The sequence below is a fragment of the Neurospora tetrasperma genome, assembly GCF_000213175.1.
Source record: "Neurospora tetrasperma FGSC 2508 unplaced genomic scaffold NEUTE1scaffold_2, whole genome shotgun sequence".
Classification (NCBI taxonomy): Eukaryota; Fungi; Ascomycota; class Sordariomycetes; order Sordariales; family Sordariaceae; genus Neurospora; species Neurospora tetrasperma.
This window is the reverse complement of record NW_009799100.1, coordinates 4,148,899-4,216,970: the sequence shown is the minus strand read 5'-3', so window position 1 is coordinate 4,216,970 and position 68,072 is coordinate 4,148,899. Positions and strand designations below refer to the sequence as shown.

Below are 68,072 nucleotides of genomic sequence, written 5' to 3'. Positions count from 1 at the left end.
ACCGGGGTGTTGTTCACTTGCACTTGGCCCTCTCCGTATCTTGCACAGTACACCAGAGAAAGCGCAGAGAGAACAAGTGAGGGCCCTGCGTAAGGACGCAGTCGGTAGGTACCTACGTAGCCAGAAGTCAGCCAAAGGCATGGGCACGCCATGTGTATGCCAGGCCGGATCGTCATGGCCAACTGGATGGCATGTGTATAAAGGAATTAAATCCCCCTCATCTACCTCAACTGTTCTTTCTTTGTCTCCATATCATACCATCTTGTGATCTTCAAGTCTAATCACATCCATCCCACGCCCATCACCTCTTTCCATCAGCACGACGTCACCGCGCTTAAAGCTTTGGACATATTAGACTCTGCTCTACCCTTCCAACTTGCCATCTCTCCGACTCTCTTCGCCCAAGCACAGGCATACCACAACCACCCTTATACACCAAAAACACCAAACACACAAATCATCCTCGATACCCAACACTAGTCAACATGGCTGCCAACAATTATACCAAGAAGGCGGTGCACTTTGGTGCTGGCAACATTGGTATGTGCCTCCCAAATCTCTTCCCACCCCTCAACATCCCCCCAGGCTTGGACGTCCCATATACTAACCTTGACTCCTCATCCGTTAGGTCGTGGTTTCGTTGCCTGCTTCCTTCACAACTCTGGATACGAAGTCATCTTTGCCGATGTCAACGCCGACCTAATAAACGCCCTTAACGCCAGCCCCTCCTACAAGGTTATCGAGGTGGGAAGCGAAGGAACGGAGGAATCGACCATTACCAACTACCGCGCCATCAACTCTCGCACCAATGAGGAGGAGCTTATCCAGGAAATCGCCACGGCTGAAGTGGTGACTTGCTCCGTCGGCCCCAACATCCTCAAGTTCATTGCCCCTGTAATTGCCAAGGGTATCGACCGCAGATCCGAGGACCTGCCCCCTGTGGCTGTCATTGCCTGCGAGAATGCCATTGGGGCGACGGATACTCTTGCCGAGTACATCAAGGACCCTAAGAACACTCCCTCGCACCGGTTGGAGAACTATGAGAAGCGCGCCCGTTTCGCCAACTCGGCCATCGATCGCATTGTTCCGGCCCAAGATGCCGACGCAGGCTTGGATGTCAAGCTTGAGAAGTTTTATGAGTGGGTGGTCGACCGCACTCCCTTCAAGGACATGTCGCCGCCGGACATCAAGGGCATCAACTGGGTCGACAACCTGCTGCCCTACATTGAGCGTAAGCTCTACACTGTCAACACCGGCCACGCGACGGCCGCTTACCATGGTTACATCCGCCGCAAGAGCACCGTCTATGATGCTCTCCAAGATAAGGACATCCAGGAAGAGGTCAAGAAGGCGCTCGAGAACACGTCCCACCTCATTACGCAGAAGCACGGCATCGACGAACAGGCCCAGCACGAGTACGTTGAAAAGATTGTCAGGCGCATCAGCAACCCTCACTTGGAGGATGCCGTCGAGCGTGTGGGCCGTGCCCCCCTACGGAAGCTGTCCCGCAAGGAGCGGTTCATCGGCCCCGCAGCCGAGCTTGCCGAACATGGTAAGGACTGCAGCGCTCTGCTCGATGCTGCTGAGATGGCGTTCCGCTTCCAGAACGTCGAGGGCGACGAGGAGTCGGCCGAACTTGCCAAGATCATGGCGAGCAACAAGCCCGAGGACGTTGTCAAGCAGGTCTGCGGCTTGAATGAGCAGGAGAAGCTGTTCCCCAAGGTGGTCGAGGTTGTACAGCGCGTACAGGCCGACTTGCAAGACGACTAGATGGAGCATTTCTGTCAACTTGTGTTTTCAAATTCATTCTTACTTCATGTCTTATGATAAATGAGCGAAGACTTTACGGATAGGGAATAGGGCAACGGTGTCGTGGACCCTCGGAATCCGGAGAATATGGCGTTCATTTGGTTGCTTTCTGGGATATCAACAGGGAGCATTATACAATTGGGATCAATGGCGTTTAGCCGGGATCATATTAACATCCTGGAGGTTTTGGTTTTCCTTTTTCTTCTTCTATATTATTATCTTCGCGCAATCACTAGAAGCGCTTTGCAGTGATAGATATAGTTCAAGTCAATAAGAAGTACTCACACTCAATTCTTGTCCATGTCCCAGTAACGTTGTCGTATGCAAAGTGCTTCAAACTTGATCACTTCTTCGAGCCGTTTTTTTGAGCCCATATTTTGTGACTGCTGATAATGTTCCTAACGATGAAAATGGATGATGGGAGTACCGAGTTGACTACTGACCGTGATCGGTCGCGCCTTAGTCCTGTTGCATCGCTGAGACCTTTTGGCTTTGGAAATACTCGTATCTTGTAAATTTGCTCGTGTGTGACACTCCTCCGAAATGGGAGAAATTGAGTTGTTCACAAAGTGACCGTTGCGTTGGTCCAAGCCTTTTGGTTTTTTGATGATCTCCAGTGGTCGAATTTGGACGTGGTTTGGCGATGGTGATGGCTTCAAACACTGAATGCACCGACGGTGAGGGGGGCTCCAAGAGATCTGCAAAGCTGTCGGTTGGTCGTTGCCTTAGGCAGCAGCTGGCGAGCGTAGGAGGGGGAAGTGACAGTGGCCGGCAGCTGTATCCACTTGACCGCCTGAGGGAGAGAGTGGCCCGAGCGGCGAGCAGACCACAGCCGCGAAATTGTGGGCGGCGGCCGGTCGAGATACGTGGCGGGCACCTCTACAACCGTCCGCTGTCATTTCCGGCCCGTCGCATCAAGTGTCAAGGCCTCCGAAGCCTCTATTCCGAATCCTCGTACCGCCAACCACGTCCCCCCCTTCGGCGGACCAGATATCCAATACACCAAATACATACAACCACAATTGCACCACTTCCGATAGCTTCACCCCTGACGAACCCGACGGCGGCTTTCTTGTACGGTCAGGGACCATCTCCAGCATCCAGCACGCACCCCACCTGAAGCTTGGAAGCTCGAGAACCGTTACGACCGCCCCGTCCTCTAATTCCAACTTGTAAACACCACACACCACACACCACACACCCACCCCAAACTCGCCCAACATGAGGCTGGATGTCAAGGCAAGTTCGCACAGGCTTCGTGTCTGCATCACCATGGCCGTGTCACCGAGACACAATAGAACAACACGATTCTGCAACCTGGCGCACACTTGCAACCTCCTTCAGCTTCGGCCTGGGATCTTCCAGTTGCCCCCTATTTCGTCTGCTGTTCCGGCACCTCGACGGCCAGCTCCATTGCGCCGACACGTCCATCATCACATCGCTGCCTCCAACTGGGCCATCTCTCATTAGAAAACACCTGCTAACATGCCTGTCAACATGCAGCGCCAGTTGTTTGCCCGCTCCGAGGTTCGTTACCTGTCCTCTTGACCCCCTGATTTCTCCGGTACCAAGCAGTCTTTCAACATTCAAGGTTCCCATTGCTCACCCATATTCCGCACATAGCGAGTCAAGGGCATCGACTTCCATCCTACCGAGCCATGGATTCTGAGTACGTCTGATTCGACCCGCGATACGATGGGAGAGGGCCTGAGTTCTGACACTACTTCGGTCGTTAGCGACCCTCTACAGCGGCCACGTCTATATCTGGTCATACGAGACACAACAAATCGTCAAGACCTTCGAGCTTACCGATGTCCCCGTCCGCGCTGGTCGCTTCATTGCGCGGAAGAACTGGATCATCTGTGGTTCCGATGACTTGTATGTTTGACATGGAACCTGGGGTGCGGGCACTGGACCGCTAGTGCTAGACAGGCAGGCTGACCTGGAATCGCAGCCAAATTCGAGTCTACAACTACAACACGAGCGAAAAGATCACATCCTTCGAGGCGCATCCCGACTACATCAGAGCCATTTGCGTCCATCCTACACAACCCTTCGTCCTTACCGCCAGTGATGACATGACGATCAAGCTTTGGGATTGGGAGAAGGGATGGAAGAACGTGCGGGTATTCGAGGGCAACTCACGTATGGCGCCACCGGCCCGATATATCGAAGCAGAGCGCGCATGCTAACGGAGTTTCAGACTACGTCATGTCCCTCGCCATCAACCCCAAAGATACCAACACCTTTGCTTCGGCATGTTTGGACAGGACAGTCAAGATCTGGAGCTTGGGTTCATCCACACCAAACTTCCAGCTTGAGGCGCACGAGACCAAGGGCGTCAACCACGTCGACTACTATCCCCACAGCGACAAACCCTATCTTCTCACAACTTCTGATGACGTGAGTTATATTAATATCTGCTGGCGCATAGGACTTCACAGCTGACTTACTGGCACAGCGCACGGTGAAAGTGTGGGACTATACCACCAAGAGTTTGATCGCCACTCTTGAAGGCCACACCAACAACGTATCCTTTGCCTGCTACCACCCAGAGCTCCCTATCATTATCTCTGGTTCGGAAGATGTACGTCGATATTGTACCTGTCCACTCGCTCGCAGGCTATTACTAACTGTAACCGCAGGGCACGATAAGGATATGGAACGCCAACACCTACAGGTTCGAGCAATCGCTGAACTACGGCCTGGAGCGAGCATGGTGTGTGTCATATCAGAAGGGCAAGCAGGGTATTGCTGTTGGTTTCGATGATGGTTCGGTGGTCATCAAGCTTGGTCGGGAAGAGCCCGCTGTGTCGATGGATGGCTCCGGCAAGATCGTGTGGGCCAGGCACAATGAGGTTGTATCTGCCGTGATCAAGGGTGCTGGTGAGTTACAAAGCGGAACATCGAGAGTGACTCCGAGCTAACAGGGATCAGATGCCGATATCAAGGACAACGAACCTATCACACTCACCACCAAGGAGCTTGGAACCGCCGAGGTGTATCCCCAAAGTCTCATCCACTCTCCCAATGGTCGGTTCGCTGCTATTTGCGGCGACGGCGAATACATCGTTTACACTGCGCTCGCCTGGAGAAACAAGGCATTCGGTCAAGCCCTCGACTTTGTGTGGGCTTCCAAGGAGTATTCCAGCACAAACGAGTTCGCCATTCGCGAGTCTCCCACCAGCGTCAAGATCTTCAAGAACTTCGAGAACAAGGTCGGCGGTCTCGACGTCCCCTTCGCTGCCGACGGTCTTACCGGCGGTGTCCTCCTCGGTGTCAAGGGCCAAGGTGGCATTTCCTTCTACGACTGGCGGACGGGTGGACTTGTCAGACGCATTGAGGTGGAGCCAAAGCAGGTGTACTGGAGCGAGAGCGGCGAGCTGGTTGCTCTTGCCTGCGAGGATAGCACCTACGTCCTCAGGTTCTCGAGAGAGAACTATAACGAAGCGGTCCAGGCTGGTCTTGTCGAGGATGATGGTGTTGAGGCTGCGTTTGATGTCGTTACCGACATCAGCGAGAGTATCCGTTCGGCGGAGTGGTTGGGAGATGTCCTGATCTACACCAACAGCACCAACCGTCTTAACTACTTGGTTGGCGACCAGACTTACACCATCGCCCACTTCGACAAGCCCATGTACATCTTGGGTTACCTCCAGCGTGATGGCCGCGTCTACATCACCGATAAGGACCTTAATGTTACCTCTTTCGCCCTCTCGCTCCCCGTTTTGGAGTATCAGACTCTTGTCCTTCGCGAGGATATGGAGACGGCTGCCGAGCTACTCCCAAGCATCCCTGAGGATCAGCTCAATAAGATTGCGCGCTTCCTTGAGGGACAGGGCCACAAGGAGCTCGCGCTTGAGGTGGCAACTGACCCCGAGCACAAGTTCGATCTGGCGCTATCGCTTGGCCAGCTCCACATCGCCCTCGACATTGCGCGAGAGACTGATGCGGACCACAAGTGGAAGACGCTTGGTGATGCCGGCCTCGCTGCTTGGGATGTGCCTCTTGCCACCGAGTGCTTCGTCAAGGCAAAGGATCTCGGTTCGCTGTTGCTTGTCTACAGCTCGACGTCAGACCGCGAAGGTCTTGCCAAGCTCGCTGAGCAAGCTACAGAGGCAGGCGCGCACAACGTCGCCTTCAGCGCCAAGTGGCTACTCGGTGACGTCGAGGGCTGCATTGAGATCCTCAAGAACACCAATCGTCTCTCGGAGGCTGTGCTCTTCAGCCAAACATACAAGCCTAGCCTTACGCCCGAACTGGTGGCGGCCTGGAAGGAGAGTCTGGAAAAACAAAAGAAGGGCCGGGTTGCCAAGGTGTTGGGCGTCCCCGGAGAGGACTCGGAGCTCTTCCCTGAGTGGGACGAGTATCTGAAACTCGAGCAAGAGGGACCTGCTGCTGGCAATCTGATTGATGTCGATGCCGAGCAGGTTCAAGAGGAGTCACCGGCGGCAGAGGAGGCGGCAGAGGAGGTGGCTGAAGAGCAGAAAGAGGAGGAGAAGGAGGTTGAGGCAGAGGAGGAGTAGAGCGACGTTTCTGCGCCATCCAAGGAAGCGGGTAACGGACACGATTTTGCTTTGTGAAGAGGATGGAAAGCGATTACAGACATTAAGATGCTATCAAGGCAGAGGAGACGCTCCTCTTGACTGCCAACGGCTTTTACTAGATATGACGGCATTGGTAGTGACCGAGACATGGTGGTTGTTGGCGGTTTCAAAAACGGGATACAGTTGGCGCGATTGCTGGTGCCGTTGTGGCCCGTCTATAGTAGGCAAGAGCTTTAGTATTTTGATAATGGAGGAACAGTGAACTAATGACCTAGCACATGCACTTCCTGATGTCTCAACCTTCCAAATGTTCGGGATTGGAGATGCTGCCGAGCTCGGACAGGTAGTCCGTCGGAGTATATTGATGGCCCGAAAGCTGAGACTAACAGGGGGTACAGCGGAGTCATGAACCCTGCCGGATTGGCGGACACGGCGGCCAAGGCGGGTCAGTCAGCGGGTCGTGGAGGGTCGTAGAGCGGCCGTCGCAGGCGTGTTGAGAGGTGTCGTTGAGGGGAGGTTGGCCCCCGGGGACCTGGGGACACTGGGGTGTTCGCTAGGATTGGATCTTTGGAGAACTTGAGGATCATAGGTGCCCCGGTTGGAGCCGGAGTCAGGGAAATTACCAAGCATCGACAGATCTGGGGATTCGGAACCGACGCAGATACTAGCAAGCCCTGAGACGAAACCGCACTAGGAAGATCTCTTTTTTTTTCTCTTTGCTTTTCTTCTCTTTCTCTTTTTCTTTTTTTCTTTTTTACGTCGTTGGCGTTAGAGGCTTTTCTCACCTATTCTCGATCTGACGTTTTTCTTGCTGTGCGGTCAGCGGTATTTCTTACTGGCGTTGAGCTACTGCACACTAAGTCCAGTTCGTCTGGTCTGCAGTCTTCCGTCATCTCTTCTGTTCTCTGACAAAACTCTTGCTTGGAATTATCTTTTTTGACTACCGACCTACAAACGATCTATAACCTCTTCCCGCTTCGTCCGGACGGGTTCTTTTTGCTTTGATCTTAATACGATACCCCCCAAAAAATAATTACTAGACAACATCACCTCCAACCGGCAATCTCCAAACGCCCGTTTCCCCAACTTACGCATCGGACGAATCGTGCATCATCAAAGTCGGTCTGGTCCAACTTTATAACGATCCCCAGGAAAAAAAAGACTGTTACGATACGACGCGACACAAAGAAGGAAGAAGATATTAGGATATAATCATAGACAAACAAAATGACCGCTGATTCAATCGCCGATGCCTCTGCCGCTAGCGGCACCGAAGTTGGCTACCCCAATGGCCATCTTGGACACCTCAAGCCGGAAGAGCAGGAAGCGCTTAAGAGCTTCAAGACCAACCTGGCAGAAAAGGGATATTACAAGCCGGGGCCGCCGGCTTCGCATGACGACCAGACACTGCTGTATGTTTTCAATCTCCTCCCCTGTTGGACAGATCAAGTGTATCCCGGGACCAATCCGTGTTGCGCCGCGACTGCGACTGCGTCTGCAACTGCAACTGCATGTTCTCCCGCTATGCGCCAATGCAAGGATCCGGATCTCAGGGGAATAAGTGGTGACGGTGGTGGACGACAAGAACAAAGTGCAGAATTCATTGGGTTGGATCGGAAAGCTAACAGTTGTATGCCGTACACAGACGATACTTGCGCGCCCGGAGATGGAACGTGGTTGATGCGTTTAAGCAATTCAAGGAGACGGAGGATTGGCGCAAGGCGAACGACCTCAACGTTTTGTACGACACCATCGACTTGGAGGCGTACGAGGCCAGCAGACGGTTGTACCCCCAATGGACGGGCAGAAGAGATAGGAGGTTAGTATTAAACCAAATCTTGACCCCAGTATTTCACACTTGGAGAAAAGGGTCATGTATATGCTGACTTGTTGATTCACGAAAACAGAGGCATCCCCCTTTACCTCTTCGAGATCCGCCACCTCGACTCCAAGACCGTCTCGGCCTACGAAAAAGCCGCCGAAACGAACCCCTCCAAGGCCGTCACTGACGGCCAGACCTCTCCCAAGCTCCTGCGCCTCTTCGCTTTGTACGAGAACCTGACCCGCTTCGCCCAACCCTTGTGCACCGAGCTCCCCGACCGCCCGCACGCCACCACCACACCCATCACTTTGTCCACCAACATTGTCGACGTCTCGGGCGTTTCGCTCCGCCAGTTCTGGAACCTCAAGTCGCACATGCAAGCGGCCTCGCAGCTGGCCACAGCACATTACCCGGAAACCTTGGACCGTATCTTCATCATCGGCGCGCCTTACTTTTTCAGTACGGTGTGGGGCTGGATCAAGCGCTGGTTCGACCCTATCACCGTGTCCAAGATTTTCATCCTTGGGCCCTCGGAGGTCAAGGCTACGCTGGAGGAGTTTATCGACCCGAAGAATATCCCCAAGCAGTACGGTGGTGAGCTCGACTTTACGTGGGGTGATCAACCGAAAACGGATCCCTACATCAAGGAGACGGTGAAGTGGGAGAACGGACTAAAGGACTTTCCCGAGGGGCCCAAGTACTGGAGGCCGACGGCTGATGGGACAAGAGTGGAGTGTGTCGCGGTGGGGAGTGAGGGGGGCAAGCAGAGGATGCTTAGTGTGGGGACTCTTGAGAGAGTTTGCAATGTGAAGAAGGTGGATGGGGACGCTTTGGCCGAGGGGGTCAAGGGCTTGAGCGTTGGCGATGCTGAGAAGAATGAGGTTGTTGAGACGGGGAAGGAGGCTACGGTTCCTGTGGTCTCGGCTTAAGGTTCGCGTTTTAATAAGAGTGGGAATTCTTTTTCTCAAGTGGTGAGCCTTTGAGCGGTTGGGGATTTTTGGTTATATACAGAGATACCTTGGAAATTTCTCTTCTCAGCTTTGGCTAGCTCTACCAAGTCCGGGGCTTTTGTGTACCTCTGGTTGGAAAACATACACAACTTGTACAAACAAGCATAATATACAGTATAAAGCGGGTTCATAGCTCGGCACATCTGCAAATTCTTAAGCACGGATAGATCTCGCGCAACGTGATCTGTGTTCTCCCTTCGTATATCCATATCTAGCACTCAGAAGTTAGTCCCGCTCACCCGAACACATAGATACATGTACCCCAGATTCTAAATGTAGACCACGGATCGAGCCTGGGCCCTGGATGATGGCATCCTCCACCACCCCCGCTGGTTAGTACAGGAACAGGAACATCACGGACAAGTATTGAATGCCGTTAGGTACGACAAAGCCATTTGATGTGTGAGATTGAGCTTTTGATGTGCCTTCTATAAGTCATCTAGAATCCCCATCTATACTCCCCTGATCTCGCGCAACTCCATATAATCCAACACTCTATTTTACGCAATCCCCCTGTTAGCCCTCCATTTTTGTATTCCCTTCTCCAGCTCCTCCCAATCCAGCCCGTCCCTGATCAACTGCATCGTAACCCCCACCCTCTCCACCTCCAAGTTAGGCCTCTCGTCATCAAAGAACAGCATCTCCTCGTACGGTATCGCCGTCCGTTTTTGAATGACCTCAAAGTGCCTCAACTTTGTCCCCTCATAGATCTCCAGTCCACCATCAAACAACTCGATCGTCTTGCGCCCCTTTTCATTCGTCAACCCCCCTCCTGACCCTGACCCTGACCCTGACCCTGATCCTTTTGTCTTTGTCTTTGTCTTCTTTCCACTGTCCTCCTCCCCCTCCTCATCTCCATTACCATCAGCAGCCCCCGCCGCCCCCTTTGTCGCAGGACTCCGTCTAAACCCCTCCACACTCGTCGGCAGTCCCCCCGGAATCCTCAACATCTTCAACATCTCCCTACACAAATCGCCCACGGGACTTTTGCTTGCGACAGCCAGCTTCACGCCCGCCACTTGCAACAAGTGCAAGATGATGGGGACGTGCTTGTAGAAAGAAAAGTTCTCGCCGTTGCGGTCGCTCAAAACGGAGCCGCTTAGAGCCCGGAGCGGAGGCCACGGGTGGCAGTCGCTGTAGAAGGGCCAGAGCGTGTAGTCGAGGTCGAGGACGACGAGCGAGGGGAGCGGGAGGCCGTCGGTGAGGAAGGGTGGGAGACCGTCATTTTGGGGGTAGGGAGTTAGGAGGTTGGTGGTGGAGTGCGACGAGGAGGAGGAGGAGGACGCGGGGGCGTAGACGTTTCTGGATTTGGAGAGTTTGCGTGGCATTTTTTGGGGGGGGATACGTAGGTATAGTCTCTGATGGTGGTTGACTTGGCTCGTGATAGGTACAGGATGGATTGGAGCAGTGACTGCGACGGTGATGCAGGTGCGGTTGTTGATGTCCTGCAGTGGGCGGATCACGGAACTCGCGCCGAACTGTCAGGTAGGTATGTGTTGGAGATCTCGGCGCAGAGGGGCGAGAGCGATAGGAGATCCGATGGGGCGTCCCGAGGCTAGGTAACGATAACGAGGTCTGTTCAATTTGGTTGTGTTGGTCACGAGTTGCTGACAATTGCTGACTGAAAACGAATGGAATTCGCGGGAGGTGAAGTTGAATGGATGTATCGCTGAAGTGTGCCAATGGCAACAAGCTATCAGGGCCCGAATGTGTCACTGATTGACGTCCAATCTTTCCCCCGAATTCTAATGACGGAGTTGACCCCACTTGGCCTCCCCGACAGGGCGGTGAAGGTACCTAGAGGTAGCTAGCTCAACTACACTGCAGTGGCCCCTGGCCCCCCGGGTTGCCGGGCCCCTCTCCCCGCAAGCTGACCGCGACCTGAGTAAGGCGGGGAATTGGTAGGGTTAGGGTAATACCCCGAGGACAGGTGAAGCTTGGTGTTCTACCTTTATGACGTTTTCTTCCATTTCTCCAATTCCTCTCAACCATGTCGAATTTCCTTCAGCGCAATGGTCTTTCATTCGTATCAGCCGAGTGGCTGTCTGCGGTTCGTCTGATGATAATGCTGCTGCTTTCGCCCCTTTCCCGCTTCCCCTGACTCCAATTGCCCAGTGCGTCCGACATGCTATGACTTATGTCCAGACATGCAATGACATGCCGTCGAACTGCCTCACCCGCCACAATCAGCCTGGAGTTGCAGAGCTGCTGTCAGAATTGCTTCCGGGGTTGAAGCCCTTTGATGGTTCGACAAGACCAATATTTAAGATTATCCGGCACCCGCCATTGGACGATCGCGCTCTTCGTCGTCAGCAGGGACATTCACCGCGTGAGAGATACGGCCTGTACTACAGTACACAACATTAAGCTAGCATCGTGGAGTACAGAATGTCTTGGTGGCATTGACCGATCTTCAACTGCCGTCCGTCACTGCTGGTACCGCATCTGGATTTACCCCACCGCGAAACCGATTCCGCGTGAACACCAACAGCGCACTATGAGCAGGTGAGGTTGTCTTCACAGAATCCATGGGGGACACAGCATCCATTGTGGGCTGATCGATGATCGTCGGGCACTCCTACCTCAGGTCTGTCCCGAGTCTTAGTGTCGGCTCCCAGATCAAAGCCCGTAGCTTCATTCTTCTTATACTCACCACGAGTCCCCTCTTTGGGGTTTCACCGTCATATCTTCATCCCTCCTTTCCTCCAAAGTCCAGACTCATTGTCAAGTCGTCAAGCTTCATCGTGACTTTCAACATCGCAGACGTTATTACCTAGACCGAATCTCTCCTATACTTATATTATCATAATCGCAGTGATATCATGGCTTCCGGACTCTCGGCCACGCCGCTCAAGAAGATCAACTTGGTGCGCATCGCCCATGTGTATTATAAGCACAAGAACATCAACGAAGCCAAGAAATTTGCCGAAGACTTCGGTTTCGCGCAGACTGCCGAGGTTGGCAAGAAGACATACTACCGCGGTTATGGCACCGAGCCCTTCGTTATTTGCCTCGAGGCATCGAATGAGGACGAGTTTGGTGGTGCAGCCTTCGTCGTTGAATCCATGGAGGACCTGATGCAGGCGGCCAAGACACTTCCTAGCGAATGCAAAGCCACTGAGATATACGACCTTTCAGATGCCCCTGGTGGTGGAAAATGTGTCACATTTTATGACCCTGTCGACGGGTTCCCCTTCCATCTTGTCTACGGCCAAACGCCGGTGGAGGCGCGAGATGTTGACTTCCCCATTGTGCGGTTCAACTTTGTAAGTCGGGTTCTCATACGACACCCATAGGGATTGGCTTGCTAACTCGTCATGACTGCCAGCCTAAGGAGAAGAATCGCGGAGCCAACGAGTTCCAACGCTTCAAGAAGCGACCAGCACCAGTGCATAAGCTGGGCCACTTTGGCGTGTGTGTAACCGACTTTGCCAAGTGCTACGACTTCTACACCAAATACTTCAACTTCTTCCCTAGTGAGGTATGCATGCCAGCCTTTGTTCGATCTCGAACCCAATATTGACACATACCTAGCTTGTCCATAACGATGAAGGTGTCAACAAGACTGTCTTTTTCAGACTCAATCGCGGAAACGACCTTGTGGACCACCACTGCTTCTTCTTCTTTGAAGGTCCCAAGATGCACGTCCACCACTCGTCCTTCGAGACGCACGACTTTGATACTCAGGTGCTCGGTCACGACTGGCTCCGCCATCAAGGTTACAAGAACTGTTGGGGTGTTGGACGACACGTGATGGGCAGCCAGATTTTTGATTACTGGTTCGACCCATCCGGTTTTATTCTCGAACACTATGTGGATGGTGATCTCCTCGATATGAGAGAGCCCACACATAACACAAAGGCAGCTCCAGATAACCTGCACGTTTGGGGTAAGTCATACGATGAAATGTGTTGAAGGATTGAAGAAACTGACTTTTATCTAGGCCCCGAGGTCCCAGCCACTTTCCTGCAGTGAGCCCTTGGATTCATATAAGCGAGCGATATCTGACTAAGGCCCCTCAACGGTGTTTATAAAGTACACGTGTCAAAGCCCTTAAGCCTCTTAAAGTACCAACTAATATATAATGAACGCCTTTGTCAAACAACACGCATTTGAGATACTTTGTATAGGTCTCCACTATGACGACTGATATGGTTGAAACTTGACGCAGAAGATCCATTCACCGGGTGCATGTCTCGGCCAGGTTCTCCACGGAACGGAGCGAGGCGCCAACACGTGCAGTTGCGGAGGAACAGGGAACCTTTTGGTCACACAAGTTACAATATCTAGGAACAGGTCATGATTGACATTGAGACCACATTGAATTCGAGTCGCCAGTTCAAGGAATATCCTCCAAGAAGTGCAGCTGCGAACTACAGATTAGTAACTGACAACGGAGAAGTGGTAATGTCGTCTCTGTAATAAGACCAGCACCGGTGATCAGCGACACAAAAACGAGAAAAGAAGAACTGAAAACCAATTTTCCTCACAACAATAATTTCCAGATGTGGCAACAAACACTTTTTTTTTCTTACTTTCTCTCCCGAACTTTCGAAATGGCGGTATGAAGGGCGACTCTGCAGGTATGGAGGGAGAAAAAGGTGACACACGCAGGCTCGCAAGTCGTACTCTTTGAGTCGGGCAAACGCGTCTGCAAGATATTGAGTATTTATTTTCCCTTCTAACTTACGAAGTACAACACCACATAGCTACACCAACCTCCTCTCCTTTAGAAAGTATCTCGCCACCGACATCCTCATCAATATCATCCTCATCCTCCACTCCTCCGGCATCCCCTGGGATGAAGTCTTGCCCACCTTAGTTGAATACATCGAAGCGGCTTCGCAGCGAATAGACGACGCGACGGAGAAGTTAGATGAGATGACTAGGTACAACTCGGAGCTTAAGAAAGCCGCGGTCTAGTCCATCGACAGGATCAAGATCAACGTTGCGGGAAACATCGGATATTCGTTAGTGTTGAGTTCGATTCGATTACTTGCTTGCTGACAGAGTTCTTTTGGCTATTAGAATAAATGATGAAGTGAATGGCAGGATGGGGGCATAGAGGCACAGCTCGCTTCTCAAGAACTTGATTAGGAATGGGACGCTTGTGATTCACTTGTGAGCATGCATGGCGGGTATTGCCTTTTGTGGTGCTGGGATGTCAATAAGCACTCCAAGGCCTTTTCTTCTTCTTTTTAGGAGGGCATCAAGATGCAGAAACTTGAAAAAAAATGGAGAGTTGAGAAAGTGCATCCCGTTTTTTGATGAGTACAGGAAAAAAGGGATGACGATGAAGTGATCTTGTCGGACATGAGCACCGGTCCTATCGCAAGATCGCCAAATAACCCAAGAACATCGCCAAGTGGTGATAAAAAGCCGTAAAAAGAACAAAAATGAGAAAGCAAATAGTAAAAGGGCGAAGCCAGTCCATATTCAGTAGGAAATTCGCGAAAAAAAAGAGGTTGTTGATGGTCATCGTGCGACGTGGGCCTGATTCGAACAGACGCTCCCGAAGGAACAAGATTTCTAGTCTTGCGCATTAGACCACTCTGCCACCACGCCTAATGTTGTTATAGACTTGCTGGAATCTTGTAACTATATGGGTAAACGAAAGCAAAAACCTGTTCACCTTTACCACATGCCTTTTCAGCACAACATGATATTGAATATGCATAATGTTTCCTACATTACTACCAAGAGGCGTGGTGATACAGAATAAGTATTTATCGAACGATCAAAGGCGAAGACTATATACTTCGTGGTGTCTCGGACATAACTACAAAGTTAGGATTCCGTGCGCGAGTTCAATAAGTTATGCACACCTCCTTTTGCTCGCATCACATGGACTTTCTGCAGAACACGGCACATTACAAGAAACACCTGAGGGAACGGCAGGATGAGTGCGCATAAGCTGCTATCTTCTTGATCTCAGGAGCCTTGCTCGTACTAGAGACTGACAAACATAACCTTGTATGCCCAGGTCCCCTTGTCGATGGCGAGCATTGGCCTTGCGGCAAAGTGAATGTAGTGTACTCTTTTCCGAGCCAGACGATGATCGAATGATAACAGGCCTTGAGCTGGAAGAGGAAGCCAGGGAGAGCTGAGGGCGTCCTTATGCTTACTGAAGGGGCACTCGTCTGAAACTAAGGACACTGTAATAGGTAGAATCATATATACTAGGTCAATGCAAACTACCATTAGCTATCGACGTCAACAGCAGGAGAAGGAGGAGGCAATGATGGGATGCTGCAATTTTGACAGACAAACAAGCAATGGCTTGTGCAGCAAGCCTAGAAAGTATACTGAGCAACATGGATAGGGAAGTACTCGGCATTGAATATCGAATTGCATAGCAGCCTTGTGCGACATACGACACCCGTTCGGATAATTGTCCGTAGCCTATGGCCCATATGTGGACTTCAGCCTCAACGCCTTGGACCTGACAAGAGATCTCATCATCTGAAACGCCGCCTGAGTCAATGAATCTTGGCAATCGGGCTCTGCGTCCGGCTAGATAGACAGCGTCCCACTGATACAGACTTGGTAGGCTGCCACAGTTGCCAAGTTTTTATATCGATTATTCTTTGAATTTCCAAGGACAGTCTTCAAGGGCGCTTTCTGTCTCAGCATCGGGAGATATGACGCCCGTGGTTCGTATACCAATGGTTCGGCACTAAGGCGCTGAATTTGACTCGGAGATATTGACGTCTGCCCCCTTATGAGAGGAGACTGAGTGAAAGAGGCCCAATACTACCACCACAGTTGCGGTTAGCTGCCGAGACTTATCGGCCAACACCGAGATATTGGCCCATAAGGGCAACAACACGGCCTGTCGATGGCTTGCAACCATTGGCATCCCCGATTGCCATTCCTGCACCACCGCATATTTTCATTCAAACCGGACTCTCTTACTCCCTTCACAGTCTAGCAGATCTGGAAGTACCTGCATGTAAGGCGGCCAGCGGGGCTGGTAAGCTGAACACACCATTCGGAGCGGCTGGCAAGTCTGGCATGCCCGATCGACAGCACATGTACTAGACTATCTTAAGCCTAGTTCCGTGTTCAGAAACATCAGGTTTGAATGCGAATCAGTAGTACATTGATGTTCATTCACCGGATTCTAAACCGATCAGCTAATTCTTGGCGGAGCGGAGTTCATCGCGGGCGTAGAAACAAGGTTGATGTCACCCGTAAATGGAAATCGTGCTTCGCTCACGGCGTTCCTCCAAGATAGGGTGAAGAGGTCCGTTGGCTGTGATGGTTTGCGCTGGTGTGTGTCAACGCCTAGTGATACTGGTGACCCAACTCCCATCCCAATGACAAAGCAAGGCATATAAGAAGGACTGGGCATCACCAACAGCGCAACGGCGGCAGAGACGAAGCCCTAGCTCGACAAGCAGCCTTCATACCCCGACCAAAAGTTACATTTGTCGTACTGTAACCTCCTCGCAAAATGCTCCAGGCTCATTTCTTCGCCCTGCTGCTTGCAGCCGTTGCACCGGCTGTTTTGGCGGACGGTCCCCCGGAATCGATGGGCGAGAAGTTTAGCGGCCTCAACGTCCTGGATGCGAACGGCGGACTTCAAAGTTTGACCCCGGCACCCTACACCATAAGTCAATGGCCTTGGGGTACTGTACCCAAGCTGTGCTATGACACGTCTGTCAACAATAAGTACTGCAACCCGTACGATCTCGAAGTATACGATGTCAGATACTCGGATGTAGGTAAAAGACTTGCCTCGGATTCGGAATCTGTGCTTACCTTAACTTGACAATAGTGCCCCATTCCCACCACCGTCTGCCGATGCAAGAACTCGCCCATGGCCATCGACACCATTGCGCAGCGTGTCGGTCAACTCCCTGTCAAGGCTCGCCAGTATAATGGCTATGTCTCCAGCTTTGCGGGAGACATGTGCTCAGCCTACAGCGATAGCTTCAACAACTACTTCTTTGGCGACTGCGGCAATTCCGAGTCCGTCTTCTTCCATGAGCTCAGCCACAACCTTGACCGTCACGTTGCCGGGGCGTCCATCAACGATTGGTACTCCCTTTCGCAAGACTGGAAGGATACCGTTGCCAAGGACACTTGCGTCGCAGACCACTATTCCAAGGCCAGCTGGCTCGAGGCATATGCCCAGGTGGGAGTCATGGCTGGATACGATGCTACGGTACAGTCTATCTATACCCAGAATGTCGGCTGTATGATCAATCAGGTCAAGAAGGTGGTTGGACAGTTGAACAGTGTCTGGCGTAAGCAGCCTGGACAGATGTGCGATCGTTACTGGATCAAGGAGTAAGTTCTTCTCAACAACACCCATTTGCTTGATGACCCTGTGCTGACCGGAATGTAAACAGTACCACGGTTTGCATGGGGCCTGATGCGGAAGCCAGTGGCCACTGTCAAGCATCCCATGCTGCTGTCGCGGCGGAGTCTGGTGGTGTAAATCCAGTGTTGCCGGACGGGCAGCAGAAGAAGCACGACGCCCTGGTCAAGGAGCTTCAGCGTCACGCCGAGGTCGCGGCCGGCATTTCTCCCGGGAAACCGGCGGCCGATAGGAAGACCAAGGGTAGTAAGAAGGGCACCAAGTTCAGGGTCTGAAGCGGGAACTATGATGGATTCCAGGTCCGCGAGGTGCGATTGACTGGGCTTTAGCTGTGACTTCAGAGTGTTGAGGAAGTTGCGAAACCTCAGTTGTGAGCGACGTCATCAAACCGTCTCCTTTTGGGATGATGATAACCTTTTATTTCTGGATAACTGGGATAGGTTAGGCTGTCTTTGTCGATAGACTAGGTAATAATTGATTTGATGCTTGTTCGATGCTTTGGTGTCGCTTGTGGTTGCGAGGTAGTCGGCAGGTTTGTGGGGATAGACGGGAGACGCCCACTCGCACCCAGGGCAATGAATAACGAAGGCCGATGGCTTTTTCCATGTGGGAAATACACAAGTCTGACTTTGTCCACTTGTTTGTCTTCAAGCGGGGTTACGATTTCTGTCAAGCCCTTTGCTCCTTTCTTCCGAGAACAAAGGAAGTTTCCGATCCAGATCGCCAACATCCGAAAAGGAAGGAATGGTTCGATCGATGTACCTTGACGGCTCAGCCATCGATCTGATCTGCATTTCCCACTCTGGATTCCAGGGGAAGGGTCATCGATGGAAACGAGATCGAAGCCCATTGAATATTTGAGTTTGTCGTCTATCCCCCCTTTACATATTGTAGCCATATGGATAAGTGCATGAGACGTTGTTCTGGAGCAGTTGTTCGGCCAGCTGTAGACTAACCGTCTGGTATATGCTGAATGAGGAATCTATCGAGTCCGGCCGATGATTCGAGCCGCAACTTCATCATCACTTGGCTTGTCAGGAAATTTCACAATACTAAACCCGCCGCGTGGGCCTTTGCTGGTTTCGCACGTCGATGTGCCTAAATCGACGTCCAAAGTCAGATCAATCGATTACGAAGTGGCTGAGCGGTTGTGGAAGCTCCCAAACAAACAAACAAACAAACAAACAAACATTAGGTATGAACCGACAAAGTAATGCGACTCGCCGTGCCGGAAAAACTACTGTCCTTATGTTACAAATCGAGTGAAGAATGCAAACCAAAGAAGTGAAATGGTGACGAGCTGATTATGAAATTTAGCTGGCTGAAAGATTTGGGGCTGACAGGCACGGCGATGCCGCTGTGGGGTTAGTGTGGGGCCCAGGGAGCTTATTCCCCGCGTGATGACGCTTACACAGGAGACTAGCGCAGGGCCGTAGGTTAACCCGACCACTCACAAACGCCGCTTCTTGCCTTGACCCCGCTGTAGCCTGGAAGCTGCCGAAAGCAAAGAGTCTTGGCACCTCCAAATCGACCCGAATTGTTGACATTTCCAAATGCGGCAGGGAGCTTCCTCCTGCCTCGACCGCTGCATGAGATGGACAGGTTGGGATCGACGAGACGGATCGAAACCGATTTAGGTCGCTGTCAGAATCATTCTGTTGGTATACCGAATCCGATCTCTGCAGTGGGCATCATGTTGACATCACCATCTCTCATTTTGAACCGATTGCGAGATGCAAAGGGCTACGATACTATGCGGATGAGACGAAAACGAGCATTCAGTGGCAGATGGCATCTCATCATACAAACTGACATCACAAACTCACAATAGTCAGTCAGGTTGCTGGTTCACATCAGTTGTTTTTGTGTATATAAGGATCTCTTATCCTCCTCCCCATCGAACAATATCTTCTCCTCCATCAAGCAACTCATCAACAGATAACAGCATCTACTCAACAACTTCAACGCACAACTACACTAATACCAAATCACATTCTCCTAAACAACATCATCAACATGGCTGGCACTGGTAACGACAACCCCGGCAACTTCGCCAACCGGTATGTTTCCCATCATTATCTCCTCAACCACACTGCCAAGACACTTTGCTAACATAATCCATTTCTCCAGCCCCAAGGAAGAGGTTCAGGCCATCGCCTCCAAGGGTGGTCAGGCCAGCCACAGCGGTGGCTTTGCCAGCATGGATCCCGAGAAACAGGTATGTCTTTGATTTCCCCACCTCTTTGCAGTGAACCATGACTGAGCGTGGACTGACACATGAACCCAAAACAGCGCGAGATTGCTTCCAAGGGCGGTAAGGCCTCCAGCGGCAGCTTTGAGCCTGGCTCCGAAAAGGCCCGCGAGGCCGGTCGTAAGGGCGGCAAGGCTTCCGGTGGCACTGGTGCCGACGACGATGAGTAGAGGCCATCCACCTACTACTACGACTACCATCATCTGATTTTGACCTGGCGCACGGGATACGAATTAATGACTTTTGTCTTTGGATGACGGAACTGTAACAACAGCATGGGATATGACACGGGATCGCAATTGTGATTTATTTGGCTGGCGTGAGAAGGCGCACTCAGATAATTTTGCTTTAACTCGGTTATCATCTGTTCCTAGGCAATCGAATGCTTTGACAATTTGCCAAAAGACTTATACACTGTCATGTCGTGAAATAAAACATTCCCATGTGACACCGATTTATCCTGGACGGTTATTCTAACCCATCCCTCTCACTACTAGTGTAATAAGTACTCAATTCCAAAACCCGTTCTCCTCCAAAAACGTCTCCACAGCCACCCACGGCACCGCCCTCTTCACCATTGGCTCTTCCGGGTTCCAATCCACATGTACGCCCACCAGCACTCCAGTGTTCTGCTCAAAGATCGGCCCGCCGCTATGCCCCCAGTACGTCCAGCAATCATGCTGCATCGCGCCTGTGTCAGAATTATCCTGCGGGCTGTCTACCTTGTCCGGCGCAATCCCGAGGTATCGTCCAGAAGACAGCTGCAAGACCCGACGGTGTTCTGACCCGTACGCCTTAACGCCCGGCGGATCGTCTGGATGTTCGTCGGCTGGATGGCCGATTGCTACTAGAGGAGTATGAAGGGGTGGTTCTTTATGTGGTTTGCTTGATCCGCATCCGCGTGAGAGGGAGGGTGAGGGTAATTTGACACAGGAAAAGTTCCCCGCCCCCATCTCAATTCTCTTGCATGAGGAGGAATTCGTCATCTTTCCACTCGTAGTTTTCCCTCCAGCAGATAACCTACAACCCTCATCTAGGGCTTGAGCATGCGTAATCTTCAAAAGCGCCAAATCCCTTCCCAAATCCCACGCTATACACCTAGCAAATACGATCCTGGACCTCGACTTGGGAGGGATATTCGAACCTCCTCTCCTACACCCTCCTCCTCGTAATGTTGAACCCGAGTAGTTCTCCTTCCCCTTATCCTCCCCTTCCTTCCCCTCCACCGGCGCCGGCATAACTAGCCAAAACAACCTCCCTACCGTCTGCACCGTCTCAACCACACAATGCGCCGCCGTCAACAACAAACCATCCTCTCTAATACAGAACGCCGATCCAGCCTCCGATTGCGCAAACGCCAGAGTGGCATCTACCGTGTGGGCTTGATGTCGTCGAAAGGAGCGGGGGAGCACGAAGGGTTCATACTGGGAGAGGCTGGAAGCTTTTTTCAAGAGGAGGGCATGGGATGTAGGGGAAAGGCGGGTGTGATCAGACGTAATAGACGTGAGAGAGGAAGGGAGGGGTATGAGACCACGGGTGCGGAGGGTGAGCTTGCGGGTGTGAGAGGGGTGGGAGGTGGAGAGGTGGTGGAGGTGCGTAGTGATGGGGGTTGAAGGTGTTTGTCGAGGGGTTGGAGGGATCGGAGACTGGGGGGACGTACTACTACTGTGGTTGAAGGTTTGTTTCGTTGTTGGGGATAGTGAGTCCGAGTTACCTGAGGTGTTGGTGTTGGCGGTTCTGATTCTGGGTCGATACGAGCGCGGCAAGCGGCATTGTTTCGGCTTTTTCTTCGGGGTCGGTTGTTCGGCGATGGCGGTGATGCTTTGTAGTAACTCTTTGGCACATCGCTTGGTTCCTCGAGTAAGTACCTTTACCTGACCGGTACATGAACGCGCTTTCATCATCTTGTAGTGTAACAAGTGGGAAACCAAATTGTCCCACGAGATTTGATGAGCTGCACCGGTTGTCCTAGGATCAAACTAGACTATAGTACAGTAAACCTCCTTGGGAATTCTACTAGAAGTGAGGGGATGGGCCATTATCTACAGAAGAGCTCATCGACCAGCGAAGCAAAGGAAAACTGTGAGAGATGACGGATTTGACAATGGTCATTGTAAAGATCTCGACTGTATCACTTGATGCTCGTGTGCTGTTGTAAGTTGAATCGAGTCTTCCTTTCATCAAAGCCATTGTATCGTTCGAAAAGCATGTCTCTTTGTTCATTCCTGTGCTTCTCCTTTCAACCCAACTATCCCGCCGACAAAAGCTCGGAAAAATTCGATGAAAGAAAATATTATTAGGATCCTTTGAGGCGTCTTTGTCTGGGCTTACCAACGTGAGAATATCCTCAATTTCAAGAACAAGATCTCCCAGGTGATGAGCCTACATTGGCTGACAGAATGCAAAAGTTGAGAGCAGTCCTTTCTCATTCGGTCTTCGAGCGAGTGAACAAAGAAAGTTGAAGCCCCCTTCCCCTTGTGCTGCGCCTATGTTGCATAACGTATGGCATGACGATCTCCGTCATTGCTACCACTGCAGAATGGTGATCCTTCATCGCTCGATGATGGTAGCCTTGTGTGTTCGTGTCCAACTCTGCCTTTGACATCCTTGGGCCTTCGTACCAACACATGTTTCGAGGATACTTATGCTGCCCGTGGCATCATGGACACTTTCGGTCACGAATCTCGGAGCTTGCAAGAGCAGGTTTTGACTCATTTGAGGGCAATGCACCGGGATCTAGCCCTCCATCCCGCGAAGGTGGCCCGATATCCCGGTTGAGATCTGTTACCGATCAATGAGCGGCCAAGTTCTTCTTGGAAGACGGCTTCAACCTTATCGGTAGTTGAAGGGCGCGGTACCAAAACTTTAAATCCTTAACTTCATCAGATAAAGCACCGAAGAGCGGAAGCGCGCCAATCACTGTTCCTGACAAGAGGTCAAGGTCCTAAATCTTCCACCAGTTGCCTGCTGTGAACATGGAGGGCATCGAGGGCGTGTTCGGCGCACTTATAAGATGGGTGCTCGGAAGTGTCTCGGCAGGTGGGAAGCAAAGAACGTCGTCTAATGCTGGTTTGTCTATCAGTTCTGTGCCCCGAGTAGGACACATGCAACCTATCCTGAACGCCAAGATGGCACTAAAGTATGTATAATACAGGGTCATGGTCAAGAATAGAGGATCATTACTTAATTTGACATGTTCATGCGAACTTGTTGAAACGCCTGGACAAGTTGACCAGAGGTCTTGAGCTAACAAATAGACCAGCATCGGCCTGAACAAAAGGTCGCGTTTCAGAAAAGGCAGTCAGTCTCCCGCACCTCGGAAGTCGGAAGGTCCTGAACAGAAATGACTTTCTGAAGCTTTGACCCGCCAAGACTTTTTGAACCAACCACACCACGCCCACACAAGATAGTGGAGTAGTTCCGATTGCCAAGTTATCATCTCTAACGACGGCCTCGCCAGAAATGGCGAGAAACTGTTAAGGGACACACCAGGCAAGTGACAGGGGCCAGGCATTAGACCCATCCTGCCAATTTACTTCTTCGAAGTCCCAAACCACATTCCCCCAGATCTCCAGATTTCCATTTCTAAGCCCTACGGGTACACCGAGCACGCCCTGAACAGAGCCTAACGGGACGTCCGGAGAAATATCCTTCTGGAAAGGTAGTATGGTGACGTCTCGTGTCCCAAATAGGCGATTTCTTCGGACAGCTCCGAGCGGTGGGAGTGATTCTTCCTGGCACCCCGAACCAGGAGGCGACAAGGCATCGCGAGTAGCCTCAAACGACCCCTGGTGAGGTAGTATACAGTAATGTCTCGTGTCCCAAATAGGCAATGTTTCAAACAAGCTCCGAGCGAGTGGTTCTTCTTGGCACGTCAAACAGTGAGGAGGCAAGGCATGGCGAGGAGCTTCAAACAAGCCCTGGTTGTCATTCGCGCGCGTAGGTCAGGTGTTGTTTACCTCCTGAACAACACCTCAAATTTCGGCAGTTATTACCTTAATTCGATAAGTGAGGTTTGGTCGGAGCGGTTGCTGGGAACTCGTTGGTATAAAGATGTCAGCGATGGCCTGTGTCTGGAGTCAAAGCATCATCAGCCACTTCACAACAGAACCGGACTTAGCTGACATTAGACACTCACGATGAAAGCCTCCGCCTATCTCTCCTGGGCCTTCCTGCTGTCGCCCATCTGGGCCGCCCCAGCCGCGAACCCATGTGACATCAGGTCAACAGACACCAGCTTCACCGACTATGCCTATGTTTACGTGAGTCAGCCTTTCCTGCCGTACTTTTGTGCCTTGGAAAAGGCCAAGTTCAAGAACTGACAATCACCTAGTTCACAGGCGAAGGCACCTCCAACGGCGAGCAGATCTATATGGCTGTCAGCAACAACAATGATCCCACTCAATGGACAACGCTCAAGAATGGTCAACCCTTCCTGACCAGCAACGTCGGTACCAAGGGCATTCGCGACCCTTCATTGATCGCTGCTCCGGATAGAAGCAAGTTTTGGATCATTGCCACTGTACGTTTCTCACCATCCATCCTAGGCAGAACCCACAGCCACTAACACTCTGCACCAGGACCTCAAAGTCAACGGTCTGCCAGGCGGCTGGTCCAACACCGACATGCAAACCAAGGGCTCCAAGTCCATTGTCGTCTGGGAGACCACCGACCTGAAAACCTGGTCTGGCCCCCGGCTCGCCAAGGTATCCCCCGACAATGCCGGCATGACCTGGGCGCCCGATGCCATCTGGGACCCTGAGCGTAACGCCTACATGGTGTACTGGACTTCGAGCGTTCTCTCTACCGGCAACGGCATCTCGGCCGGCTGGAAGATCCTCCGATGCTATACCAATGATTTCGTGACCTTCACCGCGGCGGAAGAGTATCTCGTAGGATACGGCATGGATGTCACCATCACTGCCGGCGATAACGGAGCTTACTATATGATCACCAAGAACGGACCCAACGGATTGATCCAGGAGAACGTGTCGTACAACGGACTGTCGGGACAATGGAAGAAGGTCTCGGAGAACATTGGACAGGGCGATTTGCCATCTGGCGAAGGACCGTTGATCTTCAGGGACAACAAGGACAGCAACAAGGTGCGTGCGCTTGGCTATACTTGTTTGTTGACATGTTGACTGTTCCGTTGGTCGTGCTAACTCGTTGTCATTTGACAGTGGCATCTCTGGATCGACAACAACACCAAGGGAACCGGATATATGCCGTTCGAGACTACCGACATTGCCACCGGTCACTATACCAAGACGCAGAACTACAAGCTCCCGGCCAACCCACGCCACGGATACGTGATTCCCATGTGAGTTTCGCCCTGATCTGTGACAGAGAAGAGAGTCATGGTAGCTGACCAAAGCCATCTTCGATGCAGCACCACCGCCGAAAGAACTGCCTTGTTGTCCGCCTAAGTTCGAACCGACCGCCAGATCGTACACGGTTCGTATAAGTAAGGTCTGGTTAAAAGGCTTCGTATGGACTAGCACAAGAGGTTGTAGGGGTCATGGCGGTGCCAGACATGCACCAGATCACATGCTTACCGTTGGTTTTTCATCCCATGGTATCGCATATAAGACCTTGACTTCGACTCACGTGCAATGTAGTCTCTTCTTTTCTTGTACCTTTTTACCTTTTAGATTATACATCAACAACGTCATATGTTTGCGAGTGTCAACCGCTGGATCGACGTGAGCGACAGTACAGATTGGAATAGTTGTATCTGATGACCCTTTGGTGATATTGCATCCGACTTCGAGTGAATTGGAAGTGTCGATAGTCAAGTAGACGGCATCAGCATGTCGTCGTGTGTTGTTTGTTGGTTTCAAGAGTGGTTGCAAAAGGAAACAAAACGATGTGTCAGCGTCTCCTCTCCAGAATTCCATTCCCCCGCATAATGGAAATCCCAGGAGATGCAGATGGACCGTTGTGGGTCAAAGCGCAACCAATGACCACCGCTCTTTCACGGTCATGCAGCACTGTAACCAATGGACACCCTTTCATTACTGAACCCTGTGGAGAATGATCCGGGATTAACCGACCCGGACTCTCCGACTCCGTTGCGAAGGAATCCTGCTTAGATGTAGGTAATGTATGTAATGTAGTGTAGCATCTGAATAACGACCGTATATCTGCTAGCAAGCTGTCGATATCTGGTGAGTAATAGGCGTATGCACTAACACTTACACTCGAGGGCCTCCACAGGCAGCCGAGGAACATTTGCGTTCAAACGAGGTTGAGAAAGTCGGTCGGTCGGCTTTGGACGGCAGGAGGCAAGTAAAGGGAAGTCGTCGCTTGTTGTCGCTTGCCTGGCCGCCCAGAGATCCTCCTTCCGTCCGCCGCCCATTCCCCAGTTTCGATCCTTTCCATGCGATCGATCGCTTCTTGTCCATCCGTCATTCGTGCCTTTCCAGTTCCCAGCCCGGCCTTCGTCATACCTCAACTCGGCTTCCTCTCAGCTCTGCGCTTTCTTTTGTCTGCGTTACTCCACAGCTTTCTGCACTTTAGTATCTAATCAGCCCCTTGTTACCAGCGCGTTAAGCGATTCCCTTGAATGATCCGTCGAGCCGAAATAGTAGACTAGCATCGCGAGAACCTTGCTGTCCACCACCTACTGCAGCCGCCATTGACACTTCCAAGTTCCATCTTATACCATCACCAATATAAGCAGCTGTAAAGCGACAACTTCCCAACTTCCTATCCAACTCCAACCCCCAACGCGCTCAAAAGGGAAACTCTGCGGGGATCGTTCCATCCAAGCCAAGCCCAGCCCACCGCACGGCGCAACCTGGGGCTCCAAGGCCAAGGGCTCGGACACCAGGACCGACGTCAGGAATTACCCTACTACTTGAAAAGGGCAGGTCAAGAGGAGAGACATTGAAAGGGCTTGCAACGTGCAGGACGTCCTGCATCAGGTCGACAACTTGTCGCCATTTTCTGGCAGACCAACACATCCTGCCGCATCTCGGGCCTCTGGTTCGCCGGTCCAGCAATCGTTTCCGATAGCAGCCGCCTCGCTTCCCACAAACATTTCTCGTCCCACGCAAATCACCACAAACCGTAATATTCTAGGGACACACAACATATCCCTCACCTCCAAACCCTCATATCCGCCGTTTATACACAACATTCGGAAGTCGTGCCAGCGACGTTCTGGTTCCAAATTGGAATGCCATCCATCATGCCGTCCCAGCGTCCCTTTTTCCTGTCTACCTTCTTCGCCGCCTTCCGCCAACAACCACCTTCTTCGCTCTACAATGGTCAACAGCCCAACAAGAATGCCACAGCGACGGCGCCAGGCGGCGCGACTGCCCAAGCGAATCCCACGAACTCCGCTGGCACTGTAGCGACGCCGCGCACAATCACGACATCCTCGAGCAATCAAGCATCATCACCAAGCTCTCCGCCTGGGCGCGAAGGTGGTGTCATGGGACAACTTCCTCTATCACCGCGCTCGAATCACTCGGGCATACCCATTCCAGAAGGCAACCGACATCATCGTCATCACCATCACAACAGCAGGAGGAGAGGGAGTGACAGCAGCAGTGAGGGCTTCCGCGAGGTGTCCGGCGCAGAAAAACTATACATTGGGGGAAGGACAGCAACAGGCGAAGAAAAGTTCTTCAAATTAGGTGTTGTACGGCGGATTAGGAGTGGGGATAGGTTGAGCTTGGATCGGTTGAGTCTTTGAAAGAGAAAAGAGAAGGATGTCGACATCTTGTCCGCACCAATGAAAGCCTCCGTTGCCTTTCTTGGATCGCGCCATATAAGAACGTTTTCTTGCGACGGGGCAAAAAGCAACAGCAAAATACGACCACACACACACATAGCGACACGGATATAGCATGGGCATATGGGATAGACCTCGTCGAAGCAGTACACTGCAGAGTGGTCAGGACGTCCCAACAGAATGTTTTCAAAGGGGGCGTCAAAAGGTTTCTTCTTTTATCAGATATTCGAAGGTGGCGTTAGGTGAAGGGGCAAAGGAAAACATTATACTTGGAAACGGGGGGAATCAGCTACAATCACACTTTATGCTATGCTATATGTTGTCAAAATGCTATCGGCGTCTATAACAACACTTTGTATTTTAACCAGTCATCAAAAGCACCGTTAGAGGGTGTTGCAAGACTACAGTAAAAAAGCACAGTCCTGCCGTTTGGAATATCTTACTTTGGGAGAGGGATGATGTTTTTTTGTTCTGATTTTCTTTATTGTCGGTTCTCATGATCTCACGGAAATCAGGCTCACAGCGGCGCTTGACATCAGTCTGGAACAAAAATTCCTTGACATTCCGTCAAAAGGAGAAGGCAAACGATAAATCCAAGGGCGCGCGCCGCCAGCTTGTCATGCCTGTCGCTCCCTCTCCCGGTCCTTCCTCTTTCCCGGTCCTGCATATCATTCTAGCCGGGCCGCCCACTCCCGCCTGCCATCTGAACTCCTTGCCAGTCCCAACCGCGAGGACTCTATACGTCGCTGTCCACTCGCTACAGTACCTTTCCGTAATTCGTTGGTGTAATGGACAACATACCTGACGTGGAATGAAACCCGGTCTGCGTTACTCACCCAGGCTATGTGTGATTGCTTCTGGAATTCGGCTGACCTAACAACGGAGGCAGATAGATGCACCATCTCTGATGATGCACATACAAAAAGAATAACTATGTAGGACCAAGACAAGGAACAAATCACCACATGAACCTCTGTAACCGCCCGCCATCCAACATCTCCCCACTGGCAGTCTTCCAGTAGAACGGCTTGAAGAGGAACATGTACATGGTCCCAATGTTGATGGCTAGGAACCAGACCGTCTCCAAGGCCAACGCCGCGTCGGTTCTGCGGATGATATTCCAGAGGAGCCCCTTTTTGTTATCGGTTTGTTGCTGTCGCGCCACAGGGGCAGCAGCATTGCCATCATCGTTGCCGCTGTCAGTGGTAGAAGACGCAAACGAAGAAGAAGAACCGGAAGAGATAAGAGACGAAGACAGCGGCATAGCAGGTACCAACAACCGATAAAACACCCACGGCAAGATAAAGTACCTTGGCTCGACCAGGGGCGCAGTGACGAGAGACAGGGTGGTGGTTAAAAGCCAGAGAAGAACAGTAGATGTGGGCGGGGAGGAAGTGGCGGGGCTAGGTTGGGTAGAGGAGAGGGAGAGGGTTGTGTAGGCGCCGCCGATGAGCCATTCTTCTTCTTCTTCCTCTTCTTTTTCCTTCTGCTTGTCCTTTGTCTTCTTGTGTTCGTCATTATTTATCCTCTTGGGGCCGTAAAAGTCCTGAGTAACAAAAGGTGATGCAGAAAACTCATCCCTCCACTTCAGCTTATTCTCCGTGATCTTCAGGTTCATCTCGCCCTCGAGATCTCGCAAAGGAGGATTATTCCCCTCGAGCCGTTTCCAGATGAGCCATCGCGACAAAGTGTAGGCCGCTACAAGGGCGAGGCGAACCGAAGAGGAGCGGAGGATGGTGTACCGGAAGATGTAGAAAATGTAGTGCCTGTTGTCGGCGAGGGTGAAGGGGTGGATGATTGTGTTGTAGTGGATGATGGCGGCGGAGAGGAGGATGGTAGCGAGGATGTAAAATGGGTAGTAGAGTTTGCGGGAGAGGACCAAGTCGAGGATGAAGCGGAAGCCTCGGCCTGGTGAGTTCGTGTCGGGGGAGAAGGAGGAGGAGGCGGGAGTTGGGCTTGATCTTTGGGGCGGTTTAGTTGTTGAGGATTTCTGGGATTTGATTAATGGGTTGGTAGATCTCCATGAAGAGCGGCCTGGGTCTTTGGTAGTTGTGTGTGAAGGCGTGGTAGATTTGGTGCGAGTGGTGAGACCTGCTAGGGTAGAAAGAACGCAAGGGATGAGAAGAGGGGCAGAGAAGAAGACAAAGAAGGGCCAGATGTAGAGCATCTGGGGGAGATGGATCGTGGCGATATGGTTGGATTTATCTCCTACAAGTTGGTTAGGATCCAGTGGTTCACCAATGTCGAGGTAAAGAGGGACAAACCAAGTACCACGCCCCCATTCCAAGCCACGAACCCAGCAAAGAGGCCCATGATGGTGATATGCGGCCACACCTGTCTCAACACCCTGAGCGGGTTGCAAAGAGCAGCGATGCCGATACTCAAGAGACACAACGCCCAATCTGTAGAGATAGCATCAGCATCATCCTCCTTCAGGTACAGGTAGAGCGGGTAGGCATACCATCAGGCCAGGCCATATCAACCGGTGGATCATGCACATCACCCACCGCATACCTCCTCAACCAAAAACCGAAGGAATCTCGGATGTTTTCTAAGACGAAGTCCGGAGTGTCATTCTTAGAAACAGGCTTTGGCTTCAGTCCCTTGACCACATGCGCAGCCTCCAGACCGCCCATGTACACCACCACCCAGAAAACATTCGTCTGCCTCATAAAGAGCGCGGCGACGCCCAAGACAACAGTCCAAAGACCATTGAGAAACCCCGGCTTCTCGGAATGAGAAGCCACCCGGTTTAAGTGGTTCCGGTATGCCACCAACATCACCAGAGTAGACGCGACGTCTGTGTAGTAGAGTCCCAAGAAGAAGAATATGACGGGGAACAGAGCAATGTTGATGGCGGTATGATAAGCGTAAAAGGAAACAGCACTCTTTTCTGTCCCAACCGCAGTCTGGGCCTCGATCCTTCGTCGACATGACAGAGCAAGGAGGGCTATGAGGAGGGTGGCGACGAGGTTGTTGGAGCGCAGAGAAGATGGAGTGCACTCGGCCAGACGCATGAGTTTGTGCCAACCTACGGAGAGGAGGTACAGTCCCGGGGGAGTGGTGATTTTGTTGTCCCACTCATGGTAGCGGCCTTCGCAGTATGTTTGGGCTTGGGGGATGTGGAAGACTTCGTCCTATTGCAGGTGGGATGTTAGTGACTGAACCTAGGCCGTAGCCAACGGGGGTTTCTTACCAGGTAAGGCTCAGGGGCATAGTGGTTTACGAGAGCTAGCCACGAGCGAGCAAAAAAGTAAATCAGAATAAAGCCGCCGGCTGTGATGAAGGAAGAGCCCTGGGATTTTGAGTTGCTTATTGTAGATTGGGTAAGCTTGGCTAGAAGAATTGAGATGGCCAGCCCTCTCAGCACCTCGTTGAACGTGGAGGTCTCCAGGAGGACACGTAGAGCATCCATCATGAAGAAATTGAGGATTGAAATGAGAAACGAGCGGACGTCATATCCTCGTGAACATAGGATGATATGACACAGTAAGGTAGAAGCCCGAATGATGAGGAGACGAAGCTTACTACCTACCTAGGTTTCCCTCTTACAAATTAATGTTGTAGTTGGCGTGGTTGTATGTACAAGTGTTAGTGATCCGGGACATCTCACTGGTGTTGAGAATGCGTCTTGGCAAGGAGCTGTTAATGACGACCCCACCCCCTAGAATAGAGGCCCAAGAGGGTCTGTGCGCATCATCCCATCATGAGCTACGGGACGTTTGATGTCAAAAACGTTCTAGAATTTGATGTCAAGCCGGGAACTCGTCTTTCAGATCTATGTGCACCCACATACTGTCGACTAGGAGGGGTACGATGGCCTGATGTGTAGTCGTCTATAATATACTGTATCTTATACAAGCCGTGTCATACGACAGGCGCGTGTCCAACCAGACAACATACAGCCCCAGCGCCCCAAAATCCCACCATGCCCTCCGTGGTATCAAAGAGATAATTTAGAACGGCTATCATGTGTTAGCTACAGTCTTACTGATATGCCGGAGAAATGTTATAAAACTCACGTTGTCAGAGGCAGGGATCTCGTTGACGAAGTACCTCTCGCCGAGGTAGGGGATGCGCTGTGTGTGGCTGTTAGTTAACTGATACCGATGCTCTCAGGACCAGGGGGTGCTCTTTGTACCTGGAGGACGTCTCTGCGGAGACGGGGAATGCCGGAAGCGTAGTAGACGACGGCGAAGAGGGCGACACCAGTCCAAGCAGCGGCCTGGGGGAGGCTATAGAGACTAGTTAGCCGTTGGTCACGGTTTTGGTCCGTTCCACGTCCTCTCAAGAACATGACCGCTCCTCCAAAGTCAAACGTGTGGCCCTCTCTTTCAGCATAACAGAACTGTTGCACCGATCCCTTATCCTTCGATCTTCCTGACCCATACTCCTGGGACTTTGAGGAATTGGTCCCTCCTCTGAAAGCTCCCCCAAAGCTCCCATCCCAAAGCCTCCATAGCTCCCAGCGACCTCCAAACCAAATCAATTCGCGGAAAGGTAACCTACATTCTGTAGAGTTGCTTGGGAGTGATGCCATCGATGTGAGGCTGGTACTGGTACCTAATTCCGACGCATCAGCAGCTTGTTCCTGAGCTGTTTTCCCGCCTGTACAAATCGTGCCGGTAGGCGGTCGCTGTGCGGGCGAGATCGTCGTTTGGTGGTCGCTTACTTAGGGCCGTAGGGGCTCTTGTACGCAGGGTACGCAGAGCGGAGGATGGAAGTCTGAATTCGCGAGGCTCGAAGTTAGCTCCATATTATTCTGTCGTCATGCGGTGATGATGTTCGGCGGGATTCAGCTAGCTGGGCATCGCTTGTCGCAACGTGGAAATGCGACGCTGTTCGAAGTGGAAAATCGGGGGCATATAGGGAGCTGCGTGGCACATACGGCGAACATCTTGGCTGTAGCGTCGAGATCGAGCAAGCTGGTGCTTCAATGGCTGCAACAAGATCTCGAACTAGGAGCTGGTTTTGGATGGTCCGCGATGCGCGAGATTCTTTGCCGGACGAAGCCGGGATCGCTTTGCGGCCTCAGGCACCAATCAGAAGCTTGATGATTCGCAGTTTGTTATATGGAGCCTTTGCCGGCCGGCAGCTTGAAGCCTGGGCCGACGGGAAGAGTGGATCCTCTTTTGAGAGTTGCATCCCTGCAGGTGGTGTGGTCACAGCGAGGCCTGGCGCGCACCTCAACGGCGGATCGCAGCACTGAAACGCCCCACCATCCATCATCGTCGACTTTCAAGCTCCGAGACCGAATCTTTCCACTTCAAGATTCGTTCGCTCACTGAGTAGCGACAGCAGACTCCTATTGGCGTGGTCGCGCTTAGCTTCCACCTTGAACGACGGCACTGTTTCAAGGATATTCAACTGACTTCCACTACTTACCGTAATTCCATCATCGTCACTCCTAATCCGAGCCCGTTATTGAAGACACACGAACGCGGGTCTTCCAACCACAGCGCAAAACGACCGCGCTGAACCTCCAAACACCCCATTCATAACATGGACAAATACCTCGACAGCCGCTTCGAGCGGGTAGAAAAGGCCCTTGCCACCTTCATCGACTCAATTGCCAAATACAACCCCTCCGAGAAGCTTGCCGAAGACCTCGTAGCCGCCGACCGCGAGCTCGCCGCCGGCCTGAAAGAGCTCGAGCGCCACCAAAATAACCATGCGCGCATCCTCCAGCTACGACAAGAGACCGCCTCGCTCGACCAACAAACCAAGGACATCATCGGCGGACTCTGGAACATGCGCAAGGAAGTCAAATCCACACCCGCGACGCAGTACCCTGCCACCGGCCCCAAGTACCAGTTCACCACGCACGAGCTGCTCAACTACGCCAAGCGCATAAGTCGCACCACGCTTCCGCCAGCACACCTGCTTTATAACAGCGAACCTAGTGAATCTCAACAAGCAGGAGGACAAGGAGGACAGCCAATGGAAGTCGACTCGGCAGCACAAACCCCAATGCCCGGCCTTGGCGGCGGAACCGCAACAGCAGCCGGCACCCCCGCCGCCAGCGCGGCCCCCACACCCGCCGCTTCGGGACCTTCTGGACCCGGCCCTGTCACCACAAGCACAGCCCCCTTCTCCCAACCGCCACCTCCACCTTCAGCCAACCAAACCGCCCTTCCCGAAGACTTCAAACCGCACATCAACCTCTTAACAGGGTACCAATTCCACCCCTGGCCAACGGAGGACAAGGTGCGCATGGGCGGCATGGCCGCCTACCAGTCACTGGTTTCGCGGGCCGTGGATCCCAAGGGGTATGATCCAGAGGAAGAAGAGCGAAGAAAGAAGGAGGAGGAGGAGGCAAGGAAGGAGGCGGAGGAGCGGGCGATTCGGGAGAGGGAAGAGGAGGAAAGACGTATGCGCGAGGAGCGCGAGAGGATGGCGAGGGAGAGGGAGAGGGCGAGACGGGAGGAGGCAGAGAGGAGTGGAAGTATTTCGGGGCCGGCTGCAGGCGCCCCGGCTGCGGCGGCGTCCAGTGCAGGTGGTGGTGGGAGGAGTCAGTTTACTTTCTTGGATGGGATGGATGATGACGATGACGATGATGAGGACTAGACTCTGGGCTGGCTGTGGAGGTGATGAGTGGGATAGGGTGGGGAAAAAATGGCGTTGTTTGATACCCAAGATTGGCGTTGCAGGTGAACTGGAATCATTTGGAAACCATACTTTGCATGCGACAGCGAAGCTAAGAGATATTGAACATATAGCTCTTGCTCCCACGAGCAGATATTGATCTTTCCAAGGTTAAATAAAAGGCTAAATATGATGATACACAAAAATCAGGATACCATCCATCCTCGCGCCCAATTACCCCCAGTCGCCTTTATTTTCTCTAAGCCAGATCAGGGTAGCCGTCCAACTCTACCTATGTGTTGTACAGCAAGACTTTTCTTCGGCGTGTGCCTAACTCTCATACCCCCACCCCGCTCCTAATGGTGATAACCACTCAACCTCCATGTTCATGTACTCCTACCCTCCCCTAAGCTCGATTAATCGATCTTGATGGAAGAGTAGATCTTGCGAACAAACCACCAGCTGGAGAAGAAACCAATCGAGCCTGTTGCCTGTCAGTCAGCAAACAGTACCATGCCTGGAGAAAGCGTGAACAACTTACCAGTAAGGATGAAGAAGAGGAACGAGATCAACGCGCTATAACCGATATACAGCACACTGCCGGCAAGCCCGCTCAGCGAGAGCTTGCTGGCCCAATAGATAAGGGCATTCAAGAAGATATAACCAGCGCTCGCACCCGCCGCCAAAAAGGCGCGCCACTGCCAGTTATAGTTCTCAGCGCAAAGCAAAAAGTACACCATCAAGATGGTAACGGTGGCGCAAGTGAGAATCATGAGGCCGTAGCACAGGAACAGGAAGCCAAACATGTAGTAGATCTTGCTGAACCAGATGGAGCTCATGATGAAGTAGAGCTCCACGAAGATGGCGCCAAAGGGCAGGATGCCAACTAGGAGCATGCTTGGGATTGGCTTCAGGTACGTGGTCACGGGCGGGATTTGGCGTGGGATCTGGTTGGTGCGCACGGGCGGTTCCATGGGGGCGGCGCGGAAGCCGAGCCAGGAGCCGGTGACGGAGAGCGGGACCGAGATGATGAACCAGATCAGGATGATGACGAGCATAGTCGTGAAGGGGACGGCGCCCGAGGACTCCTTAGCCCACAGGAAGAGGTTCAAAAGGAAGAAGGTGCCGAAGACGATACCGGGCACCAGGACGGGGGTCAGGATGATGTTCATCTTCCACTTCTCGCCGCCCATGGACTTGTAGATGCGTGCAGAAGTGTAGCCGCCCACGAAGCCGAGGATGGTGTAGAGGAAGAGGATGATGGTGCCAAGAGAACCACGGTTGGACGGGGAAAGGAAACCCAGAAGAGCAAAGGCGATGGTGAAGCCGGTCATGACAAAGAGCTGGGCACCGTTACCGAGAAAGACGGAGAGGAGCATAGGGTAGGAGGGTGTTCGGAACACATCGCCATGCACGAGCTTCCAGCCGGAATCCTCCTGAACACCGTCCTCGAGAGCAGAAGTCCCAGAGAGATCGTCCAAGTTGATCTGGTCGAGCCTGTTGTAGCGGGCAATATCCTTTCGCAGGGCACGAACCAAAACGGACACGACAGTCAGGGTGAGGAATACGACGATGACGGCCGAGTTGATGAGCGAGAACCAGTGAATCTTGGGGTCGAACACGTGAAGATACTTGTCCCAGCGAGTTGCCCAAGCAGTCTGGGAAGGAATCCAGTAGACACTGTAGGTGAACTGCACCTTTGTCTCGCCGTCCTCCTTGAGCTCAAGCGGTTCAAAGTTCGACAGACAAACATCGGTGCTCTCCTTGGGAATATCCTTGGTGTACTTCTTGGACTCTGGCTGTACCAAAACGCCAACAACACGAAGCTGATCTGGGTTTCCGCTGACCTCGTGGTACTCGATAAGGATATCGTAATGATTGTTGAAGGTAACATGGTCTTCCGCGTCAACCTGGCCCATGAGGAAGCCGGGGTTATAGAACTCGGTGCCCGTCAACTCGTCCTTGATTCTCTGTCCTGCGGGAAGCCCGTCCACGAGCCAGTTGAGGCTCATGCCCTGCCTGATCTTGTCGTTCACGTAAAAGGCAACCCCTTGCTTGTATGTGGTCGGACATAGCATCTTGCAGGTTTCGTTTTGCTTCATCTTCAGCTCGAAGGGCGATGTCTTTATCCGGTCTCCGAACAGGATGCTTCCCAAGCTCTCACCCACGCTCTTGGGCCCTCCTTCGGGCTGGCAGAACTGGAAATGAGGTTGGTAGTAGTCATAGGAAACGACCGAGTGTAGAAGCGCATCGGGGGCGGCAACCGGCCGTATCGAGTTTACGTAGAGAGGCACCAGCTCGCCTGGCTTATAAGTCGTCGGCGCGACACCGGGAAGATAGAAAGCGGATGCGATTTGGGGTGCTACAAGCAGCGAAGCTAATAGCGCCCCGGAGGGCGCGTGGTTCTTGAGCTGCATCGTCGGCCCGGCGATAGGATAACTGTATAAAGGTAAGGTTTACCAAGCTGATAACAATGGTCCTTAGGTAGGTAAGTTCCGGTTAGCCTGGCCGTAGCTGATGATGGCGGTTGGGGAGGGGACAAACGAGTCGGACACGTACTTGTGGTAGGTGTTCTGGGTGGATAGATACCAGCTATGTGACCGCAACCCCGAGAGTCGGGAAAATGTCCAGGAGCCGTTCAGGAGGCGTGGGAGAGTGTCGGAGAGGACCTTCTGCGTGGGTATAATTGCTAACAATGGCCGATTCAAGGTACCAGGATATTGTGATCAGTGGGTTGTAGTGGGCCTACAGGTACGGGGGCGGGAGCGGGGAGGGAGCAACGAGGGCGTAGAACTAGTGTACAAGTGGAATGGAATGACAACCTTGACGGTTTCCCCAAGGTTAAGGTAAGAATGAGGGATCGAGAAGATAAAGATTCAGGGATGTGCCTTTGTTTGGAAGGTGGGAGGTCACTGGCGTCGATTGGGACCTATGTTGTAAGTAAAACAGCTGGTGTTTTGTGTTTGTCGATGGGAAAGAAGAGAAGAAAAAGCCAGGATGAACAGCTGCCCGTCTGAAGTGAAATGGAACTCCCGTCAGGGCGGCAGCATGGACAGAGACCTGGAGGGATGCAATGAATGGAATCCTTGTCGACGAGCCTGAACACCTGGACGCTGTGAACAGAGCACCGCGCTGTGTTGGAAGCACTGCCGCAGGAGAGTGCACTGGCCGTGGAATTCCATTGAATCGAGCCAGCAAATCACACCAATCATAGCCCTCTCTGTTTCAAAGGCCAACCCATCCATTCTCGCCCCTGACAAAATTGTTGAGACCTTTGACCTTGTACCTGGGGTATACTCTTACTACCTATACACATCTAAGTTTTCATTACACCTTTGAACTTGTTTCTCAGGCAATTCCTGAATGTAGATATCCCAAAGAAACTCTGGCCGATATTTCCTGAATCATTTTAATCCCTATCATAAGTTTGCAACGCACTCTCTTCACTACAATGAGCGGTATCGAACTGGTTTATTCGACCACGGGCAGTTGGTCGATCGTCCACTGAGTAAAAGGTCTCATTGATTTTGTCTTGGACGAGCCACTGCAGCTGATGAATGTGGGGCCGCCAAGTTTCCATAGTGTCCGTTCACCCCTTGTACGCCTTGCCAAGCCCCCAAAACCTTATCCACTCAGGTGCATTTGGCATGGCAAGGGCGGCACCGGCAGGCAAAAAAAAGTTCCCCAGAAGAATTTCTCTGCATCTGATCGCAACGGGACACTGACCTTATCACCACCAGCCAAAAACTGACGGTCCTGTCTCGAGATTGACATCGGTACGAGACACATCACTCAACCGCAACAAACATGGCGGCACCAGCAACCCTTCCAGCCCTGCTGGACACCCTTACCAAGTCTCTGACTTCCACCCTCGAACTCGCCCCCAAGCTCTCGACTGTTGACCCTCCCAAGGACGGTATCTCTCTCCTCGACGTCAAGAACGAGCTCCTTCTTTCCTACCTCCAGAACCTCGTCTTCCTTATTCTCCTGAAGCTTCGCCAGGCCCGCACCGGCGCCCAAAAGAAGAAGAACAATGGCGATGATGGAGAATCGAACGACCAAGACCTAGACGACTTGGTGGTCAAGAAGCTCGTCGAGCTCCGTCTCTACCTGGAGAAGGGTGTCCGCCCGCTTGAGGACAAGTTGCGCTACCAGATCGACAAGGTTTTGCGTGCCGCCGACGACGCTGAGCGCAGCGCCAAGCAAGCCGAGGCTGCTGCGAAGGCCGCCGAGGAGCCCGACTCTGAGTCCGAGGCCGCTGAATCTGGCGACGAGGAAGAAGCCGCTCCCTCGGGCCAGAAGCTTTCCGACCTGCAATTCCGCCCCAACATCTCCTCGTTTGTCCGCAACTCCGGCGCCCCTGGTAGCGAAGAAAAGCCCAAGATTGGTGTGGGCAAGTCCACCGATGCCTCGGGCGTGTACCGCCCTCCGCGCATCGCGCCGACTGTTATGCCGACGACAACGACGGAGCGCCGCGAGCGCGCGGGCGACAAGAAGCAGCTCAAGAGCGCGACGCTCGACGAGTTCATTGCGGACGAGATGTCGACGGCGCCTGTGGCCGAGCCCAGCATTGGTACGACCATTGTCAACTTTGGCCGGCGCACCAAGACGGCGGCGGAGCGCAAGGTGGAGGAGGAGAGGCGCACGTACGAAGAAACCAACTTTGTGCGTCTGCCGACGGCGGGCAAGAAGGACAAGGCCAGGCAGCGCGCGCTCGAAGGCCGCAGCAGCAAGATGCAGTTTGGTGGCGAGGACTGGCGCGATCTTGGCGCTGGCGTGGACCGTATCAACAGACTTACCTCTGGTGGCCGGGATCGCAAGGGGACCAAGGCTCTGTTGGAGAAGAGCAGGAAGCGTGGCTTTGATACCACTGATGGACCTAAGGGCAGTGGTGATGGTGGATTTGGTATGGGTGAGCGGTTCCAGAAGAGGGTCAAGGTGATGGAGGGTGGCAGGAGAGACAGGGGCAAGAAGAGGTGAAGAGGTGGTTAAGAACACATCTTTTGAATTTGGTTCTATTCATTGTCGTTCTCGGCCCTCTATACGGGTCATCATATCAATGAATTCAATTGAATTCTCTTCTCAACACCGTTTTACTTTAATTTTTCTTGACCATCCATCATTACTGCCTGTTCCGATACGAAACATTCAGCCTTATTCATCGCCCTTTATCACCGACTCTCAGGTGACAATACGCATAGTCCTCCCGCGAATCTCCTCTTCACGCACATGGCGTACTCCATTCGCCATGGTACCCTGATCCTCCGCCTCTCTAGCCTGCAGTCTGTTGCGGAGTCTCTCCTCAGCCGCAACCACCTTCATAGGCAAGTTCTCGCCCAGACCAAAAAAGACAAAGAACGCCCACTTCCAGCGGAACGGGTTGATAGCAACGCAGAAGAAGAACCACCACATGAGCTCGAGGTACGTAAAGAACTCGAACGGTCCGACAGGGCTCCTCCGCTTCAGGAAAGCCGTCATGTCAATCCACCGCTTCATCCAGAACGTGCGAGGACGAGCGCGGTCATCAAGCAAGAAGACCAACAGCAGCCTCGTGTAGATGCCAATGTGCCAGTTGCCCACCGATCCGATACCATTCATGTACGTGCAGTTGATGGCCGCCACGCTCGGGAACTGCGGCGGGAAGGTCTGCAGGTACCAGTTGGGCGGTTTGTAGTCCCCCTCCAGACACTCCTTGGGCAAGAAGTCCAGCTTGGGCCTTTGGAATCCCGTAGCCATGATCACCATATCGCCCTTGATCTCCTCTTTCTGTCCCGCATCTTTGGGATTCGTTCCCTTTTCGCGGCGATTGATCTTGACTCCGTTCTCGGTAAACCCGTCAATGTCGCAGCGCAACCACTTCACCTTGCCACTACGAATCTGATTCATAACCTCCGAGTTGACCATGGGCGTGTCGGTGAAGAGCCCCTTCTTGCCCGAAGGCGGGGCAATATCTTCTAGCTCCCGGTAGAACAGCTTGCGAAGGAAGAATTCGGGGATCCAGCTGAACCGGGTCTCCTGGCCGAAGATGTTGAGCGCCAGCAGCATGTCGACGACAGGGTTGCGGGGGATGATCCACTTCTCGGAACGAGCGAGGACGTATACCTGAGCGGCGCCCTCCTCGACAGCGTATTCAATGCTCTCAACGGCACTGGCGCCGCCGCCGATGATGATCACCGTCTTGCCCTTGGCGGCCTTACCGGTGAGCTGGCTCGAGTGGTGGATCTCGCCCTGGAAGGAGTCCATGCCGGGGATATGGGGAATCTGGGGGCGACCGCAAGTGCCGACGGCGCAAATAATGCCGTCGAATTGGCCGTAGGTCTCGGCGTCATTGTTGATGATCCATTTCTTGGTCTCGGGATGCTGGCGGGCGCTGGTGACGGGCGTTTCGAAGACGGTGCGCTCGTCAAGGCGATAACGCTTCCAGAGCTCGCGAACTTGGGAGAGAATTTGCTGCTTGTCCGGGTAACCTTGCTTCCAGTTGACTGAGGGATGGAAGCGGTACATGAGGGAGTGGATCTGTAGGCCGGAGGTGTTGTTTACTCTCTGCACGATAGGAGAAGGAAGAACTGGTCAGAGATCGTGGTTGCTTCGTCGCGTTGTTGACTTGATCACTTACACTCCAGATTCCTCCAATGTTTTCCTCCTTTCCAGCCTCAAAGATCCGAACATCGCATCCATGACCGACGCAGTGGGCAGCACTTGTAACGCCAGTGATACCACCACCAATGACTGCGATTCTGGGCCGACCAAGACGTGCCTTGGGACTCGGAGGTGTGGGTGATAGCAGCTTGTTCAGCACAAACTGGATGACTTGGAAGATGAAAAGTAGCGGGTGTAGGATGGGGTTCTGGACCCCCCTCGACTCGAGCGTCATCTTGAAGACGGTTTATGTCGATGAAGATGTTGCTGATTATGCGACGGTTTTCTTGTGAGACATGGGGTTAGTTTGTAAATGTCTTCGATGAAACACACGGCGTGAAGCTTTCTTTTTGTTTTCTTCTCTGTGGATTAAACTGGTTCCTGAATTTAAGCGGGACGGGATGCTTGACGTCATCGCGAGGAGAGCATAAATGTGCAGGTGAAAACCCCACTCCACTCTACACTACATAGATGCTTTCACAGGTCAACGTCAACACAGGTTAATGTAGGTAGAGGTAACCTAATGTTACTGTCATAAAGTTACAGACAGTTCGCTTGGATGCACCTGCCGCGGGGTATACATTAGTACTGATGTTGCTTTTATACCAGGCACTATTGACCTTGGTTTGGGCGTCGGACTTCTGGGAAAGACTGTTGGGCCCGTCTTGTTGCCTTCCTGTCACCGTAAAAATCAGCATGTGATAGGCCCCAACTTCGTCGCGCGTTTCAACACTTTCATTGAATCCTTGTAGAGTTAGGACAATTCGGAAAAGAAGCTCGTTTGGTGTGTTTAGGAGTACCTTGAAGAATACTGGACCAACTACTAAACAAGCCAGGCCGTGTTATAGTCTCCAGCCTCCGGGTTTTTGCGTCCTAACGAGCCGTTATCCTGTGGACATCCGCATCCCACTCGACCCCGCCATTAGGATCTGTCCATCAATGACACTGAGATCTGAAGCGAAGGAAATACGAATTACTGGGACTCCAACGGCTCATCTCCAACCCTCAGGTAAAACGCAGTTCGAGGCCATCCCATATCAACATCAGTGAAGTCGGACGCGCTGCATCACGATACCTCTAGCTCCCGACGGGGTTTCTTGCTTGAGCTGTTTGAAACATGCAATGTTAGCTGTCCCGAAATAACCTCTCTCCATTGACGTCGTCGTCATGCATGAGGCCCAGCTCTTAGAGTGCAGGGGATATGGGCTTCCTGTTTGCAGTCTTTACAACAACGCCACGTGGAGCCTCTGTGTGAGGCCCATTGATTACGATGGCTGCTGCTGCTAAGTGTGATGGCGAGCTTGTCGTCTTGAAAAGGTGAGGACCCCCGAGTGTGCCGACTATCTCCATACCACAGCACTCGCCATTTCCAGGTACGCGCCGTCTTCTATTGCCCTTCCCGGTGCCTTGTAGTAGGCACCATCTTCGTTTGTCTGTTTCTCTCACCTCTTTAGTTTTCCGTGATGACGAACTGACGTAAAGCATAAAAACGAGTTCTGTGGAATTGAACATCTCCTACCGTTGCTAACACCAAGTGCTTACAGGGAAACGCTTCACCATGCCGTCAAGCTGCTCTAGCTTATCATCTTTTGCATCAACCCTTGACAGCTTTGATTATCACAAACCTGCTGTCAGCACTTCTCATCCTAGGCGTGGTTGCGGGTCCGTCTGGATTTTGGAACAGGATTCTTTGAAAGACATGCCAGCCAATATCCAGGTCATGCAGGCCACTGGGTGTACGAACGCCGAAGCGGTCAGGTTACTGGAGGTAAACACCACCTCGTCAAGTACTAAAGGTCCCGACTAAGCAATTCTACTTCTTCCGCAGAAAACAAATGGCAACATCCACAAGGCCGTTGCCTGTCTGGTGAGTTAAGCCACTGGCGCAACGGTTGTCTAGTAGACCAAGCCCTACACCGGGATATAGCCAGAATGACTGACGTTGATATCAATCTTGGAAGCCCGGTAAAGATGAATGGGACTTCAACCTTCCTCGAGTAAAGGTACCCGAAAAATCCAGCAGCGCCATGGACTATGAGGATGGCTTCGCCACCCGCTATCGCACGAATTTGCGGGGTTATGAATTTACCTCTACGGAAAGTAACGGGCACGATACCGACGACCTTAGCCTAGATAAGCTGGTTGCCGATGTTCAACGTGGCGTATCCTGTACGGTGATTCGCAGTCAACTTACACGCTTTCGGGAGCGAATGGGGCCTGACAAGACTTGCCAACTGTTGAACGGTCTGGTTAAAGGATTTCCTGGATTGTTCTATGTTGTCCAAAGTCGGAATGTTGAGATGGTGAAAATGTGGGCAGAGTACGGAGGCGACGTCAACACTACATATGGAAAAAGTAAGTTTCCCCTCATTGCCTACGCTATCGTCCTCGGAACGTCGTATGCAACGGACACGACGGCGCTTCTCAAAGCACTTTTAAGTGCTGGCGCATCTGTGGCTTGCATTCCCGAAGCCTTCCACACGCCTCTCTCGCGAGACCTTATGGATGATGGTCCTCCGATTGAAGAGTCTGGTGAAATAGCTGGTGAACATCAGAAATGGTGTAGCCCCTATGTGCGGAAGCGACTGATGGATACTCTGAACTTCCGCTTTGAGCAACGATACTTTCTTCATCGCTCCGCTCTTCTGGGGCGCTTATCAGGTGCAAAAAACCAGGTAGCCAAGTTGCACAAAGCTGGGAATCTACTGGGTATCTACTACAACCTCATAGGTCAAACAGCCGCAATTACCCATGTCATCGATCACTTCATCAGGTATTAGAGCTTTTCTCATATTGTATCTCCCTTCCTTCCTTATCTTTCACATTCTGTCGTCTTCGTTATACCCAGCATCATACTCAAGGCTGTTTATGGGTGCTTACTTTGGGGTCCATTTTTGCTGACCCTGGCTGAACCTTTGAAGTCACTTCGCGCTTCAAAAGCAGAAGCAGGAGGAGAAATCGAAATCGATGGTCCTCCTATTTGCCGGGCCCAGCGGACACGGCAAAACTGAGTTTGCTCGCAGTCTTGGAAAACTTACCTCTAGAGACTTGGAAATGGTCGATTGCACCAGTATGCGATATAAGACAGATCTCTGGGGTCCTTTTCACCCATTCCAAGGGTGGGAAAACGGCTCTGCCCTCAGCAACTTTCTGGAGAACCACGCCTCCCAGGAGTGCATTGTCTTTCTGGACGAGTTCGAAAAGACAAAAGAAGAAGTACGAGAGTCGCTCCTCAAGCCCTTCGATGAAGGTATGTGCAGCTTATCCTCTCGGTACCAGGCATGCTGTTGACTCACTCATGAGTACCTACTTTTAGGCACCGTTCCCAGCCGCAAAAACCCTCAAGCAAAATTTGACTGTTCGAAGACCACCTGGATCCTCGCAACAAACGTGTTTGACAATATAATCCATGACTTCTGCAAGAGGCACGCAAAGGACCTGTTTTCGGACGAGTCAGGAGCAAAGGGACAGAAGCTTATCAGAAAACTTTCGAAGATGATACAGAAAGAGAGCATAGAGAAACTTGGAGTGAGTGTATTCCACGCATGCGAACGGCGTCTGCAAAAAGGATGGCCTGTTAAACTAGTAATGCTAACATATGATGGGTTTTGCCCGACAAGGCACCACTTTCTGGACGCATTTCCGAATTTGTCCCGTTTCTGACCTTCTCACATTGCGAGCAAGCTGCAATAGCGGACAGGCTCCTCGCGGATTTCGGTTGTGAGATAATTCAACCAGTCAAGGAGAGCACCGTACCAAGCCAGGCTCGGCTGGTGGGGGACATTAACGTCCAAGTTCGACGCAGCTACTCGGTTTGCAGAGCGTTGGTGACGGACGGCTACATTCCGGAGCTGGGGGCACGGAGCATTGCCAATACGGTGAACCGGGACATCAGCCTTCCCGTGGTGAACGATTATCTTGATAAGAGAGAGCAGCTTCGTGAGAACCAGGGGAGATGTACATATGTCGTTGGCGTAAACGAGGATGATATGATTGATGTGTCGGAGGCGCCGACGAATTGAAGGACATACTACATTATGGAAGAGGCCGTTTAGTTAGCTACTTATTGGGAGAGACTAGAATGGAAGGAAAGGGGAAGGAACAATGGGGGACACAGTAGTACGCCCGTCAGCTGCGTGTAGACATGCCGAAAGTGAAACACACCTCACCTAGGTCCTTAGCTGATAACAACCTGCTTGGATAGAGGTATGCTTCGTTGCGAGTCGCAAACCACATCAAAGTTGAACTTACGTGACGGTCTTGTTGTTTCACTGTTATCGCACTCATGGCCTCCCGTGTCATAACACCCAAGTTCCTCGGCCGAGATTCTGAGCTGAATAGTGTAGTAGAAAGCGCACCGCTGGAAGTGCAAACTACCTCTACAGCACATTTTCACTGTCAAGTCAAGTAACAGAACCCTACTAGCTAGCCATAAAGCTGCGAGACCGCCATGTTCAGAGTATGTCTTTGTTCAATATGCTGGAGCATGGTGGTTGTTATCTCTCGCTCGGCATCGAGGATATGAGTGAATCTTCAATCCGCAGAGTAGACTCGCTGAGCGTGCCGTTGACGGAGACGAGGGTGGGAGTGCTAACACGCAGACACTCGATCGAGAATCGTAGTTTCGGTCCTTCTACCGAAATATAGCTGGACTACGTAACTTCATTTGTAAAGTGTATCCCTGTAGTCGAAGGGGGGGACTATGGGCGAAGTCCCCTGCGCTCATCAACCCTTTTGTTCCGGGTGCCCACGAAAGAGTTCTGTCAGCCGGATTGTAGTGACTTTAAGCATCAATTTTGATCCGCCATCAACGGCCTCATGGATGAACAATGTGTGACTGCACTCGGGATGTCCGACATGCTTATATTAGTCCAGCTGGGAGGTCGCTGTGAATGCCACTGTTATCACCACACCAAGTGACGGTGTTGTGTGACATGCATAAAAAATTTGACGAGGAGGCAGGTGGTGATTGGTGTGAACAAACTTGAAAGGCTCGAACCATTCCCGCGGGATGTGGCAACTCGAGATCCATGACGGACATCAGCGAAAGAACTGAAAGGTATCAGCTTGGGTTCCGGAGTAGAAATCCTGTAGTTGAGTGTGTCGATGTTTTCGGGAGCGCAACATTCTGAGATACGAACAGGCTCTACAATACGGTATCCAAACAAAAAAACGTGGTGCTGAGTCAAGATATAAAGTTCATTCCTTTTGTCTCACACTCGCTTCCGGTGTCGCATGCCGCGTAAAGTAATGTAGACTAGACGTTCCAGATCCAGATTGACTGACGGTTTCGAAGGTTGGAATTTGGGGAATCGAGAAGCATGGCGGGGTGCATATCTGTGCAGTAGTGTCGGAGAGAATTGCGTAGCGCGTGCGTTTTGAGCCATTTTTCACCCGGCCGACGAAAACTTTACGATACCCAAAATCTAAACAGTTAGTGGTTCGGTTGGTGAGCTTATAGCGTACTGCTAAGATACCGGTAAAGTAATGTTAAGTAGCTAGTGTTTGCGAAACCTCATTGGTCACAGGCCTTGGTTGTACGAAAGAGGACTCTTGCGACTTATTACCATGTTCGGTTAAGGAGAGTTCGACGAGTCGTTGACAGATTGGGATCCGTGCCTGGCCGGCCCGAGAGGCTGGCAATGGCCATCACTGTCAACCGGTCGGGTGCTCGGACATGGCAATGGGAAAGATCGGATGATTGCTATGGTACATACTTGTGGTTGGCCTGGTGGTTTTCAAATGGAAACTTTTAGGGTGACTCGATGGGATCGAGTAAAGGTAATCTCTTTTAGGTTCAGACCAGTGGTGCGGGGCAAGATAGACTGAGATAGCCGCAAGATAGCTTATTTGCTTATCTCTGGTCTTTTAGCGGGCACTAAGCCCGATCAGGCCTGGTGACGCTTTCAAGCACAAAGAGCCCTGCATGGCTGCTGCCAAGAAGGCGAGCCATTTCTGTCAAGTGCTACTACCTAGCCATCGACAGCCGATAACAGATGGACGAATCATGATGAGGGAATTGAGGGAAGCTGAGTCCGGTCCAAGCTTGATCAGCTGGAAAACATCCAATGTGTTGCCACGCCGTCACCAGCAGCCTTTTTTTTTTTTGGTGCCTTCACTCGCTGCCTGGTTGTTCTTCCGTGCCCGCCAGCAACAACGTGCTTCTTTGCTCGAATGGGCGGACTGACGCTACCGTCGCACGTCCGCTACACTACTTAGTGTACCGTTGGATGCCCCGCGTGGCCGGATTCAGTCCGAAACCATACATGATCTTCACTGCTTCTGATATCATCTGCGACACCTTTTTTGGATATAATTTTTATTTTTATTTTTTTTCATTTTCTGTCTTTCCCTCGGACCGCCCATGGCTGCCCTTGGTTCTCTGCCTCAACGGACAAGACTTCCAATCCCCCCTTGAGCCCATGAACCCGTGGTCCACCTATCCCCATTTGGGTGAATATGGACCTCACTTCTCCCCTTCCGTTCTCCAGCGAGGAGACCCTAGCAGCTGCCTGGTCATGCTAGCGTGGCGCCGCGTGGGGGCTCCGGGGGGGCTCGACTCGGCTTTTCCACATCAACACACTCGGCGAGCGAGACAGTCGATAGTACGACACTCTCCCGATTCTACCCCAACCGGGAATTGAACAAAGGAAGCACACTTTGCCCCACATGACATGCGTTCTGCAGGCAGGGTAGGTCTGGGTATCTTTGTGAGATAGTGTTGCATTGCTCGGCCTGATATCATGTCAATATTGTATGTCAGTGGTACCTGACAGCCACCACTGCATTACAGAGCATTGCCAGAGAGCGTCTTCGATGCAGATAAAATCAACGTATTGCCCCCTTCCCATCCATTCGTCTCCTTCTCGTCTGTCAATATCACAAGTGAAGCTTTGCCACTCCACCTTTTCCACCCGTCGAACACCAACCCTCCGACTCAACACAACGAGACCCGCGGAGCATATACCCCCCGTCAACCTGCTCCAGTCCCTTTCCATTTTCTGGTCACATTTGGCAGCATTCCGTGCTCCACCCCGGTTGTTCGTCGAGTCAACAAATCGTCCAGGTTCCCCTTTGAAGAAAAGAGCCAAGTGAGAACCCCTGCCTTGTCTGCTTGGAAAGAAGGCTACCATCGGTACCAATCGACCGACCAAATCTTCATCGGTCTTCGCTCCTTCCACCCGGTCTCCGTTGGCGGGAAAAGAAAAGGGTCAACGTCGTTGCCCAGCCCTCCTTTTACTCGGCTTTTTGCTCGACTGCGGTTCCCCCGCAATTACCCGTTGCCGCGCCACCTCCACCGGATCCTCTAGCAGAAAAACAGAACTGGCCAAAAGGCCCACGGCCCGCGAGAAAAAGGGGAAAGAGAGAGAGGCAGAGAGAGTGAGAGAGAAGTTCGTGTGTTGCTTCGAGAAAAGAAGAATCTCGTGCTTCCACCACCGAACCAGCGCCCCTCCCTCGCCTCTCGTGTCGACGACCACGCCGCCAACTACCTGGCCAGCTCAGGTCCTCTCACCAAACAATCATTACCAGAAAGGCAGGATGGCAGAGAAACTCAGCGCCGTAAGACGCTGGTCAAAACGGCTGGCCGTCGAGGCCGAGCCCGGGCTCACCACAGCCCAATTGATGGTGCGAAACCTTGTCTCTTTGCCCTGATAACCACATGATAGACACTCGCTCTTCACTCGGTCTCATCGCATTCGCATTTGTTGGAATTGCCGCAGCCCAAGACTGACACTTGCCGTTTCCCTCACAACAGTTGACGAACCACGACCTGAAGCCCGTGGAGGCCGAGCGTCGAACATGGGGTGCTTGGAACTTTGTCGGCTTTTGGATTGCTGACTCGTTCAACATCAACACGTGGATGATTTCGTCGTCCATGATGGTGAATGGCCTGTCATGGTGGCAATCGTGGCTGTGTGTTTGGATCGGTTATGCCATCTCGGGCTGCTTCATCTGCTTGACCGGCCGCATTGGTGCTACTTATCACATTGGTTTCCCCGTCGCCAGCAGATCCTCCTTCGGCATCTGGGGTAGCTTTTGGCCTGTCCTCAACAGAGCTGCCATGGGTATGTGGCTTTCACTCCTTCCATCGTCTCGTGTTGATTCATACATGGCGAATCTTTTCTTTTCATGAGTGCTCTTTGCTAACTTTGGTGGAAATAGCTTGTATATGGTATGGTGTTCAGGCTTATATCGGAGGTCACTGTGTGTATCTCATGATCCGATCCATCTGGAAGGCATGGGTAAGTGACTCTTTATATCAATCCCCTAACACCATGTTCATTCTAACTGTAAGGTTCAGGACCGTGACACGATTCCCAACACCTTCTCTCCTACATCAGGCACCACGACAGCCGACTTTGTCTCTTTCTTCATCTTCTGGCTCTGCTCATTGCCCGCCATCTGGTTTCCTGTTCACAAAATCCGCCATCTGTTTACCGTCAAGGCGTACTTTGTCCCCTCAGCCGCCATTGCCTTCATGATCTGGGCCATTGTCCGTGCCGGCGACATTGGCCCCATCATCCGCCAGCCATCTTCCCTGAAGGGCAGCGATCTTGCCTGGGAGTTTGTCAAGGGCATCATGACCTCAATCGCCAACTTTGCCACGCTCATCGTCAACGACCCGGACTTTTCTCGTTACGCCAGGAAGCCCAAAGACGCGCTCTGGCCCCAGCTCTTGACGATTCCTACGGGCTTCGCCATCACTTCGCTCATCGGTATCCTTGTCTCATCCTGTTCGTTCTCGATATACGGCGAAGCTATCTGGGATCCGCTCAAACTGCTGGAGAAATTTCTGGACGAAGGCAATTCGGCCGAGCGCTTCGGCGTCTTCGTCATCGCTTTCGCCTTCTCGCTCGCCCAGCTCGGTACCAACATTGCCGCCAACTCGGTATCCGCCGGCGCTGATCTGACTGCTTTGTTGCCTCGCTGGATCAACATTCGCCGTGGTGGTTATATTTGCGCGGCGGTCGGTCTGGCCATGAACCCCTGGACCCTCCTCAAAACCAACAACCAGTTCACCACCTATCTCTCGGCCTATAGCGTATTCCTCTCCTCGATCGCCGGTGTCATTATTTTCGACTACTACGTTGTTCGCCGCGGCTATCTCGAAGTCAAGGAACTATACGATGGACGCAAAACCGGACCCTACTATTACACTTGGGGTATCCACTGGCGCGCCTATGCCGCCTACATTGCCGGTATCCTGATCAACGTGGTTGGCTTTGCCGGAGCGGTTGGAAGGAAAGTTCCGATTGGAGCCACCTACATTTACAACGTCAACTTCTTTGCCGGTTTTCTCGTCTCTGGTGGCGTTTACTCGCTTCTCTGTCACTTCTTCCCCGTCCCGGCCGTTAGCGACAAGTGGATGGAAGTTGGTGACGAGATTGAGGACCTCAGGGTTACGTACGACAGCGACGGCGCGACCGGAAGTGGTCATGAAATTTATGTTGATCCCATGGTTGGAAAGTCCTACAAACTGGGCGCAGATGACAGCAAGATTGTCTAGGAAGGGCAGACATATCTTTAGACTGATGTAGTTCAGCGCACACTACTTATACGCTATACACGCACTCACCAACACGGGAACGAAGTAATGCGGTTGGTCTTAATTTTTGCATAGACAAGGCTTCTTCCGGAGAACAGGTGACGAGCCAGGTTTGGTTTTGTTACCTCTAATAACTCGAGTTTTTTTCTCGAGTTTTGGTGTTGGGACTGGAAATGCCACGTACGCGGACTAAGACGCAATGATAGTAATTAGGGTAGGCTTAGAGAAGAGCGTGTTGTTTGATATTTTGGTTAGGAATACCCGGTTGGCTACGGTTCACGACTTGATGAGTTACGAGTAATGATAATGAAGAGAATACGTGTTACACGTACATACGTTCCGTTCATACTTTGCGTTGTGTGTATATGTTGTATATGTATGTTCATTGCGCGTGGTGATTATTTGTGTGTACTTTGATTTGTTTGTATGTTTGTCCCCTGTCTTTTAGCTCTTGTCCCCGTTAGAACACATCAAAGTGGGATGTTCTAGAGTATCACTTGGGATATCATATAGGTATCACCAAATTCTTGCCCTTATCGAACACGAGTAGACTTCAAGATCAGACGGCAAGCTCTCAAAGATAAGCTCAGCCTCACATTGTGTCATGTCTACTTACCTACCTAGCGACCCTTCTTTGTCTGGCAATCATTACAGAAACTGTTTACTTTTTACTGGGGATTCGACAGGCGAGAACTGGGACTTGAATTGACGGTCAGCACGATAAACATGAAAGAACCAGTAGTTGCTTCGCCGTTACCATACTTCCATGCCCAGCTTTAAGCTATATGGCACTTTTGCATGCAGATGACCAAAAGTGTCAGACAGCCACTTCCCTATGTGAGGGTTGGAGTCAAAACTTGAACGAGTCTTCATTGTTGAGAAATTGTCGAGTGATCTCAAGGCAGCTAGGCAGCTCTTGGAGCATATTTGGGGAAGGCACGTCTGGACTACTGACTTGCCTACAAAATGGAAGATTGGAGGGTGTGCGGCGATAACGCTCGTCGCCCAACGGGCATTTAACATCTACTGTTTCCATCTCATTCTATTTCTCTCATTTAGCTTTTGGGACATTTGTAGGAGCGCACTTCCTTCCCGTCCTTTTCATCAACTTGTTGGTTGGTTTTCATCGCCATTGTTATCACCATCTTCTTGCATCCTTGTCGCCCATTCGATGAGTGGGCTTCCATTTCCCATCACCACTCGCTTTTGGTATTTCCAAAGCTGCCCAACTCTCTCTTTTCACTCTTCCGTTACAATCTCAGAATGAAGTACATTTTTTTCTTTTCTTCCTTTTCGCCGTCGCCCTTGTTACACCTCCGTCCCTTTCGCTTGTCCTTGGCTTGACACTGAGGGGTCGTCTCTCGAGTCTGAGATCTATGGTAGCATCGGCCCAAATGCATGAATGGCGCGTCAGCCACTCAGGTAAGTGCAAGGTAAGTCACGTTTCTTCTGCGTGTTTATTTACAATGTCTGGTTTGCTTGACGAATCTCTCTCTCGTTGCGAGTTGAATGGTTTATCATCTGTCTGTCTGTCTTGTTCTCTGTCCCGCCACAACCATATCATTCGCCCGCTTCTTCAACCAGAACTTTGTATCCATGGAACCCCAAGAACCCTCAGAGACGAAAGCACCTGAGACCAGTCCACAGGATTTTGCGTGGCGCAAATATTGTGATCTTTGCTGCGATATCAGTCAAGATGACACAAAAGTGCGCCCATATCAGCGGAAGCCCATGGAAATACACGAGTCAGCAATGGAAGGATGTTGGACCTGCTGGTCCATTCTGCTTACTTTTGAACATTTTGTTGGCGCAGAAGAATTCTTGCATGCGCATGAGATCGGGTTTAGGGGAATCTATAATGGATGTGCAGAAATAGAGCTGTATCGACCCGGCAGCGGTCGGCATCGAGAGCTTAATCTCCGATTCTTTACCACCGGTTAGTTTATTTATGCTCTTACGAATTCCTTCGACCGAGCTCTACGCTTAGTTGGCCATGATTGTAATTAGATACCATGCGAGCAAGGCATCACAGAATATTTCACTGATGTCCACGCCTCCACATTTTTCAACTAACACTCACCAGATACAAGACCCCCCTACACGCCATGGACGGCGATGCTGAAACCCCTTTCTTCTATCGATGCCTCAATCCGAGCCAAGTCTCTTAAATGGATAGCTAGGCAAATCAATGCCTGTTTGAAAGAACACGACACCTGCGAAGATACTTCGGTGTCGAATCTTCCGACCCGCGTTGTTGACGTCAACTATGCACCTCAAAGAGTGCGTATCATACCAACCAATGGGGCTAGTGGAACGTATATCACACTCAATCATTGCTGGGGTGATCCGGGTCTCTTGAGTACCAAACTCACCGCTCATAATCTCGAAGAGTATATGAATGAGGGTATCTCGATTGAGGATCTCCCACGCACATTCCGGGATGTGGTCGAGTTGACCAAAGACCTTGGCGTCTCATATCTGTGGATCGACTCCTTGTGCATTGTTCAAGCAGATCCAAGTAAAGATATGGAAAGTCACACCAAGATGGTGAGAGAAGACTGGGAGCGAGAGTCCGCCTCCATGTGTACGATTTTTGCTGGTTCATACGTCACTTTGGGTGCAATGGCTTCTCCTGATTGCCAGGGAGGTCTCTTCGCTCCTGTCGAGCATCGTGTTATCAGTGCTGATACTCTGCCCGATGGTTCCCATTCCTATCTCTACGCAGAGGAACACCACAATCACGACGAGAAATATCTTCTCGAATCTCGTGCATGGGTTTATCAGGAGACCCTTGTGTCGCCACGCACTCTGTATTTCTTAGGTCGCGAGGCTATGTTGCTCTGTCGAGACTACCATTCATTCTAATGTGGCCGACGTGACCTCGCTTCAGGGCCAAGCATGGATGGAGCAGGCAGACAGACTGCTTTCTTCAAACTCCCTGCGAGAGCTACCAAACATGGGGCTGGAACTCAGTTAGACACTTCAGTTTCACGGGTCAAGAACAAGTTTGATAAATCACTTCCATGGGCCAAATGGCAATTGCTAGTCGCTCGCTATGGCCACCAAACCGACATTAGTTTTGCGAGTGACAGACTCATAGCAATTGAGGGGCTTGCTGGATATTTGCAGCACATGAGGCCTGGCGAGCGCTACTTTGGGGGAGTTTGGTCGGGCTCATTTACCAAAGACCTGCTCTGGACAATAAGAATCCACGGCCACGAGCGACTGCGAGTTGGTCCAGATACCACCAAGACGAATTGGAGCAGCGAAAAGTGGCTTTTCCCGACATGGTCATGGGCCTCGCTGAGCGATGAGCGGCATCGTATCAATGTAAGATACAATGATTTCAGTGAGAGGGTGAACCTCTCCCTCCACGGCCCCGAATCAGACGAGGAGCAGCTCTACCCGGATAGCGCCTTCTTGTTACGTCCTGTCGGCGAGCCTTTTGCACAAAACAAGATAGTAAACGGACAACAAAAGCCTCAGAATCCCACCGAAAAGAGGCGCTATTACGAACTCAAAGTGGAAGGCATTCTCGTTCCAATCCCACGGTCACTGTTGTTTACAGGGGAGGTGGGAATGTTTCTCCCCAAAATCCACTGTAACTGGCGCCACTTCTGGTGTGACTTTGGGCTTCTCGCCTTCCACGACTGGTTTCGTAAAGAATATCCTGAAGGATCTGCTGAGCCAACGTTTTACTGTCTGCGTATGATGAAATACATAGGTCGGTCTGGACACTATATGGGCTTGGTGCTCCGTTGCGTGGACGAGGAAAACCAACTTTACGAAAGGCTTGGGGTCTGGGAACAGCGGTATGTCTTGAAAATGGGCGACCCTGAAGAGTTTCTGGACGAACACAGTTCCCGTTATCCTGCCCCAGTGGTGCTTCTAGATTGCTGCTCTCTTCAGATGGCGCGTGTGAGATGTTTTTGTCGTCGTCCTCTCCCTCCTCCTCCTCGTCGTCGTCGTCGTCGTCGGTGTCGTCTTCCGGGGGGTCAAAGCACATATACCGTACAACCTTCCTAGAAAGCCACTGCAGCCTCCCTTCCATCTTCGCGAACAGTTCAGCACCCTCCGGACAAAAATGGAACCTTGCATGCACCTTTCCATACGCCGACTCGTACCGTCTCCGCGCATACTCGCGGGATTCGTAACAGATATGGGCCAAGAGCGGCGGTTGGCAGCTGAAGAGCATAGGATTATAAACGACCCCCCTTCTGGGTTGTCCAAATGGGTACTTAGATACCAAGTCGTCTCTCTTACGGACATGCTCCTGGATGCCTGGAATGTCGCATCGGCATTTACAGGATATGTTGGCTGCAAAGATGTCGTCTTCTGCGATGAGCTCGTTCCATATCATGTCGCGGATTTCGCGGGGTAGGGACCAGAATGTCACCCTACTAGTCTTGGTCGTGGTCCGCGTCATCGTCGTTGTCATCGTTGTCGTCGTTGTCGTCGTTGTCGTCGTTGTCGTCGTTGTCGTCGTTGTCGTCGTTGTCGTCGTTGTCGTCGTTGTCGTCGTTGTAGTCGGCGTCATCTTAGCTGACATCCCCGTACCCTGTCGCGGCTCATCTGGGTCAACCCCGGCGCTTGGTGTAGGTGCGTCGACTGGTTGCTTTTGTTGGTGTTCTGGGGTTAAGGACGTGAACAGATCCCTAACATTCTTTACGCGGACTGCTTCCGCTCGTTGGTTGATGATTTCAGCTATTGTTACCGGCTTGGTACTTCCAGCCTCTGCTATTGGGGGACTGAATCAGAGTGCTCAGGATGAATATTATTAATATGATGATAAAGTTGAAGTGGATGACAGTAGGAACCGAGTAAAGAGATCAAGATGCGCGTGAGTGGGGGAATTGGATGATGGCGTTTGAGGGGAGACCGCCGAAATCACGAATGTGACAAGGCGTTGCTTCCGCCAACATGCGTCGGATACGGCAATGGCAGTTGGCTCAAAAGAGGAAAGAAAGACGGGAAAGAAGGGGGAAAGAATGAAGGGCAAACTCATCGGTCTTATTACGATTGACTGCATTCCCTCACAATCTTCACCGGTCGAAAATATTTTCCATGGAAAGATTTAGAATGAAGCTGCGAGGGGTAAAATGTGAGAACTCGCTCATCGCCCAAATGGGAATAGCGGAGACAGGGGCGGCAGTCCCCGCTGCAATCATGTCCCCCATTAATGCAACTTAGCTCGGGCACTATAGAGGACGGGTCGGAGTGTTTGCATTAAAAGGGACTTTTGCATAAAAGAAAGCAGGGGTCATCTCTATATACCTACACGAGAAAAGACGCTCAACTGTAAGGGTAGGGTATTAGTGCTTTTCGCGGGCGGTCGCTACGTAAAATCCCGGCCACACTACCTAAATTATAGCGTACGGACCGAAACTAAGCTTTTCGCCCACAAAATAATTGTTAATACTATTTGAATTTTGCACTTTTTATATTAGTACATTTCCGTACAGCCGTTCTTCGCACTTTTGTATACTTTTCGTATTTACTTTTTATAAAGATCAATAATATTAATAGTAAAATATTCGATATACCTCCCCGACGTAGTTGTACAGCTACTATAAACCCTATAAACTCCGATACTAATCGCCTATTACATAGAGGAAGGCCGCGGAGAATTATAAATAATTCTTAGACTTTATATTATATTACTTACTGTTAGAATAAATCCGTTTCTAACTTCTATTTAAGCGCCCATAGTACTCCTTATAGAATATATATATTATATACTGAATTTATAAAGTCTATACGCACCCAGTAGTAGATTAAGCAGTAAAAAGTTTAAGAAGCTTAAGTAGAAGCGGTCCGAATAGTAATTATATAAGGACTACCTAATCCGGTTTTTATAAATATATAAAATTTATAATTAGGGGAATTAGATATTTAAATTCTATTCAATAGTATTTAGGCTACCCCTTATATAGATTTAGGTCCGATAAACGTTATATACGAATTTTACAATACAAAATATTAATTAAATAAATAGCTTATTATTTATATACCCTCTTTTTAAATATAAAAGCCCTATTAACCTTTATTATAGAATATTTCTATAAATAACCCTAAGTTTAATAATTATTATATATAGGGTAATATTGCTTTGCCTCGTTAAAAACCGTTACCAGCCTTCTTACGTATATTATTTAAAGGGAATAATTAGTAGGCTTAGAAGTTCTAGGAAAAGTTGCGGTATTATAATAATATATTTACTTTTATATTTATAAATTATATAGAAAAAGCGTATAGGGGTAGCGGTAGGCTCTAGGATTTTCAAATATAGGGTGCTTTATACTATCTATAAAGTCCTTTATAGTTAAAACTAGGTAGGTTTTTTAAGTATGTCTAATTATATATTTATAACTTATAAATACCGAATCCTACGCAAATTTAAGCGGGGTAGTATTTTTAAGCCTTTTTAAATATAGATCCTAAGTTCGTAGAGGACTTTACATCCTTTCTACATTATTACAATCCGTTTATAGATATTTATAATAATATAAAGGAGTATTTTGAAGCTTACTAATCTAAAAATACTTATATTAAATTCGATCTTTAAATATATTTGTAATTAGTCGTATAAGAAAGTATTGATCGGAGGCGCGAAAACCTTCCTACTATAAACGAAGTTATTGGAATCCTTCCGGATATACTTAATAAATAGGATAGAGTGCGTAAGGATAGTATATTTAATTCTTTAAAATTTACTATTTTAAATTATAAGGGTTCCTAAGTATTTAATTATATCCTAGTTACCTACCTTATTTACTTTTCCCTAGTATATCTATTAATACTACTATATAGAAATTACGGGTTTTATTACTCCTTAATAAGGGTAAATACTATTATCCGTAAGGACGTTTATATAAAGTAGAATAAGTAGTATAAATATTACTTATTCCTACGTAGTAGCTAGGAAAATATTTTATTCCTATTTAGATAACTTTTCTAATAATAATTAATAAATAGATTTACTATAAATAATTCGAATAAATTAGATTAGTATAAGTACTACTAAATGGAAATCCGTACGGAATTATACTAGAATTTAATAAATTAAATTAATAATATAAATATTTAGTAAAGGGAGGGTAGTACTACTTCGAATATTAGGTAGAGAGTTATATTACCTATAAATTATATTAGTAATGCCTATTATAATATAAAATACTATTAGAATTCTATAGTTATAACTTGTAAGTTAAAAAAACCTATGTTCTTTATTACTATAATTGCAAATCTATATTAATTAGAGGTTAAATAGGAGTTGAACGGTCTTAATACTAGTGACCGGCCGGATATTATTAGCTGCGTATTTAACTTTAAAGTGAATATATTAGTTAAAGAGATTAAGGAAGGTCTTTTCGGTAAGTGTATTAGCATTATATAGACTCGAGAGTTCTAAAAACGGAGCCTTCTACACTGGTATATTTTAGTCTTTTTAAATTCTAACTCCTAGCGGGTTTATTTATAGCCGGAAGTTATAGACCGGGCTATATAAGTAGAATTTCCAACCCCGGAAAAGGATTCAAATAGCCAGTTTAAGGGTTTACTAGGTATTCTCTTAATATATAATCCTTGTAATATAAATAACCTGAAAGTTCTATATATAATTATAAACGAGAAAAATAAAAAGGCTGCGCTAAAGTATAGAAAGTAGTATCCTAAGCCTTATATAGAGAAAACGACTATTATTGAAAATACTAGTTACTTTTCTTATAGGCGCTATAATAATGGTATTTATATTACAAAAAAAGTAAATAGGAACGATATATAGCTAAATAATAGGGCGGTCGTACTATACAACCTATACTTAGTTTTAAAGTATAGATATTATATTAATATAGAGGTTTACTCTATTGTAAATACTATTATATATATTTATAAATATATTTATAAGGGTACGGACAGGACTATTATAGAGATTATAGAGCTGGATAAATTTAAATAGTATATATTTATATAGTACGTAAGTTTAACGGAAGTATTTATTCGGATTATAGAATAAGGTATTTACGAAGAGTATCTTCTAATTATATTTTTAATTATATATTCTAAGAATAATCCTTCTATTACTATAACTACTAATTTACCCCGTAATGGGCAAATATATAGATCGAACAGACTGCCTGGATTATATTAAAAGGGTTTTTTAAGTATAATATAAAATATTCTAATAGTCCAAATAGAAACGTTCTATATATAAATTTCCCTTCTAAATATATTTAGAAGGAGAATATAAGAATTTAATAACTATAATAAAAAGGTTCTATTATCGGATAGCTTTATTACGTTCCTCCTATAGCTGGTAAATAATATTTTTTATATTTACTCTAAATAAACGTACTTAAGCCTACCTCTTTTTAGGACTTATATATTATAAATAGCGTAATATATAATATATTTAGAGAGGCTTACTTAAAGTAAAAGTTTTTGAATAATAATTCCCGGTAGGAAGTACTATTTAAGGAGGCTGGAATTTAGTAAATTAGGCGGTAGTTATAGTATTTATTTGTAATATACTTAACGAACAATAATTTTATAGCGGATCTAAAAGGTATTTAAAATAAATTTATATATTTATTCTATAACGACCTACCCTATAAAGTAATTAGAATAGTAGGCGTACCTCCTAATTTATAGGATCCGTATATTAATTATAATATATACCTTATCGGTTAGCATTTTATTTAATTAGAAAAATCTATTTCTAGTATATATCTCCCGGAACTAGTATTTATATAGGAGCGGATAGACGGAAACCCGCTTTTACAATAGGAGTTATAATATAATCCGGATAAATAATAATAGTTTTTAAACAATTTTTAATCTAAATTCAATATTAGGTAGGCCGTAGTCTTTAATAAAATTATTACGGCCGTAGAAAGTAATTCTAAAGAGGCCCTCTTCTTTATATAGGAACTAAGAAGTATTAGAAAAATATTTCTCTATTATAAATTATATATATACTTTTGTACTTAGAATAAAGTAGTACTATACGTTGCGTCTTCTAATATTTTAATACTCTTATTAGAAGGCGGACGGACTATATACTTCCAATTCGAAATCCCTTTAAATATTTCTACCCTATAAATATATAATATTAAGAAGAATACCAACTTATATAGACTACTTAAATAGACTTCCTTAATTATTTAGAACGAGGTTCCTATATAAGACCGGGGGTATATTAAAACTATAAATCGTACTTTATAGGATTTATTAGGCTATAAGGGTATTTAGTTTAGTAGTATTCTAATAATCTTTAGTAGGGATTTTGCTTAAATTTATTTATAAAGAAGAAAGGTAACCGGGCGGAAATTGTATCTATATACTTTAAATACTCCCCTATTTAGAGTTACGTTAAAATTTTGTACCTTATAAAGAATATATATATTTAGAGAATTACCGAATAGACCTATATATTCGTATAATAATTATAAAATTTATTTTACAAATTTACTTACTACAAGTCCGGCTGGGTTTAGCCCTTTCCGGCTACGTTCGTTACTATTATAAAGGAAGACTTTTTATTCCAGATTTATTTTACTTCCCTCCTTTCTACTATTCTTACGGATAATATAGTCTTTATTAATAAGGTTATTCTTTATACCTACAATATATCTATTCGGGAAATAAATATAGAAATTCTATCCCGTATAAAGGGCGAGAATATTTAATATAACTCTATAAATATTATAAATATACCGCTAAATAAAATATAGGATTTACAATTTATACTAGAGTATTTACAAACTTAGGAGTTTATAGGATTCCCGCCCGGTAAACTTATATTAAAGAAGGGTATACCTATCCTACTTTTATATAATTTATACCCTAAAAGTAGTATATATAATAGTACTAAATTAATAGTAATTAAGATAGGTAGATAGGTAATTAAGGGAAGGATTTTGGGAGGATCCTTTGCAGGCGAATTAAGGATAATTCCTCGTATTATATTAATAATTAGAAATAATAAATAAGTATATAAGCTAAAGCGTATATAATTTCCAGTATAGTTTTACTTCTTTATAACTATTAATAAAAATTAAAGCCAATCCTTTTAGTATATAGGTATTAATTTACGGAATTATATCTTCAATTATATGTAGTTCTACGTAGCTATAAGTAGGGTTACAATAGTATAGAACGTGTTTGTATTTTTATATAAAGTATAAACCGAGGAGGATAAGCTTCTATATAATATGGTATAGCCGGAAATATTAGTTCAAGGGTCTTTATATACTCCTTCCTATCTTTTCTTATTTTTATACTTTATATTAATCTTACTTTATACCTATTCTTACCTTATATTTATATTTTATATTTATACTTTATATTTATTTTCACTTTATACCCAGCCTTATATCCTTTCTTATTATTACTTATATATATACTATTATATTCTCAATCGATTATTTACACATTATATTACATTTATAGGTAGATATATAGAGTAGGGAAATAAATATAATTGAATAAATCCACTATATAGGAATAGACATCCTAATTATTTCTAATATCGAACCGAAAATTCTATATACCTTCTATAAACTCTATATGCTTTCTACAACCTAATATTTATATACCCCGAAATCTCTCTAGTACCCTTTTCGTATTTATAGCAATTTTAAAAGTAATAACTATAGTAGAAAACTAATCCGCTATAATATTAAATTGTATATTATTTATTACGCCCGGGATAGGAGTAAGGGTAGCAGTTGGAGCAGCGGGGGCGGCCGGAATTCCGTACAGCATTTGTATAAGAGCGAACACATCGCTATACTAAGGGTAACTATAGAAGGAAATATTAGTCTTAGTTGTATAAAGGATATATATAAGTAAGGGATATTTACAGGGTAGCCGGAATTATAATTATTTATATAATAAAGGTAGGATGGATTTAAATTGTACTATTTAAGCGTACCTTCTTAATTGCGGCCGGGCTTTCCGGAATTTCTTTATCCTTTATAATATACTTTCTATACTTATAAGAAATTATAGAAAGGGTATATCTAATATAATTCGGGTAGTACATACCTCCGCTATTATAATAATAATTATTATATACTTTAGAAATAATACCCTCTACTCTATAATATTTTTCGAAAATTCCGTACGATTTACAAGCACTGTACGGAATCTAATCTCCTACGACCGTAATTAACTATACCTTAATATATAAATTACAAATATATATAATTTCCGCACCCTAAGTACTAAGGGCTGATATTACAGGCATTGTTACTATATTCCTATATATAGAGAGGTACTATACTATATTAGTATAGCTAGTTAGATATAGTTGTTTGAGTGTAGTATAGTAGTTACGTGCTTACGTATACGGCGGCTCGGCTGTGGTCTGTGTATTGGACCTATAGTACTATGCCCTATATAGTTCTCGTGCGCGTACAGGATTCTCTTCCTATTCTTCGTATAATAATTAAAGTTTTAGTTTAGTATTTATTTACGCCCTATAATACTTTATTGAACTTAACTATTGTATTAATGCGTAATAAGTAATTTTAGAAAAATTAAGAGTAGTAAGAAACTATTATAGTAATTTGGTCTTTGCGAGATTATATTTAAACGATTAATATAGTTAAAAGTAATTAATTGAAGATATATCCGATAACGGTCGATACGAAGCGAGAATTTTAATTAAGTACTACGAATAATATTAGTATCGCAAGTGCAATTATTGTAGTAAGGCGATACTCTCTTTTCTTAATTGTTATTAGTTAGAATTATAATAAAATGTTTGGTTCCGGTACTTAAGCCTAGTAGGGTTAAATTGACCTGTGCGAGGCGTTCCTAATATTATTATAAGGTTTTAATTGGTTATAATTCGTTATAAGGAGAAGGTAATAGGTTTTTTAATTTCTAGTTACTTCATTAAGAAGGTAAAAGATTCGGAAGAGGTAATAAAGCTACTTTACTATTTTAATATTAAGTTTAAGAATTTTAACAATAAGGTTTATACGGTTAATAAGGTTAAAGATATTGCGGCAGCGGTCGTTAAAAAGGAAGTGGAGAATTTTAAAATATATATTGCCACTTTGGAGGCCCTTAAGGCCTAGTAGGCTATTTAAGTTAATTAATAGTAGTAGAAGTATAATAATATACTTGGAGAGAATATAACCCTATAGAGAAATATCTCTTCCTTCTAGTCCGATAATAACTCCTTGCGTACTATTGTAGCTTAGAGAAATTATAATATAATTATAATTGAGTAATAATATATTAATATTCTAATTTTATTTAGAATTTAAAATAATATTTTTAAGGAAATAAATACTAATTTTAAGGAAGCTTTGGCTAGAGTTAGTGAAATTAAAATTCTATATAAGGAGGTCGATTATATTAAGTAGAGGTTTAGGGACGCTTAAATCGAGGTATAGTTTGGTATAATTAAATTAATTGAAATATTTAGTAAGAATTTTAAATTCTTTATATACGTGGACGACGGTAACGAATCGGACGCTTATAATATTGAGGAGGATAGTTCTAAGGGAGGAGTAGAAGGTTTTAACCGTATTAACGGTAGTAGTATAAGAGGAGTTATTGCTAATAGTATTAGCATTAGTAGGTTCGGTGTTAGTAGTATAGGAGGAGCTAGCGAATTTATTCGTTAGAAGTTTAAAATAAGCGGAGGATTTAATAGAGGATTTAGTAGAGGATTTAACGGATTTAAAGGTCCTAATAGTTTTAGAGGTCCTAGTAGTCCTAGAGGTTTAGGAGGCGGAGGTAGTAGCTTCAATAATTATTTTATAAGCTTTAAAGGATATAATTACTTTATCCCCACCCTAATTACTAATATTTATATTTATTGTTATAATTTAATTAAAAATCCTAAGTAATTTACGGGTGAAGAGAAGGATATATTTAAATACTATAATTAGTTTATTACTTAATTTATAATTATTTATATTCGTTAGAAGGTTAATAGCTATAATTTTATAAATAAGAAAATTAAACTCTTATATACAATAGGTTATTTAAGTAGTAAAGCTAGGGTTACTATTACTATTACTATAAGGAAGATTTTAAACAACCCTTATTATTTAATTGCTTAGGATTAGCCTACCGGATAGGGATTTTTAAATTATTTAGTTTTTTGTTTCTAATAAAGCGATATTATTATTGTCTTTAAGAAGGTTATAGCCTAGTTAAAGTAAAGTATAGGCGCTAATAGTAAGTTTGCTAATTTTATTGATTTTGAAGTGTAGTTTACTATATTAGTAGATAAATGCGGTTACAATACGGCTATAAAGGTCTATATATTAAAAGATAAGGTTAATAAGAATTTTCGTATTGTAATATCCTATTAGTATAATACCCCCGGCTGTAATAATTGGGAGGGATAAGTGAAGTTATACTATAGATTATTTAAATTTTTTAATAATACCGCTTTTTGCAATAACGGTAGCTAGGCTAACGGTAGTAGTAATAATAGCGGCGGTGGCGGTAATAGTAGTAATAGTAGGTAGAGGGACCCCGAAGCTATAGAAATTAATTATATTAAAATAAATAAAATTAACCTGGAAGTTATTTAAGCCTACTTTACAGCTCAATAGTATATTAAGTATAGTAAACCTGGTTATTTAGTTTATAGATATTGTAATTAAATTAACTATAGCGGTAAACCTAAGCTTATTAATAATATTAATTTTAATATTAATAGTAATAAGGGTAATGGAATTTAAGGTAGAAGTTTTAGTAAATAGTAAATTAGAGTTATAGCGGACTCTACGGCCCCAAAGGAAGTAGTTGAAACGGCGGCCCCCGAAACTAATACTATTTAGTAGGGAAATAGCGAACCCTCGGATTAAAATATATTCGAGGGTTTAAAGGGGATTAGAAAGTTAGGAAAGAAGATATTGCAAATAGTACTATTAAGAATATAAGTATTTAGTAGGCTCTTATTTATTAGAAAGGCGAGCCTTTATCTATAGAAAGTTTAAATATTTATAAATAGAATACTACCCTCTTATTTACTTACCTTTAGTATCCCCCGTATAGTAGTAAAGTAAATTGTATTTCTTTAGTTAATTCCGGTTATATAGGGAAAACTTTTATTAATAGAACTTTTATAGAAAAGGTATATTTTTAGTTCTACCAATTCGATAAAGTAAAGTTATTATATTTAGTAGATAGTAGGTTTAAGGAATGGGTTGAGTACTATATAGAAATAATAATATATATTGGTTATTATAAGGAGATAATTAAATTCTTTATAGTAGAATTAGTATAAGAATACCCTATTATCCTCGGTTGGCTATAGTTATAATTCTATAATTTGGATATTAATTAGGTAATTAATAAAGTTATATAGAATAAAGGATATATAAGAAGTTATATTAATACAGTAGAGATTATTAAGGAAATAGCGATATTAGTATCCTTAATTTTAGAACCGGTAATAGGCTCCCTTTTAGACAAGGAGAGGCGAGTAGCTAAAGTATTGAAACGGCGGGAATTATTAATTTAAAAAGCTTTAATTAGTAGAATAGGAAGCGGTTAATTAGGCGTTTATCTATTTTATAGAGGCGCTAAAAGGGAGTTAGGCGTTAATAATAGAAGCCTCTTTATAGTTGGCGGCGGTTGGAGAATTTGAGGAATTATATAGCCCTAATAGGAAGTTCAATAAAGTTAGAACGATAGTCGAAATTAAGGGAGGTTATAGAATATAGACTATAGTAAGGCTAGAGTGGATTTAATATACTTACTTTTACTAATTTAAATTAGTAAATTAAAATATAAATCCTTTCAATTTAGAGGATTTGCAATTGGTTAATACCGAGATTTTTATAATAATTATTAGAATAAGAGGTGTATATATTAGTTTAATTATATAAGTAGAATTTAAGAAGCTTTAAAAGAAAAAAGTATATATCTTAATACTAGCTTTATTAGAGGATGCTTAGAAAGATATTTTGCTAGGAAATAGCGAGCTTTATAAGAAATACTTTAAGGACCTAAAGGTCTACGAAATTATTAATATTTATAAAGTAGAGGCCGTTGGGGAGTAAACTTCGGATACGTCCCTTAAATTAGGAGAAACTATTTATACGTTCGTAAATTGAATTTACAATTTGGGAAAGGAAGTAGGATTAATATTATTAATAAAAATCGAATTAATATTATTAACGGAGGTTAATTGTATTTGTAGTATTATAGAAGAAGATATACAGAAGTTTATAAAAAAGTCTATTAAATTAAAGTATACCCCCGAGGAAGTTAGGGAATAGTTTTTAAACGAATATAAAGATTTATTTAGGGTAGTAAACTCTATAGATACGGAGGTACTATTAAAATACTGTTCCTATAATTATAAAATCGAATTAATATTGGGTAATGAATTGCTATATTCGAGGGCGAGATTTATATTACTATAAGAATTTAGAATTATTAAATAATAATTTAAAGATAATTTTGTAAAGTGATTTATCCGACCTTTAATATTAAATATTACTTTCCTAGTATTATTCGTACGTAATACAAGCAGCGGTATAAGAATTTGCGTTAATTTTAGAGATATTAATAATATTTTTTTGAAAAATAGGTACCCTTTACTATTAATCCGGGAAATATTGGATATTATTTATAGGGTAAAATAATTTATAAAGGTAGATATTATTACGGTATTTAATGGATTATGTATAGTAGAAGGTTATAAGTAGTTAATAGTTTTTATTATACAGTTTGGATTATATAAGTTATTAGTCTATTCTTTTAAATTATTAGGAGTATTAGTATCCTTCTAGAATTTTATTAACGATATATTGTATAATATTCTAGATATTTATACTATAGCCTACTTCGACAATATTTTAATTTTCTTGGAAATATATAAGGAATATATTAAATATATTCGGGAAGTGTTTTAGCGCTTAATTAATACCGGGTTGTAAATTGATATTAATAAGTGCGAGTTTTATATTTAACGAACGAAGTATTTAGGTTTAATTATTACCTTTAGCGGTATTGAAATAGACCTAAATAAAGTAGAAACTATTATACGTTGGGAATTATTAATTTCTAAACAGTAGCTATAATAGTTCTTAGGCTTTACGAACTTCTATTAATAATTTATAGTCTAATTTTTATTAATAATTAAGCTACTTTATAAGTTTATAAAAAAGGGAGTTAATTAGTAATAGGAGGGTAGCTATAAAGTAGTGTTTTATTCTTTAAAGTAGGTATTTATAATAGTTCTGGTACTAAAGATTTATAATTAGGAGAAATGTATAGTAATAGAAGTTAATACTTCTAATTAATCGTTGGGAGGGACTTTGTTTTAAATGTATAATAACGGTCAATTCTACCTAATTACTTACTTCTTAACGAAGTATTTAGTAGTAGAATATAATTATAATATTTATAATAAAGAGCTTTTAGTAATTATTAAAGCGCTAGAAGAATAGAGGTTAGAATTGGAAGAAGCTGTAAAACCCTTTAAAATTATTATAGATTATAAGAATCTAAAGACTTTCAGTACTATAAAGAAGTTTACCCACCGGTATATACGCTAGTCCGAATTCTTATTTAAATTCAATTTTATAATTAAGTATAGATTTAATTCTATTAATATATAGCCAAATACGTTGAGTAGGGAATTTGAGTATATTCCTAAAAATATTTTTAATAATTAATTTTAGGCTAAGGAGAAGCTATTAATTAATTTTAATTACTTTAATAATTCCTTTAACCTCTTAAATACCGAAGAGGAGTTCTATATTAATATAATAACGGAAGAAGGAGAACTATTAGTTATTTGCACCTTAGAGGGAGAGGAAGAAGTTAAAAAAGGTAGTAATATAAGAATTTATACTGATAATTTAATAGTAAAGTTATATAGTAACTCTTCGGTAATAGTAGATATTATTATAGTTATTAAGGAGGGTAACTGCTAATTAAAGTATTTGAAGAAGGTTCTAAGAATCTCCTTCGTAGAATACTACTTTATTAATAGTAGAGCTATATTCCGAAATAGAATAATAGTATTACCTAATAATAAAAAGATATAGTAAGAGTTAATTTATAAAATTTACGCTCTAGTACTAAGCGGATATCCTAGGTAGGATAAAACCTTTAATTTAATAAACCGCTCGTATTAGTAGCTAGGGTTAATTATAATAGTTAATATTTATTATAGAGGGTATTTCTTATACTTGAAGATTAAATTATTAAGGATAGTACTAGTAGGATTTTTAAAATTACTATTGCTACTTTATATACTATAGTAGAATATTTCTATAAATTATATAATACTACTACCAAAATTAATAAAGAATAGTAAAGGGGTAGTTTATCAATATATAATAGTAGTAGTAAATAGGTTAATAAAAATAAGATATCTTATCCCTTATAAAGGATTATCGACCGAAGAGTTGGTAGAGAAGTTTATTAATTATATTTATATTCTATACGGTTTACCGGATATTATTGTATTAAATAAGGGAGTATAACTTGTATTTATATTTTATTAATAATTATTAAATAGATTTGATATTAAATTAAAGTTGTCTACGCTATACTATAAGGAAATAAATAGTTAAATAGAGAGGATTAATATAGAAATAGAATAATATTTTTGAATTTTTTATTAATTGGGTTTAAAACGATTAAATAGATTGGTTAGTATTGGCTAAATTCTAGAGTAATAACTTCTAGTTAATAACTATAAGAGTTCTACTATTTTTTACTAATTACGGATTTTATTTGCGAATAGGGATAGAACTTTTAAAACCCCTACTATTAGATACTTTATTAGAGTAGTAGTA

At 47.2% G+C, this 68,072-nt stretch overlaps 21 protein-coding genes across 21 annotated transcripts in view; 15 read left to right on the top strand and 6 right to left on the bottom strand.

Annotated features, from left to right (window-relative positions):
- NEUTE1DRAFT_109128 (uncharacterized protein) overlaps positions 1-80 on the top strand; it is a gene marked incomplete at both ends in the record, with an annotated part of 2,137 nt that extends 2,057 nt beyond the window's left edge. The window contains one exon of the mRNA XM_009851548.1: positions 1-80. This exon is cut by the window's left edge and continues 398 nt beyond it. Coding sequence (XP_009849850.1) covers positions 1-80 — 80 coding nt within the window.
- A 181-nt stretch (positions 81-261) lies between these two features.
- NEUTE1DRAFT_116588 (mannitol-1-phosphate 5-dehydrogenase) lies at positions 262-2,100 on the top strand (the record flags this gene model as incomplete). The annotated part of the gene is made up of 2 exons (XM_009851547.1): positions 262-540; positions 629-2,100. 2 exons carry the CDS (start codon positions 486-488, stop codon positions 1,768-1,770), a joined length of 1,197 nt encoding a protein of 398 aa, XP_009849849.1.
- A 906-nt stretch (positions 2,101-3,006) lies between these two features.
- Positions 3,007-6,635, top strand: NEUTE1DRAFT_79916 (coatomer beta; the record flags this gene model as incomplete). Its single annotated transcript, XM_009851546.1, has 9 exons — positions 3,007-3,048; positions 3,313-3,336; positions 3,433-3,478; positions 3,546-3,687; positions 3,764-3,954; positions 4,013-4,212; positions 4,271-4,396; positions 4,455-4,695; positions 4,747-6,635. The coding sequence occupies 9 exons, from the start codon at positions 3,031-3,033 to the stop codon at positions 6,333-6,335; spliced, it is 2,577 nt and encodes an 858-aa protein (XP_009849848.1).
- A 948-nt stretch (positions 6,636-7,583) lies between these two features.
- NEUTE1DRAFT_145598 (uncharacterized protein) lies at positions 7,584-9,361 on the top strand (the record flags this gene model as incomplete). The annotated part of the gene is made up of 3 exons (XM_009851545.1): positions 7,584-7,768; positions 8,002-8,175; positions 8,264-9,361. The coding sequence occupies 3 exons, from the start codon at positions 7,584-7,586 to the stop codon at positions 9,105-9,107; spliced, it is 1,203 nt and encodes a 400-aa protein (XP_009849847.1).
- Positions 9,362-9,573: 212 nt separating this feature from the next.
- Positions 9,574-10,766, bottom strand: NEUTE1DRAFT_116586 (uncharacterized protein; the record flags this gene model as incomplete). The annotated part of the gene is made up of 1 exon (XM_009851544.1): positions 9,574-10,766. The coding sequence occupies one exon, from the start codon at positions 10,514-10,516 to the stop codon at positions 9,689-9,691; it is 828 nt and encodes a 275-aa protein (XP_009849846.1).
- Positions 10,767-11,707: 941 nt separating this feature from the next.
- Positions 11,708-13,293, top strand: NEUTE1DRAFT_61225 (uncharacterized protein; the record flags this gene model as incomplete). Its single annotated transcript, XM_009851543.1, has 4 exons — positions 11,708-12,454; positions 12,517-12,669; positions 12,723-13,077; positions 13,132-13,293. 4 exons carry the CDS (start codon positions 12,011-12,013, stop codon positions 13,161-13,163), a joined length of 984 nt encoding a protein of 327 aa, XP_009849845.1.
- Positions 13,294-16,644: 3,351 nt separating this feature from the next.
- Positions 16,645-17,789, top strand: NEUTE1DRAFT_40515 (uncharacterized protein; the record flags this gene model as incomplete). Its single annotated transcript, XM_009850555.1, has 3 exons — positions 16,645-16,911; positions 16,969-17,483; positions 17,546-17,789. The coding sequence occupies 3 exons, from the start codon at positions 16,645-16,647 to the stop codon at positions 17,787-17,789; spliced, it is 1,026 nt and encodes a 341-aa protein (XP_009848857.1).
- A 1,750-nt stretch (positions 17,790-19,539) lies between these two features.
- On the top strand, positions 19,540-19,905 carry NEUTE1DRAFT_33990 (conidiation-specific protein con-10; the record flags this gene model as incomplete). The annotated part of the gene is made up of 3 exons (XM_009850414.1): positions 19,540-19,574; positions 19,645-19,732; positions 19,807-19,905. Coding segments are annotated over 3 exons (222 nt in total), but the record flags the coding sequence as incomplete, so codon positions are not given.
- A 369-nt stretch (positions 19,906-20,274) lies between these two features.
- NEUTE1DRAFT_109121 (uncharacterized protein) lies at positions 20,275-22,394 on the bottom strand (the record flags this gene model as incomplete). The annotated part of the gene is made up of 4 exons (XM_009851542.1): positions 20,275-20,612; positions 20,790-21,744; positions 22,097-22,147; positions 22,296-22,394. 4 exons carry the CDS (start codon positions 22,392-22,394, stop codon positions 20,275-20,277), a joined length of 1,443 nt encoding a protein of 480 aa, XP_009849844.1.
- A 1,510-nt stretch (positions 22,395-23,904) lies between these two features.
- NEUTE1DRAFT_99791 (uncharacterized protein) lies at positions 23,905-25,092 on the top strand (the record flags this gene model as incomplete). The annotated part of the gene is made up of 4 exons (XM_009851541.1): positions 23,905-24,027; positions 24,099-24,287; positions 24,346-24,870; positions 24,949-25,092. 4 exons carry the CDS (start codon positions 23,905-23,907, stop codon positions 25,090-25,092), a joined length of 981 nt encoding a protein of 326 aa, XP_009849843.1.
- Positions 25,093-26,960: 1,868 nt separating this feature from the next.
- Positions 26,961-27,570, top strand: NEUTE1DRAFT_121394 (uncharacterized protein; the record flags this gene model as incomplete). The annotated part of the gene is made up of 1 exon (XM_009851540.1): positions 26,961-27,570. The coding sequence occupies one exon, from the start codon at positions 26,961-26,963 to the stop codon at positions 27,468-27,470; it is 510 nt and encodes a 169-aa protein (XP_009849842.1).
- An 897-nt stretch (positions 27,571-28,467) lies between these two features.
- Positions 28,468-32,483, bottom strand: NEUTE1DRAFT_128956 (uncharacterized protein; the record flags this gene model as incomplete). Its single annotated transcript, XM_009851539.1, has 11 exons — positions 28,468-29,717; positions 29,774-29,911; positions 29,971-30,646; positions 30,706-31,040; positions 31,306-31,330; positions 31,413-31,442; positions 31,532-31,588; positions 31,651-31,753; positions 32,019-32,072; positions 32,182-32,234; positions 32,398-32,483. 11 exons carry the CDS (start codon positions 32,404-32,406, stop codon positions 28,468-28,470), a joined length of 2,730 nt encoding a protein of 909 aa, XP_009849841.1.
- A 528-nt stretch (positions 32,484-33,011) lies between these two features.
- NEUTE1DRAFT_79899 (uncharacterized protein) lies at positions 33,012-34,107 on the top strand (the record flags this gene model as incomplete). Its single annotated transcript, XM_009851538.1, has 1 exon — positions 33,012-34,107. The coding sequence occupies one exon, from the start codon at positions 33,012-33,014 to the stop codon at positions 34,074-34,076; it is 1,065 nt and encodes a 354-aa protein (XP_009849840.1).
- A 176-nt stretch (positions 34,108-34,283) lies between these two features.
- Positions 34,284-34,454, top strand: NEUTE1DRAFT_94480 (uncharacterized protein; the record flags this gene model as incomplete). Its single annotated transcript, XM_009851537.1, has 1 exon — positions 34,284-34,454. One exon carries the CDS (start codon positions 34,284-34,286, stop codon positions 34,452-34,454), a length of 171 nt encoding a protein of 56 aa, XP_009849839.1.
- A 56-nt stretch (positions 34,455-34,510) lies between these two features.
- Positions 34,511-37,339, bottom strand: NEUTE1DRAFT_109116 (uncharacterized protein; the record flags this gene model as incomplete). Its single annotated transcript, XM_009851536.1, has 4 exons — positions 34,511-34,578; positions 34,636-36,533; positions 36,654-36,783; positions 37,300-37,339. 4 exons carry the CDS (start codon positions 37,337-37,339, stop codon positions 34,511-34,513), a joined length of 2,136 nt encoding a protein of 711 aa, XP_009849838.1.
- A 562-nt stretch (positions 37,340-37,901) lies between these two features.
- Positions 37,902-39,181, top strand: NEUTE1DRAFT_145589 (uncharacterized protein; the record flags this gene model as incomplete). The annotated part of the gene is made up of 1 exon (XM_009851535.1): positions 37,902-39,181. The coding sequence occupies one exon, from the start codon at positions 37,902-37,904 to the stop codon at positions 39,072-39,074; it is 1,173 nt and encodes a 390-aa protein (XP_009849837.1).
- Positions 39,157-40,968, bottom strand: NEUTE1DRAFT_79891 (uncharacterized protein; the record flags this gene model as incomplete). Its single annotated transcript, XM_009851534.1, has 2 exons — positions 39,157-40,637; positions 40,711-40,968. 2 exons carry the CDS (start codon positions 40,966-40,968, stop codon positions 39,276-39,278), a joined length of 1,620 nt encoding a protein of 539 aa, XP_009849836.1.
- A 264-nt stretch (positions 40,969-41,232) lies between these two features.
- Positions 41,233-41,466, bottom strand: NEUTE1DRAFT_116581 (uncharacterized protein; the record flags this gene model as incomplete). Its single annotated transcript, XM_009851533.1, has 1 exon — positions 41,233-41,466. The coding sequence occupies one exon, from the start codon at positions 41,429-41,431 to the stop codon at positions 41,234-41,236; it is 198 nt and encodes a 65-aa protein (XP_009849835.1).
- A 966-nt stretch (positions 41,467-42,432) lies between these two features.
- Positions 42,433-44,755, top strand: NEUTE1DRAFT_99782 (uncharacterized protein; the record flags this gene model as incomplete). The annotated part of the gene is made up of 6 exons (XM_009851532.1): positions 42,433-42,501; positions 42,562-42,600; positions 42,695-43,088; positions 43,464-43,506; positions 43,655-43,983; positions 44,472-44,755. The coding sequence occupies 6 exons, from the start codon at positions 42,433-42,435 to the stop codon at positions 44,753-44,755; spliced, it is 1,158 nt and encodes a 385-aa protein (XP_009849834.1).
- A 3,326-nt stretch (positions 44,756-48,081) lies between these two features.
- NEUTE1DRAFT_145586 (uracil permease) lies at positions 48,082-50,675 on the top strand (the record flags this gene model as incomplete). The annotated part of the gene is made up of 4 exons (XM_009851531.1): positions 48,082-48,359; positions 48,490-48,799; positions 48,897-48,976; positions 49,036-50,675. The coding sequence occupies 4 exons, from the start codon at positions 48,273-48,275 to the stop codon at positions 50,239-50,241; spliced, it is 1,683 nt and encodes a 560-aa protein (XP_009849833.1).
- A 2,149-nt stretch (positions 50,676-52,824) lies between these two features.
- NEUTE1DRAFT_121384 (uncharacterized protein) lies at positions 52,825-55,195 on the top strand (the record flags this gene model as incomplete). The annotated part of the gene is made up of 3 exons (XM_009851530.1): positions 52,825-53,122; positions 53,171-54,145; positions 54,307-55,195. The coding sequence occupies 3 exons, from the start codon at positions 52,825-52,827 to the stop codon at positions 54,432-54,434; spliced, it is 1,401 nt and encodes a 466-aa protein (XP_009849832.1).
- Positions 55,196-68,072: the final 12,877 nt, after the last annotated feature.